At 44.6% G+C, this 70,415-nt stretch overlaps 2 protein-coding genes across 3 annotated transcripts; one reads left to right on the top strand and one right to left on the bottom strand.

Moving 5' to 3' along the window:
* Positions 1-13,900: 13,900 nt before the first annotated feature.
* Positions 13,901-18,134, bottom strand: RPL6 (ribosomal protein L6). The gene is made up of 7 exons (XM_014962776.1): positions 17,985-18,134; positions 17,019-17,273; positions 16,827-16,925; positions 16,228-16,371; positions 15,194-15,242; positions 14,591-14,775; positions 13,901-14,094 (listed from the first exon to the last, which is right to left on the bottom strand). The coding sequence occupies exons 2-7, from the start codon at positions 17,271-17,273 to the stop codon at positions 13,942-13,944; spliced, it is 885 nt and encodes a 294-aa protein (XP_014818262.1). The 5' UTR covers positions 17,985-18,134; the 3' UTR covers positions 13,901-13,941.
* A 266-nt stretch (positions 18,135-18,400) lies between these two features.
* On the top strand, positions 18,401-45,810 carry PTPN11 (protein tyrosine phosphatase, non-receptor type 11). 2 transcript variants are annotated; one of them, XM_014962765.1, is made up of 16 exons: positions 18,401-18,588; positions 23,056-23,178; positions 24,430-24,624; positions 25,753-25,945; positions 27,143-27,259; positions 27,763-27,876; positions 31,674-31,770; positions 32,378-32,457; positions 32,582-32,740; positions 34,895-35,026; positions 35,912-36,066; positions 36,318-36,385; positions 36,998-37,149; positions 40,850-40,962; positions 41,217-41,313; positions 42,281-45,810. In XM_014962765.1, exons 1-15 carry the CDS (start codon positions 18,575-18,577, stop codon positions 41,284-41,286), a joined length of 1,782 nt encoding a protein of 593 aa, XP_014818251.1. In that variant the 5' UTR covers positions 18,401-18,574; the 3' UTR covers positions 41,287-41,313; positions 42,281-45,810. The 2 variants fall into 2 exon arrangements, with proteins under 2 accessions (XP_014818251.1, XP_014818245.1); XM_014962759.1 differs by having other exon boundaries at positions 41,217-41,317.
* The last annotated feature ends 24,605 nt before the right edge of the window (positions 45,811-70,415 follow it).

The raw sequence follows: 70,415 nt of genomic DNA, 5'->3' as shown, positions 1-70,415 counted from the left end.
ACTTGTGCCACATACTTGTCCCATCTAGAGTGATGGAGACTCCACCTGTAATTTCTTCCATTGTTGAGTTGTCATTACAGTTAGGGAGTTTCCTAATGCTTAATTGAACTTGTGTTACTGTAATTTCAGCCTTTTCATTTTTTTTTCAGCTTTTGTAGGCACAGAGAACGGCGTATTTCCTTCCTCTTAATGTGCAGTCTTTCTCATGTGTGAAGGCTGTGACCACAGTTCCTCTCCATTGTCTCTGCATTGAATAATCCCCGTCCTTTCAAGCTTTCTCTGTAGGCCACGTACTCTGGAAGTCTGACCATTCTTCTACTCTTTGGGATTTCCTCCAGCTTGTCTGCATCTCTCTTGAGTTTCTGGTGCTTCAGATGAAGCCTTACCAGCGTGGAATGGTATGGACAGATTCCTATACAATATTCCTGTTCAGTTTCTCAGTACCATCCTTGCTTTCTCTGCAGCTGCATGATATTGTCGACTCATACTGGGCTTGTAAATGAAATAACAACTTATGCTTAAATTCTGTTTGCAGTATTTCACATGCAGAAACAAAGAAAGCTGGCATTTAGCATTACTCTCTGTAATCTCGTGTCTCATTTTCTTATTCAAGAATTTAGCGCAAGTAGCCTTTTACGGAGGGAAGTATCTAAATGCTGCTCATCAATGAGGAAAAGTGGTTGTGAGCTGAACAGATCCCTTAGTGGTTGTCCTGAATTTCTGAATCTCTAATGTCTCAGAAGACTCATTATTAATATCCAAAAATAGGTAGGTTTTAAACACAGCTATTCGGTACTGTTTTAAAATTCAACCTCCCTGAAAACTGGTGCAGTAAGGAGGAAAAAAAATAAATGAAAAAAAGTCTGCTACAATATTCTGCTCAATATTGTAAAAATATAAATCTAACAAGGTAGATTTTTATAATTCATACAAATTATTACAAAGTCCACTTTACGAAGTGTTTCTCAGGGTTTCTAATGTTAAATTGACGAAATCTCTAACAGCTTGGTTGAGATCTGAGGATTTTAAAAATAGTTCTCGAGAATGAGTTACAAAACCATTAGCTTTTTGGATCAATGTATGCAGCAAGATCGGCAGTGTTTTCTTCCCCTTGTAAAAGAGAGGGCTGCTTGGCAATGCTATTGTAATGCTCAAAGTGCTAAAGCACAGAGATGGGGCTGATACTTAGACACAAGATTTCATCAGAACTATCTCTATCTTCATATTTTCCCTATATTTTATGTAAATTTTTATTTAAAACTTTTGGGAAAAACAAGTCCCACAAGCTGGTTTTCTGTTAGACCAGCAAGAATTAGTTTGAGTTTCTACATTTGTATTTTAATAATTTTCTCTAATTTCCCAAATAAATAGTTCGACAGTGCTGCAAAACTTCATGTTTGGGAGCTATTCATTGATAACAAGAAAGAATTCCAGTTACTCATGCAGAACATAGACTTTTTTTTTTTCTTCTTCTTCTAGGAGCATTGCCTTGTTAGTCAAAGATGTCCTTTGTGCCAAGGCAGACATCCAGAATGTTCATTTTTTTTTGATATTTTGTGTTAAAAGATACCAGGTTAAAAGATACCAGGTTTCATTTTTGTAAGATCAACGTAAGTCCCACTACCTCTATCATAATTTTAAATCTCGGATTGATAAAAAATGTTAAAAAATGAGAAGTTAAAAAATGAGAAAAGTTAAAAAATGAGAACAGATCAGTTAAACACGCTAAAGCCCTCTCATCTTTAAATTAAATACATTTTCTTCCTTTACATTAAATAGTGTGAACACAAACTGGTTTTACTTCACGCTTGTATCTTAAGGGGAATTACAATGTAAAGTCTCAGTAGATCATAGAGAAAATGAAAAGCATTAACCTCTGGCTCCCGCTGCTGCCCCAGCGCAGGGGCCCCGTTCAGGAACAGGCAACCAGGGTGTTAAGTCCCTGACCACGGGCTCCCACGGGAGATGGGTGGGGTGATCTGCGGGGTTTGTGTCTGATTCATTAGACTCCCTGAAATCTTCATTCAGCGCTGATTGAAGCATGTTGTCAAACCTGCCATCAGACTTCCCGGGGGAGGACGAGGATGTTCACAGCACCACAGCCTGATGGAAACGTGGGGATAGCAGCTGCGTTCACAGCACCACAGCCTGATGGAAACGTGAAGCATGGGGATAGCAGCTGTAGCTGCATCACGAGGTGGGGAAGCATCATACCTGGTACTCACAGGTGCTGAGGAGGGGAAGAGCTCCCTGTGGCCCCGTCACCAAGACCCTGCCACAGGAAACGTGCTCCTGGTTAGCTAGCCAGCTGGCTAACTACCTGGCTAACTTCATGGTGTGGGTGGGGAGGTTAGGTTTATCTTCCTTGGTACTGAAGAAGAGCTGTAATGGACAAGATCTGTATTTTACAAAACTTATAACCCTGGGAGAAATGAGTTCTCTGTCCCCATCAGGATGGCCCTTCACAGAGATTGTTTTAAAGCTGACTGAAAACTGGGCAGAGTTTTATGGAATATTCAACAAAACTGTTTAATCCCAATCACGATTAAAAGCTGAAATTTTGACATTTGAAATGTAACATTTCAGGGGAAAAAGTACATTTCAGGACAATTAATTTATTTCAGTTTTCTAGTTATTCCAAATTTACTTAAATTATGTAAGATTTTTATTTAATCCATATGTTATTATACTTTATTTTTATTTTATACTTCTTAATAATTTTCATACTGAATAAAATTAATATTGAAATGGAAACTCCAAATATCTGTTTTAACATTATAATTTACTTTTTTTCAAAATGAACTTTTGTTAACTATGACTCATGCACAGGATGAGTTGATTCCAATTACTGGCAAATTGTCTGCCAGCTGTACATTTTCTTAAAAATCTCCCATATCATTAAGGCTTGCTTAGGGACAGTCTGTATAGTGTTGCAGAAAAACATTGTTGTGACATCTACAGGAGCTTATTATTTATTTATAATTTATTTATCCTTATTTATATAATTACTGGCAATGGCGGAGATTTTTTTAATTATAGTGCATACATTCTAGTGTCTTTTTACGTCTTTTTTACATCCCAGTCATCCCATGAGAACCACAAATAAAAATTCCTGGGAGAAGCTTCCCAGCAGCTGTCTACACTCTCACCTTGGGATGGAGGGTCTGCATGGCACAAGGCCATGAATATGGGGAGGATTGTATCTACTTGAGAAGGTATCTACCCACCCTGAATTTATCTAATTGTGACAGACACTAAGACACTAGATTTTTTTTTTTTCCTTTTTTTTGTTTCTTTTGCCTCACTGAACCAAACTCAGCTGGTAATTGGAAGTAAATGAAAATCCAGAAGAAGGGATAGGGAGGCCAGTGTGCTCACATCCTTTGTATGCTAAAGGAAAGATATATTTCCCATGAACTCTAGAGATCAGGTCAACAAACAAAGGAATTAACTACTATGGGTATTCTGTAACTTAACATTTCTTACACAAATATCCCATCATATCTGTTTGCCTCATGTCTAAATATTTGCATCAGGCTTCAGCTTTTTTCTGCTGCAGTAATAATCAGCCTACCCTGACCAGATTTCAAAGTATTCCAATTCAGGAGCTAGTCTTCGCAAATAAGGATGCTTTTCCTCTGTGACAAAGCAGAACTAATACATGGAAATGAGTGCATCGTGGCTTTTTCATTTCTTGTTGATAAAAGTCTTGATTTGTTACAGGAAACACTTTAGGAGTTAAACGAATTAGAAGTTTTCATGGCTTTTTAGAATACTGAAAAGTCAAACTATCTAGGAAAACTTATAAATATTAGGCTAGTTTAATTTCATTCATATATCTCAGTCTAAATCCATCATATGGTAAGGTTAGGAATATTTTGACATTGAGTTTAAAATACATATAATAAATACAGCAAAATGAAATGTATGAATAGGTAAGTGGGTGGAAAGCGGGGATTACTATGACTGGCAAGAATTTTTCTATACTACTTCCTCTTTTTTTATTATCTGTAATTCTATAGCAGCTATAAGCTTCATGCAAAAACAAACTCTTACTGTGATGTTTTACAGACACAGAATAGAACTGCTTAAAAGCTAAATATGAATCACCACCTGGATGGCTGCGTTTGGAACTGATCACTGTGTTTCAGGAAGCCTGTGGATGGGCTGGGGAAAGTCTTGATGAGAGCAATTAGGCATCTTGAAAACACAGCATATGAGGAAAGCTTGAAAGGATTTGGTATGTTCAGTGTAGAGAAGAGAAGGCAGAGAGGAGACTTGGTAATGAATGTGTGAAGGGCTGAAGCAGAGAAAGGAGGAAGCTGCTGTTGGCAAGAAAAAAAAAGTCATGAGTTTAAACTGCACCTGGGGAGATAGAGGGCAGACATCAGGAAACATTCCAAGTCTATGGTGTGTGCAGCAGGAGATTGGATTGCTCTCTGAGGCAGTGGATCTCTGGTAATACAGGGCTTTGGCAATGCACTAGGTGAGGATCTGTGGGGCCTGATGGGGATTTAGCTGATTTCATGATGCAGGTTTAGATGGTTTTCATAACCCATTTGCTATTTTCTAGATTCTGTTCAAAGTAATTTCCATACCAATAGCAGGGAGAAAGCAGGAGGACCTGTAGGAAGGAAAAAGACCAAAAAAAAAAAAAAAAAAAAGATCTTATTAAAAGCTTACCAGTTGGCTCGGAGTTTCTCTATAAGAGATGTAATTTTAGTACTTTATTACTTCACGAGTTTTAGGGCAGTGGGGGACATTCTGCTTACCAGGAAAAGAAAACTAGACTTCGTAAAAATAAAACTATTCTCAAGCTTAAGAAAAAAAAAAAAAAAAAAAAGCAGCTTTGGGAATGTCATGTAATAGCCTGCCCACAGGGAGAAGTAACGATGGAGGCAATGATGGAGGCATTACTCAAAGATGGCAAGAAGCAGAATTTTGCCAGCTTGCTTCCATCAGCCATATTTTGCAGGTGTCATGCAGAGTGAAAGGCCTGAGGCAGCTGTTTACTACAAAAGGCTAAAGCTGGGTCTTTATGTAAGTTTTAGAAAAAGCTATGCCATTCCTGACAAAAAAGCCTATTTGGTCACCCATGCCGAGTTAGCAATATGGGGAATAAAACCCACAACTCATTACATATTATTCATCCAAAAATGACTTGCCTTCCATACACACATCTCTAAGTAAGGGTAACTTTGTGAGGGTGTTATAAAAGAGGTAACAGTGACTAGAGAGTCTGAAACAACAGGACACCGAAGAAAAGAGTCAAAGCAGGATTTTAAATGAGAATTTTAAATGAGGTGGCTTTTGAACTTTTATTATCTTTGCCTTTTACTTGAAATTCATAAATCAGTTTCAAGATCCTGTGAAGTCTTAATTAGCAGGTTTTCACAGGCATTGCAGCACTAACTACCCTTCTTCCTACAAAAAGGAAGGCAGGTCAGTGAATCCCTGGCCTGAGAAAATGCTATAGTCTGTACTGATTTTCTCTTCAATGGTGACAGGAATTCAAAACAAACTTAAAACTGAAAGCTGCTAATTGAGAACTGAAACCATGCAGCGCAAATTGGAATGCCTTTTCCTCTGGGAGGAACAATTTTGCTCTCTGTGTGGTGTTGTTTTGCAGCTATAAGTGCTCACATCTCCCAAGGTGCTCTTCCCGTAGTGCCTGCCTCCCCTTCCTTTCTTTCTTGAAGCATTTCTCCTGTTCTTTCCAGTATCCCTTTCCTATAATTTCCAGCCAATGAATCAACTTTTAAAGGAAGAGTAAGAACTATTATACAATAAAGTCACAGCGAGTGAACAACTTAGTGGGATATAAATATGATGGAGAGAAATAAAAAAAAGATATAGGTGTCTACTGTGGCTTTGTTAGTGAAGGGATGTTGCTGATTTCTGTGAGAAGTGCAATCTTCCTATGCTCACTATGACTCACCTGTTTTTCCCTCTGTTCCTTACAGCCAGATGGCATAAGCCAGTAAAGGCCAAATAATTCATCATTCCACAGACTTGTGATGGACTGGCCCTTACATGAAGCCAGGATGGTCGGAAATCTTTTCATGCTGCTACAGGTAGGACAGTTTCTTTATTTGTAATATTGTAGAGTTGAGTTTATGAAAGCAGGAGTGGAAAGTCGTGTGCTAATAAAATCCTGGTCTCAACAGGTAACAATCAGTCTTTTCTGGCATTGTTTTACAAACCCTTGACTTCATGCTTAACAGCGTGGCAGTGTCTCTTTAAAAAGAACAACCTCACAAGTAGCCTGCAGATAAACCATGAAGAGCAATTAATTGCCCTTCAATTAAAATAACTCCATGAACAATCAATCAACGGAAGAACTGTCAGCAGCGCTGTCAGTCACCCCAAGCCAACCGACTATTCGAAGGGCTGTACCAGCATCACCGTCTTCATTAGATTATTGGTGCACAAATAGACAGCAGCAGCCCAGCCTTTCACATGCAATACAGTGACAATATTACACGTATTGTGCTCATTCTTCCATTCTTCCAGACTGTTGTCATATGGCTGTTGATCGTGCATGATAAACACATAAAAAAAAGCCATTTCTTAGGCTTGATTCTCCAGTCTCCCCAGGCTTGGTGTGGTGGCCGATTGAATGACATGAAAAGTTGCAGCTCGGGGTGACAGGATGGGAAGAATGATAGAAATTCTAATGAGTATTCTTATAACTCCCCAGGAGACAGCTGCACTGACTGGCTCATGCTGGGACACCCTTCTCAGGTACTTGTGATATCAGCTGTTATTTCAAGTAAGCCCAAGCCGCATAATTTGTGCTGTTATTTGTATTATTTTCATTTTTTTTTGATTTAAGCTGTTAGCCATTTTGGAGATTAATGGGTTGCCTGTGTTAGAGGAGAGTTACACGATGATGTTAGACATTGTCTTGATGAAATCCTGTTTATTTGCAAAGTATGAAAAAGCCTTCTTTCCTAGAGTGTTGGATTAAGTAAATCACAGATTTTTTTTCACAATTCTTTGACCAAAGCCAGTCTTTTGATGAAAAAAAAAAAGTTCTCTTGCATCAGCAGGCTTAAAATGCAGTTTTCCTTTTTTTCCCGTCTGTATCCCTAGTATATGCTTGTTTGGTTTTTTTTCTCTCACACAAACACAAAGCACCAGATTTCAAATGCCCTTTTTGTGTCAGTCCAGAGGGAAGCCATGCAGATAATGTGTAATGTACAGAAGCTATACCATGTGTCTGTCACTTGGGTAATAGCTGCTGTTGTTTCAGTTCTCTGATTCTAGAGGGGCATTTGTTTATTTTTTTGTGCTTATTTTAAGGAACAGTTATGGTTACTCACCAATTTCTATGAAAACAGATCTTCATTTCAGCTTAGCAGGACATTGACACCAGTAATTTGAATGCTGATTTTACCTAAACATCTCCAGTGAAACTCTTTTTATGGCCTTCATATGTCCTTGTTGTGAAAAATAACCTTCCTCTTTTGTATAGCAAGGACATAAGATTGCTGCCTAGGACTGTTTTTGTACATTTTATCTTTGTATTTTATTTCCTCATGTGAAAATGGGCATTTTGAACAATAGGATACCATGTACAGCACATGGTGATATCTGAAAGCCTTAATTTTAAAAACAATTACATCCTAAGTGCATCTGTCAAGCGAGTGGGAAACCTCTATATCAAGTAGGACTGACAAAATAGATGAAGATGTAATTGCTTCTGGTTTAGTCTCCTATTTTCTACATAAGGTTTAAAGCCTTTCCTAGTGTTACTTGGTGTAGTTCTCTGCATCCCACTGACTTGCTCCAATGGACTGAATAAATAATTTTACCTTTGTGTACCATTTCTTGGTGTTATAATGGCAGATTTTACCTCTGCTGGGTGTCACGGGGCTAATGTGCTCAAGGTATATAAAGTATGAGAAATTATTTATTATGATAATTTAAAAAAATCTGCAGGCAAAGTGCTAGGAACTGCTAATTGGACAAAATGAGGAAAAACAGAATGTCACCAGACACACTACATCTTTTAGCTGTACTGTCCTGTACAAATATAATGGACTAAGTTCTGCAAAAAATGACATTACAACTGATAAATGGGACTATGAAAACATTTATTCCTCATGCCACCTGGGCCAGGCTTCAACACAACACAGTGTTTGTACTTCTTAGTATTAAATGTTGGTATAATCTCAATAGGGCAATATTAGAATAATACATTAGGTCTCCTCCTTTAAAGCATTGTTGTAAATTGTACGTCTGCAGAAGTTTAAAATCCTTCTTGAGAGCCGATATGAGAAAGTATTACTGCTGTTCTGCAGGTATGTGAACACTGACCTCACTGAAATTAAGTTACTTGCTCAGGATCACACAGAAAATCAATAGAGCTGAGAAAAAAAAAATTGAATTTCTTTAATTTCAAGTAATATTTTGACTACTATGCTTCCTCTCTCCTTATCATTATTACTACTAATAAGTATTTATGTCTGGTCTAGTGTGAACTATGGTTAGGTCATACAAGTTGCTGGCTGTGTGTACAATCTATCATGTAAAGTCATTTCCAGAAAGATAAACATTGAGATAATGGGGAAAAAACCAGGATAAAATGAACCAAAAAGGGCGGTCAGCTGACAAAAATGTTTTTTTGACTCTTCATCTGCAAGAGGGTCAAAACTGGTCTGATTTACAAAAAAAAAAAGGGTAAATAAACTATGAAAAAGCAACTAAACAAGCAAGAAATTTCATGATTGCTTATTGGCAAGCATTTAAATTCCACATATAAGCATCACAGACCAACCCTCTTGCGTGACTCAGTGCAAATGTTGACTACAGCCCGTGGGACTGGCTCGCTTTGCTCAATTAGTGGCTTCCTGACCAATGAGAAAAAATAATAGTGAGCTATTATGAATAAGATCCTTATAAAAATACGGATATAATTGTTCTAATTGCTTAAATAATGAGTTGTCAAGTGCTTAGTGCAGACTGCAGTGTGGGAGAACTGGAGAAATCAAATTAACAGGTAAAGAGTTCCCCTTTTCCTGCGTCCTCACGTTCTAGCTCAAGTCACTGGGAACCTCAGATGCTGTCACCAAAGCGGCACAGGAGCTCTTCTAATTGCTTAAATAATGAGTTGTCAAGTGCTTAGTGCAGACTGCAGTGTGGGAGAACTGGAGAAATCAAATTAACAGGTAAAGAGTTCCCCTTTTCCTGCGTCCTCACGTTCTAGCTCAAGTCACTGGGAACCTCAGATGCTGTCTCCAAAGTGGCACAGGAGCAATAAATGCTGTACCCATATAATTATGTAATTTATGTGACCTGCCACCTCAAAACAATAATGACTGAAGAAAGTGTAGTGGAGCTCATATGACCTTCTGATGTAGTTCTAGATCTCTCAGACTAAGTTGTCCACGTGTCCCTCTTTTAACTGAGTAATAGGTGATAAAATCGTAGGACCCAGTGTCTGATGTAGTTCTAGATCTCTCAGACTAAGCTGTCCACATGTCCCTCTTCTAACAGAGTAACAGCTGATAAAATCGTAGGAATCAGTGATGTTTGTAGGTCGGTGAGCTGCTTAACCCCCTAACCAGCACAGGGAAACAGGGTCACCCCTTATCCTAATGGGACTGTAAGAGACCTCAGTAACACAGCCTTCACAGTGAGCCAAGGACAGGGACCAACTCTGCTGTCCAGTTTCAAACTGAGCAGGGTAATTGCTCGCCTGGAGTTTGAAGCACTGGTTAGAAACCAGTTTTGACCTTAAAAACCAGTTGATTTTAATAAGGAGACATCAAAAAGCCCTCCTCACTGAAAGACAAGAAAAAAAATACACTGAAAGAATATACAAGAATCTGGAACAAATTCTGTTAGTTGAATCCATTTGAATGGGTTTTCTAATATTTGAATCATTTAAAATGAGGTGGGAATCAACATTTGGAAAAGAGCAGAAGGAGTTTTCTAGCATTTGCTAGAGGAAGGCTGTCTAGGCCAGCTCTTCCCTGTGAATGGCTTCTCAGCTGATCTTGCCTACGTTTTCTATAAGGCTAAAGCAGAGTTTCTTCCAAGCATCGAAGACCAATAAATTGCCCCCAAATTCTATTTATTATTTATTGAGCTTGTGGAGAGATCCCAAATGGCTTTTTGCAGAAGTGAGGCTGAGATCAGGTGGAAATGTGCTGATGGAAAAAGGTTCAGCTGCCCTTATGTGACAAGGCACATCCTATAGGTACCCTATAGCAGAGGTGAACTGAGTAGCTGATCACTGGACATCTGGGCATTTGGCATATTTTCCTCAACACCTGGCCAAAATGCTGCGTGCGATAGTCCTGTAAAAGCACTTTCACATTCTGGCCATGGTGTCTTCTCTTAATTAAAGTCAAAACCAAGTGTGTGACACCAGAAATGCCACAGATAACATTATCTGCAAAACTGGCACTGGAAAGTACCTCGTCTTGCAAATAAGCCTCAGTTTCTCCTAAGGCTCCTAGTCCCTGAAGCAAAGCTTGTGTCTGCCTCCCTGAGACTGCCTCCCAGCACAGCAGCTGGGACACGGCCTCTCTGGGCTGGACTGAAACCACCAGGTCATTCCCAGGGACAGCTCATAGGTAAAAATAGGTGCCTGGAGATAATAAGGCATTGCATCTTATTACCAATTCCCCGAGAAAGCCAACAGCCCTCTGTCTTTCCTCTCAAAAGGATGCTTTATTATAATTACATATCACTTTATTAGGCAGCTGAAGCAAAGAGCACATTTGATGCTAATGAAGTGCTGCTGTGGTTGAGTCTGTCACTATTTTTGGACCCCGCACATCTCCAGCACTTTTGATTGGGCGACCGAGGCTTTGGATGTCTCTGGCTTCTTCTGTGGGGGATGCTGGGTGGAAAGCAATGACTCAGCGAGCCAGGACTGCAGAACTGTTTACATGCTCAGAATGAGAAAAGCTGCGGGACAGTGAGAACGCACACAAAAGCTCTTTATGTGCTGGAAGTATTTTTCAGGTAGTGGACAGTATTATCTAGACTGAAAAATCCTTCTGAATATTCGCTTTGGTTCTGTGTTGGGGCAAATTCGGCATCATCTGTGTAGTATTTTTCAGGTAGTGGACAGTATTATCTAGACTGAAAAATCCTTCTGAATATTCGCTTTGGTTCTGTGTTGGTCATCTGTGCGGTCCTCAGTTTTCCTCTTTCCACCCCCCCTACTCCAGAGCATTTCAGAAAAAAAAGCCAGTTTTCACAGAACTCAAGGAAAATATTTTGGAGGTTAAGAGAGAGACAAATCACAGCTGTCCACCGCCTTTTCCTGTGAAAGACGAGAGTTTTGCCGTCTCCATTTTCTGCAGCAAAGCCTGAGGAGCTGCTTGGCACTGCAAAGGCATGATTTGGTGTTAAAATTTGACTTCACAACTAGCGCCCCCAGAAATAGGCCTGCTCCCACACCCCCACTTTGTGCCCACACCAACACTCAGCTGGTCCCACAGTGACTCAGTTGAGGGATCTAAACCAGCAGGGAAATACTCATTCCTCCCCCTACCTTGCAGGGCTGTGTTATTGGTCACCACCGAGCCAGACAAGTGACAGGACTGGGGCGAGGGTGGCACAGCCAGCACATGAGGCCATTTCTCTGAACCAGGACCTATTAAGACAACTTAATTATGTTACCAAATCACTTCCTGACAGCACACCGGGAGACAAAACCTCCCCATCCAGTAAACAAGCTTAATGGCTTAAGTATCATTTCATGTCTTCTGATACACAAATGAGGAATGTGTCAGAGTAATCAATAATTATAGAAAATACCATTGTATCTAAATGCCTAATTATTCTTAGACTGGGCCAGAGGGCTAATTTGTTCCTACAACTTCCCCATTCCCAGAGAAGGGGGGAATGACTGAAGCTCTGGTACCCCTGAAGTGTTCTCTTCGGTGGCAGCCGCGTGACCAAATCTTGTGTTACAGACTCTGTGATACCACGTGCTGCTACAAACTATTTTGATCAAGAAGTCTACTTGCTGTTTTTGGACTTTTCCCATTTAAGCGTTCCCACATACAATCTTTACTTTAACCCAACTTTCTAAGTATATCACGTTAGGATCTTTCTTTGGTAGTATCACTAAACTTATCTTAGTACGAGCAGCGAGATGCGTGCCACACTTTTGGATCTTTTTTAGACTTGATTTATGTAAACAGGCCAGTCCCACCACTGCAGTAAAATCTCACATCAGCTTAAGAAACCTCCAAGCATACCCATCAGCCACCAAACCACATACAACAGAAGCTGTAAGTCATCCCAGACATAGTTCTGATGACAGGGAAATACAAAGAACATCTTCCTGGGGCACCAGAGGGTGGAACACAGCCCAGAGCAACACGAGACACGTTCTGCATTTGGACAAAGCTTGCTCACAGGCTCCCTCTGCTGAACCACGCTAATATTCATTATGTTAATTATCAAGAGGAAGATGGTAGAAGAGTAACCAGTGCTATCTACTTCCACTCTGTAAACACCAGCCAGCATCAGCTCTAAAGACAGCCACAGCCCCTTGGTGCAAGAATCCACCAAGTCAGGTATTCTGAGGTTTTTTTTCACTGCTCCTGGAGCACTGGAAACCCAATTCCTCCTTCCCAATGAACATGGCTATTATGTGTCGTGTGGGCTTCCACCTTAGTGTGGGCTTAATTACTCCCTTTTCTACCCCCTTCTCATGATGCTTGTATGAATTTGCTGAAACCTCTACTCCCCATCAGGTTTGACCCCATTGGCTACTTCCAGCTAAGAATTAATGGGAAGACAGATGGTGCAGTTATATAAGCCTCGTTTCCTGCCCAAGTCTGGCTAAGAAAGAGCTCAAGCGTGCCAGATTCCTTCATACATACATCCTCGGCTTTTGTAAGAGCAGAGCTAGTGCTTCCCAGGCATCCTCTTCCAGATAGCTGGTAACTGACCTCAACAGAGAAAAGAAAACAGACAGGACTAACTTTCTCAACTCGTTTTCTGCCAGTTTCTGATAGGAAAAAATGTCAAGACTCCGGAAGTCTCCCAAGATAGAAGCTGTTTCCGTGAAACGCAAGTATTTTTCTGCTTTTTAACTCATTTCTGGGCCTACAGAATTTTCTAAGAGTCATGCTTTTGCTTTTTGATCTAAGCAGGTATCATTCCTGACTAAAAGCATGACATCCCATATGGAAAAACAGAGAACAGGAAAAAAAATAGGGGATTTGGGAAGGGACATACATTCCAAATTTTGTTATGGTTCCTGGGATTAGAGGTAACTCTGCAAACCTCTAAACTCTGGAGTATTCCCAGTGACTCCACTTCAAAATGCAAGGCATTGCTCCTGAAACACCTCTAAAAAGTTGCTACATTTGCTGAGGTTTATGTGGTGATTGATGGATCAAAGCTGTTCATCAGAAAAACCATCTCAACAAAGCTGTACCCAAGCTTTAAAACGCCAGTGAGTTACCTGGCAGTGTTTTGTTGTCAGAACTTAGTTCTTTATAAAATATAACCAAGACACTGGTTTCAACACAGTAAGGGTGCAGAGAAATATGTCAGCACAGACACTGGGCTGGATCTTATTCTGCAATGTGTCCTGATGGGGAATAAATCCAGCATTTGTATCTGCTATTCCCAAAAGATAATAATGTTGTTTTGCTTTTTTCCCCTCCTCCAACTTATTCATGGTTAAGAAAGCTCAATTCCTGTTCATACAAAATAGTTTTAAAAACCCAACCACCAGAAACCCAAAACAAAAACCCCTAACACCCCAAACCTTACACACTCAAAACTCTAGTCATCTAGTCAGCCCTTCAGAATTTCACACCACAAGGAGTTTTCCTATGCATTAACTAACACGCATTGCAAGATTTGTGCAACATGTCCCATTATGGATTGCAATGAAGACACCAGAAATCCTTGCTTTTTTTTCCTTTCAAATTTAATGTGGTGCTTTCAGAACACTTAGAACACCAATTTGTGAGGATAGACTCCATTTGAGAGACAGAAGGTAGAACGCAGGTACCCACGGAGCTGAGGCACCTTCTTGATTTGTGCGAGGACCTGGGAATCCACTGCCTTCTGGTCCGTCTTGCGCTGCTGCGTTATCTCGTATTTCTAGAAAGTATAAAAGGATCCCGTTAAAACCCTGCAGAGTGACTTCATACTCTTCTACAGAGATTAGGAAATTCAGGGCAACTGCTGAGTTCTGGCATTTTCAGGAAATCTTTTCTCCGTTTGTTATAAATATGGGAAAGGTGGTAGGAGACCGGAGGTGGCAGAGAGAACTGAAAGCCACTGCTGGGCTTACATTGCAGGTACAAGAGCCAGCAGCACACTGTTGGCAGAGTCAAAACACTGAAGGTATTTTTCGGTCAAAAAACTGGAATAATCACTGCTGCTGTTCTGCTAAGGTAGAAGCAGGAAAGAACCCCCAAATTTAAAAGGGGTTTATCTCAATGCTGCTGTATTAATTCATTTTAATGGCATTATCTCATTGTATTGAGGCCCACTTAAAATTCAATTATCCATTTCTTTCATAGTATTTCCCCCTTTCCAGCCTGGCTTTAAGTAACAAGGACATTCAGAAAGAGTGAGCACTCATGTTCCTTACTTCTTTTTCAGTGTCGAAGATCTCGCCTTCCTGATGCTTGGGCTTACGCAGCCTCTTCTTCTTAAAGTATGCATCAGTGAGATGCTTGGGGATCTTCACTCCAGAGATATCAACCTTTGTAGATGTAGCGATAACAAATTTCTGATGGGCCCTACGCAGAGGAACACGATTGATAGCCAAAGGTCCTAAAGACAGAAGAGAGAACAAGGTTAGCTTCCCTGGCAACAACCACTGCTTTTAAGTTGAATTTTTATAGTGTATAAGATTATTAAGGTTCTTCAGAGATGCCTACAGCTGAAATCTGAACAGTCAACAAATCCCTTCCCCACAGCATCTAGAAAAGACCCCAAAATGCTTCCTGCTCTCTTCCAGGTATTGAAGCTTAATTACCTCCCCTCCACCTGCCTGGAAAGCCACAGAGGATTCCACTTAAGATACATGAACACATGATGCACCAAACCATCCACATGCAGATCTGTAGTGCTACTGAACCCACAGACAAATGTGAACTTTAAAAAACCCAAAACAACCCAACCCCAAACCCATGAAACCCTCCAAACCAACAAAAAAAAAAATCATCACATTCCTGGACAAATTTGTTACCTGTAACAAGCAGGAGGCCAGTATCAAGCTGCTTCAAGAAGACGACGCGCTGAAAAGAGATGAGACGTGAAATTAGTCCTCGGGTCCTGGCATCCTGAAATACTGCAACCAAACTGGGACCCAGTCACTGGGACAAACACCAGTAAAGGATCTGGGCACGGACACAACTGTGTGACTTGAGAAGCAATCCCCACACGAGCCAAAGCCACCAACACTGCTCAGATACAGCTTTGCCAGTTACTGCATCTCTGACAGATCACAACTCTCCACGTGCTTCACCGCTCGAGGCTGAGCAAAGCCAACCAGTACTTTTTTTTAATCTTTGCCTATTGTACAGGATGGTGAGACAACCATCTCATCGCCCAAATTCTCTGTACAAGTTAAAGGCAAGAACTAGATAAACCCCAGAAGGGTTCCACAGCAGCGCGTGGTCAGAGCCATCCCCCAGTTGCTTTTTTTTTATCTTCTGGTCAAGATTTCCTCCCCTGAACCGCAGTCTTTTGAGTAATGTGACATCGAAGTCAAGGAATTCAAGAGAATAAAGGATGTCAGTAGACATCATTAAGATGAAGAATAAAGCTTAATGTAACAATCAAGTGTTACCTTGATAGTTAGATTAAGAATGATGATAATGTAATTCTTCCTTTGCAATAGGTAATCTAAAACAAAATTCTGGCCTCATTGCACAAGTAATATTGAGCGGGTCTGCCATTCCGCAGCACAAAGTCAGCTTGACATGAATCTACACTTTTCTGCACTGCAGGAAGACTCCCTTAATTTTGTCTAAGCAACTGGACTAGCCTGTTTTACTTCCAGCTCTGTGTAGAAGAACAGGAGTTTAAAGACTGTTTCCCCTGAAGGGAGGACAAGAGAAAGCACCTGGACAGAATTAATGGATTCGCATTCCGTGGCTGAGCTGTGTCCCGTGACATCAGCTGGTAAATTCAAGATACCTCTGCTCTGTCAAAATGTTTTCAGGGCAGAAACACTGCAAAGCTGCTGTGAGAGTGGAAAGGAAGAAGTCCCCCCGTTACCTTGCCCCTGTGGCGACCAGTCAGAAGGATGAGAACAGTCCCGGGAGTGATGGAGGCCCGCAGCCGCCTCTTGTGCTGGCAGAAGGGCTTCTTGCCGTGACTCAAAAGCTTGCGAGGAACATCTTCAGTGGGATAATATCTGGGCTAGAAAGAGAGAAGCGAAACACTGTACACCCTGTGTTCCACGAGACAGAAAGTGTCACTACAGTTTAGACTCCTCCTTTCATAGGAGGATACCTGCAGAATTCAGGATTCTTCAAAACGCAGGAACTAAGGCTAGCAAATGCCCAAGCCAATGCTGTAGACCCTTCCTCCTGACATTACAAACATCCTTCTCTCCACCTGAGGAGATCAGGAATCACTGCCCAACTGTCTCCATGCCAAAACTTGGATGTCCTGGGACCTGGAGCTGAGCTCCCTCCAGATCAGGGCAGTTTGGGGTGTCACTAAACAGAAACGGGAGTTCAGCCCTTTGGCACCAGGGAGGGTACAGGCTGCATTTATTGGGTTTTCTCCTTTGTATAACAAGACTAAGCCAGAGATGTGGAGAAGTAATTGTGAGCTTCCTAAAGTACGAGTGTCCCACTTCTCTTTCTTACCATTTTGCGGATTTTAACAACGCGGCTGCCTCCATTCTTGTCTCCACCAACTGGCTTGGTGATGGTCGCGCGTGGCTTCTCCTTCTTCTTCTTTTCTATCTGTAGGCCAAGAAAAGGGAAAACGTAAGAAACATTAAACCAAAGCCACCGTGAAAAACAGGATTATTTGAACAGAGCATTTATTTGTCCCACCTTTGTTTCCGGAGCAGTGTACTTGCGCTTGTACAGTGCTTTTCTGGCGTACATGGCTGAGCGGGAATATCTCCCGATTCCTCGGGCCAGGACGGGGTTGCGGCTGGCATGATGCCTCTTGGCCTTCTTCTTCTTCTCACCTACTTGTCCCTGGCTTGGCTTCTGCGCAGCCAGCTTCTTCTCAGCTGGCTTCTTCTTGGCTGGCTTCTTCTCACCGGCTGCCTTCTTCTCACTGGGCGCCTTCTCGCCCGCCATCTGTGGAACCAAATAAAATCGGAATTATGACCTATTACAAAGGTGTTACAGAAGAAGTGTTTAAGTTGCAGAAACAAAGCAGTAAAAGAATCGAAACTCGACTGTTTTACACCGTTCTAACTGTTGTCAGCCACCTCTTGCAGCCCTGGCTGACCAAGATGCTGCAGAGCCAAACGCCATCCTGCGCGCTGCCGGCCCATCCATCCACACACACCCCGCTCCTCCGCACCACTCAGAGCGGCTACAACCTACCGGGACCCCCCGAGCTCTCCTCAGCGGGACGCCCCGCAACACGCAAACAACACGCCGAGGCCGCCACCACCGAGGCCGCCCGGAGCTCGGTACTCCTCCCCAGCCCCACCGGAGCTGCTGGGCCCCGCCACTCCTCGGGGGTAGACCTGCCCGCCCGGGACACCGCTCAGCCCTCCAGAGAGGCCTCCAGCTCCAGCCCCACCGAGTTCGGCTCCCCCCTCTTAACTAGGCCCCGGCGGGCCCCGGTCCGGCCTCCACAACCAGGCACGGCCTGGCCTGGCCGGATGCGGCTTCACCTCCCACTCCGCCCCTACCCCATATCGGCCCCCCGGCTCCATCGCCATCCCCTCAGGGCGCCGGGCCGCACCCGTAAGCCCAGCGCAGCCCCTCAGGGACAGATGGCGGCGGATACCGCCCGCCAGGCCCCGGCCCTGTCCACCGCCGCTCCGCCATTCTTACCTTCCGGGGAGGGAAAGGGACCTACATCCGGGTACGAGCGGCCTAAAGAGAGCGCGGCGTCTGACGTCACCGCGCCGGCCGCGGAGCACGCCGGGACTTGTAGTCCGCTTGCGTCCGGCGCAGCCCGGGGCAGTCCCGGGTCACCGGGGGCGGGGGACGGAGACACCGGACACCCGCGATCCGTCCCGGAGGGGACTCCGGGCAGCGGGGGTCGCGGTCCGAGGTTGGGGTACGGCCAAGGTAAGGCTCCGTACCCCCCCCCGCCCCGATCGGCTTGGTAGGACGAGGCACCGCTACTCCCATGGCCGGTACCACCGGGACCCGCTGGAGCGGACCGAGCCCCCGGGGGCCGCTCCCTTCTGAGGCGGGGGCGGGGCGGCGTCGCCGGCCGATGACGTAAAGGCGGGTGACGTAGGGCGGGCCGCGCCGCGCTCCGTGCGCCTCCGGGGCCTGAGGCGGCCGTTGTTCACGCTCCCCTCGGGGCGCCCGTAGGCCGCGGCCCGCGCCGGGGGGGCTCCCCCTCCATGTGAGAAGCGGCCGTCGAGGGGGGCGGCCGGGCGCACCGCCACCCGCCGGCTCCACGGGAGAAAATGACATCGCGGAGGTGAGGCGGGAGCTGAGCGGCGCCGAGCCCGGCGGGGGAGGGAAGGGGACGGGCGGGCAGGGGGGCTGCCTCCCCCCCCACTGGGAGCGCAGGGCCCGGGTTCTCAGCGCCCGCTCCTGCGGGGCCGCTGGGCCGCGCCGCCGCCCCGTGGGTGGCCTGGCCCTGCAGGGCCTCCCGCGCCCCACGGCTGCTCCGGGCCCCTCTCCCCGCCCGTTCCCGGGGCGGGATATCCCTCCTCCCGCCGTCGTTGGGTTGCGGGTCGAGTCGAGGCCTGGCTCGCTCCGCTCCACGCTTTCCCCGGTGGGGCCCGGCGCGGGGGGGGCGCCTTCCCTGGAGCGTGTGGGGCGAGGGGGCCGGTTGGCTTCGGGGTCCGCCGACCCCCGTGCAGCGGCCTGAGCTGCCGGAGGAACGTTGGCTTCGTGGTGGGGTGTTCAGGCGGGTTCTCCCCGCCCCCGCGGGTGCGTTGGAAGCGGAGCTGAGATGGGGTTTATCGGTGTGGCAGCCAGCTCGGTTCTCGGGCCAGAATCCGAGGCCGGGGAGGGCCGTGTTGCCATCGGGAGCCCAGCTCTAGTGACGTTACTGGGACTAAAACGTGGGCCAACTCTAAAAGGAGTGTTAGTAAGCCGGCCTGAGGTGGGCTCTCACTTTATTGGCAGCATTTGGTCTTAATTTCAAAACCTTAGGGCGTTGCAATATCGGGACGGTAAAGAGTTGAATCTGTTTCTTTGTTGTAGCTTCTCACTGTTGTTAATGTGTCTTGGTGTTTGTCTACTTTTAACAGTCCCTTTTCGGCTATGAGTTAAGGTAAATGTTAGACTTAAAATGAATTATTGTCATAAAGAGGAAAAAAGATATTTCTATTCTTATCTAACATACCTTTTCTGAAATTTAATACATCTCTTTGAGTAATATCTATTAAAGTATAACTTCTTCAGCGTTGGGTTGTCCTCTTTCTTCGACTGCCAGATGGGCTGGTTTTCAGTCCGTTTGTGGTCGAATTTGGATTCGGGGTCTTCTGAAGTGTGTGGAGGATCTCTAGCATATGTTGGATTTTCTGACTGTCCCTACTCACGCATCAGAACAAGTGCACAATCTACCTTTCCCAAATGCTTGCAGAATTCCTCGTTGACAGGAGTAATCTTATTCTGCTCAGAACTTTAAATTGTAACTTGTGAGGGAGACTGAAAAAAGATGAGAAATACAAACTGATGAGCCTATAAATAGAGGTAATTAAACTACCAGTCACCACCTCCCTGACTGCTCTGGTTGTGACAGCTGAGACTCCGAACTGATTGAATCTCTCCTGCTCTTGAAAAGGTGATTAGAAAAGCCCAATCATGGCATGGAAAAATGTATTGATTTTTTTCTTTCCTCTCTTCAATTTGGTAAGAGAGAAACAGGCTGGCAATGTATGACACAGACCCTGCTGATCTGGGCTATGCTACCAAAAAAACCAAGCCAGAGATAATTGTAGCAAGGCTGTATTTTCTACTATGTATTAGTTTTAAACAAAAGGTTCCTGCTTAGCTGATATTCTCTTAGTTTTTTAATTGAGACCTCTGCTATTTCACTGGTTACTTTTCAGCCAACATTTTCATCTTACTGTTAAACTAATAAGGGGCTTGGAATGGTATGCTGGGTACCCCCCAAATCTGAATTGCTGGAAGGATTGTTCCAAGCATAGTGAGGACAGCTAGTTTAATTAGAGCGTGGGTTTATGTGTGCGTGTGTTACTTTCTTGCCTGTATTTATTGGCTGTGATGTCCTTTGCTTGGGATAGCCTCTGCACCTGCTCGTAATAGAGGTTGAAGAAGGAAAGTAGAAAAAAAAAAGAGTCTAAAATGCATTCCATCCCTATAAAAGGAAGCGTAAGAGAAAGTTCTCTATAGGGTTTATGTTACTGGTCTGCGGTCCCCTTTGCTCTCTCCTCCGGTTTTGGAAGGGATGCAGGCAGTGAGGTTCAAAAGCACACATGTGATGGCAGTACTTCAAATGATGCGATCCCGATCACCGGTCCGGAACCATTTAACAGAGATCACTAACACCCCCATTTTTCTATTTGGGGTGGCTGACAAATGCATCTTCCTACTCAAAGCCAAAAATACAGAGATGAGAGAGCAGGAGTACAAGTTACCACTAGGAAAAAAAAGTTACATAAAGTGCAATAAACTCCCATCGGTTTTCCAGATGCAGGTTTTCTTTTGCTACACTTACTTACTTTTTGCCATCTTCAGTAGGAGTGCATGCATATGTGGGGGTGAAATCTTTATTTCTAGACCATCTACCATTTTTTTAAATTTGTTTTTTGAGCACAAAGTATTTGTAGTCCCTTCTGTTCATTAAATTATTATGTTTCTGTAATTTTACATCTTTTTAACAACTAGTGTACAGTTACTTCCAGAAGCATTAGGGTTTAGGGTAAGATACAGAAGATATTATATTAATTAAAGTTTATGGAATGTCATGCCACCATATAATAATTCTGCAGGGCTGATTCCAATAATTTCTGCCTTGTGTGTTTATACATTTTTTGCACGTAGACTCAAAAACTTGCAAAGATGTCTTTTGAATTCAATGCGTATTTAAAAGGCTTATAAACTGTTCAAAATGTTGCTGCGCTTTTTTTTCCTGTTTTCTCCTAATAGAAGTAAAATTGTGGAGGTGGAAGTGTGGTAAATATCTTCCCAGCTTCTGCAGCCTGACCTGTCATATTCTGAAATATTTAATGTTCCGTTCACCTCAGGTACCGATGCTTGTGCAGTTTGTTTTGTGAGACTCATCAAAACAGAACTTCTAATTACCTTTGAGTGGTCATTAGATAAATGTAGCATTATTTATTAATTCATTCCCATTTGCTGTAAGAAATTGGAAGTATTTTTTAATGTATTTTTTTTTATGACCCATGCTGCATAACTTTTATTTACTTCTGAAATGGATTTGGTAAATAAGTAATCCTGACTTCCATCTGAATGACTTGCTTGAGGTTTGGATATTCTAGAATTTCTGAAACTGCAGAATGATTCTGTGAGAATTTGTGCCTGAAGAGAATGGGCTGGATAAGGCCTTGGTAGGAATATTGTCAGTTTTTCAGGATAGAAGGAATTGCTGAAACAATTAAAATAATAACTCTAAATTTAGACATGCACTCACATATTTTGCTGGTTTAGCAATTTAGCATGAAATGCTGACTCTATCAGGAATGATCAGAAGTGCTATTCAATTTTATTATTTTTTTTTTTAGATGTAGCACTCATCTGTAATGAGATTGGTTGCGGAGTCTTTTGCCTGAATGTTTTGCTTTACTCTGGAGAAACTAAGAACTTGGTGTACAAGGAGGAGTAGCCCGTGTTCTTTCTGCAGATATGGATGTGCATTTTCACTTGTGCCTTGTGTAGTGTCTGATTTATGGGAATTCTGAAAAATAAAAGAGATCATTTAATTGCTAAATACAAATCTGACAAAGCCACTAAGACAGTTCTTAATTGCTGTGTCCCCATCTCTGTCCCTGGGCTGTGTGGTGGTTTGTGTTTGATGTGAAGTTTGTCTTCTAAAATTGTGCCTTGTTAAAAACTCCTTTTATGCAGAACACAGAGATGCAGTTTAGTGCTGCAAGAGCGCAATAAACCCCCTCAATGATACATAAGAGAAAATGCAGATGTGTGAACTGAAGGGCTAAGAATAAGTCTCTTCAAAGTTGATGCCATAGGTGGGGACACCGAGCTTCTTTGATATAGCCCATATACAGCTCTCCTTTGGCAGGGCACTATATTAGTCATTCCAAAGGCTGTTTGTGGGTGGTGAAGATCAATAAGAGATTCCTCAGTGTTTGTATTTAAGCGGGATATATCCGGAGCAGAGGAATTGCCAGGGTAGTTGGAGGACAGAGCGCTCCTCTCGTGTCTGGCAGCGCTCAGCACCACCACCTCTTGAGGAAGGTGGAAGAAGACCGGGCAACAGAATAGCTTGTCCCCAAGTTCCTTCCTGACCCCTTTCAGCTGGTGGTCAGCCTGTGCCTGAAAGCATGAGGTTTTGTTAAATTTTTAACCTTTAAAATGTTGTCAAGTGTCACTTTGGATGTTTTATTTTTAAGCGTTGTTCCTCTTTGTCTTCTGGTTTCTTTGTGTGTCGTGTCTTCCTGGAGTAAGGAAAATGGCTTGTGGTCTCTGCTCACGTTGTATGTCTTGTCTTTGATATCATTTTAATCCAAGCAGTCAGTATATTTGGGTATAGCTCTTTCACTTGCAAAGCATCTATTACCAATATATAAAATTGCAGTGCAATATGAAGCAAAAAAATTTGTACTTTCTGCTAAGATAGAAATTCTTATTCATTTAGGAACAAGATTCAGTACCTCCTGGTTTTGAAGCTGTTGGATTGTTTTGTTTAGCCTTGTCATGTAAGTTAACTCTGAAAACCAAAAGATCTTCTTGTTAATCATTAACACTTTTTATTTTTAACCTCTTATAGATGGTTTCATCCAAATATTACTGGGGTGGAGGCAGAAAACCTACTGTTAACGAGAGGAGTGGATGGCAGTTTTTTGGCACGGCCCAGCAAAAGTAACCCAGGAGACTTCACACTCTCTGTCAGGTAAGTTTTTAAATGTGTGGGGTTTTTTTTCTCCCCAAATTGGTCTTCATCTGATGCTGTTGTGTGGGGAAAGAGTTGTAAATGACCTGCTTGTAAGAGATGGAAGAAGGCACGGATCACTTTTTAGTCTGTTTGCTTTTTTCCTATTCTTTTTCTCCTGTTTTCCCATATGAGATTCTTAAATAATTTTACCCAACTTGGGGAAACTATAGGTTGGAGAGTAGTGAATTCTGAGATGAGATTCTTAAATAATTTTACCCAACTTGAGGAAACTAAGTTGGAGAATAGTGAATTCTGATTCTGCAGAGAGACAGAAAAGCCAAGAGGAAGCAGAAGTTTCATTATAGCATTACTTTGTGCCCTTTAAAACTCTATTTGATAACCATGTGAAAGTTGCAGAGATGATCTGAATTACTGATCAAGCCCGTGCAAGGGAATGCTATCCAGACTCTCTTCTTACAGGAAAAGTCAGCAAGTTTTTAAGTGCAACTGTGGTGCTATTTTAGCTTCCAAAATAGGCCTTTTGTACCACTTGTCCCCTGACCCTGTCCAAAATAGGCCTTTTGTACCACTTGTCCCAAACCCTGTGTGCAGTGGTAGGGATGGGGAAAAGGACGGCAAGAGGAAGTAGATAAAGGAAAAAGGAAAAGTGGGGTTGGTGATAAGATGAATGCTGCTTGGATACCTTTGAGATAATGGCCTTGTTGAACAGAAGGGGACTCTTTGGTAGAGCTGTTCTTCATTAATGCTAGAGACTGTGGGAGCAAATAGTTTACAGCAGGCAAAGGCAACTGTTTACTGAAGAGGAGATCTTAGCAATTAGTGTGAAATTCTAGGGAAAGGAGCAAAGAAGCTCTGATGGGTGTTTTGTCATCGCTCAGTTCTTTTCACCCCTCCAGCCTTTGTGCTTGTGTGTATAATTCCTGGGGTTTGAGGGATCTCCATCTTCTGTTGGAGATTGTGAGGCCACAGAGCTTAAGACTGGCTTTAAGGATCCCTTTGTGACAGAATTAAGGTTGCTTTTTTATCCTATTCTTCCTGACTGTTGAACAGCCACTTCTTGCAAGCCACTGAAATGTGGCTGAAGCACACTTTAGAGGTGCACTGTCCTAGCTATTCTGCAATATTCTAGTTGTAAAGTGATGCAAATATAAGTATGGATTTCTCCAGCAGAACGCTAAATAGAAAAGTGATTGATTGGAAATCAGCTGATTTGTGTGGGGTTTTTTTTTCCTGTGTTTCAACTATTAGACGAACTGGAGCTGTCACCCACATCAAGATCCAGAACACAGGAGACTACTACGACCTCTATGGAGGAGAGAAGTTTGCCACGTTGGCTGAGTTGGTCCAGTATTATATGGAACATCATGGACAGCTGAAGGAAAAGAACGGAGATGTTATAGAGCTGAAATACCCACTGAACTGTGCTGATCCTACATCGGAAAGGTCAGAAATAGTGGTAAAAACCTCTGTGTCCATGCACTTCTTAATAAATGCATGTGTTTGTCCTTACTAATGCTTCCATTTGATGGAAGGGTGGCCACTCTCTTGTACTAAAAGTGGTCCTGCTGATTTCAATGAGGTAACTTGCAAAGTAGACTAATAAACGTGATGAAAGGCAAGATAATCTAAGCCCCAGAACCTATTTTCTTCATCATTCTTTCTGGTGTGATACAATACTGAGAAAGAGGGCATAGTTCCTTTTATTTTTACTGGGAGAATGTTTTAATATAGAAGTTCTCCTAAAGCTTCCTGAAGCTGTTATTACTGCAGGGAATTCCCAGGTATGTTTCTGGGTGTAACTTTGTACAATTTTTCCAGTAGTGGGCATGTGTGTAAGAAAGTGAATGACACGCAAGTCCTCAAATTGCTCAAACTCATATTTTTAGGAGTATGGCTAATAAGGAGAATTTGAGACATCATGTGTATGTCAGAAATAAAGTAGTATCTACTGGCTCTAGAGGTTTCTTTTTTTAAGTGAAAAAACAAAGAAAAATATTAAAACCAGTTCTCTCACTCCTCAGAATGGCTTGCATTTAACAGTAGTGGGGAGGATTACTGCCTTTTTGGCTGTGTTTCTTGAAGTGAGATTGATGTGATTATCCTGTCCAGTTCCTAATGTGATGGAAGGGTAAAGTCTCAAAGATGCAAAGTTTGCGCTGGTTTATTGGGAAAGTGCATCTTTGTGAAGGAATTAAAAAAAGAATAAATGCCTTGACTGAGGAAAGGGTTGCAGCGTAAGCTTGTGTTTATTGGACACCGGGGAATCCATTTGGACTGTTGTAAAGGATCCAAATCAAAGCTTAATTTGAGGCTTGCGTGAAATGCAAATGTCAGTGCTTGTGGAAGTGCTTGCTTTGAAGTGTTTCTGTAATCACTCATGTGTGTGTTACAAGCACACTTCAAGGCTTATTTTGTTTTTTTTTTTATAATCTGTGAGGCTTTCTCTGGACCTGGACACTGTTTTCAGCGTACACAAGTGTTTTACTTGATTATAAATATTTAGAACAAGCGGATTCAGCCATGGCTGGAATGACCAGTAGGGTACCTTTTTGTATCTTACTTTATTTAAAGGTGGTTTCATGGGCATCTCTCTGGAAGAGAAGCTGAAAAACTATTAACAGAAAAAGGAAAACATGGAAGCTTTCTTGTGCGTGAGAGTCAAAGCCACCCTGGGGACTTTGTTCTTTCTGTCCGGACAGGAGATGATAAAGGAGAAAGTAATGATGGGAAATCTAAAGTGACACATGTCATGATTCACTGCCAGGTATGATGAAGCACGAGCTTCTTTAACAGGGCTACTTCCACGGGCAGTGGGTTTATTCTGACAGAAGGGCCCTCTTACACTTCACTGTAGAGAGCTGAATACGTTTCCTCTTTCCCTGTGGTACTGTATGTGCTATATATCATCTGTTTGATTGAATTGACTAATTTGATAGCATCAAAATTCTATTAGTGTGGTGTTGTTTTTTTTTGACTGCTTGCCTGACTAAATCATGTCATACTATACTATGCTGTCAAGTACCTTCTAATAGATTTGCTTTTGATGGCATCAGAAGGCTGCCTCAAATCCTCTGCTGATGGAGCCTTTCATGTTCATGAATCTTCTTAAGTGAGTTGTAGTCTCCTGGATAAATTACATAAAAAGAGAGTAATTGGACAAATAGAGATCCATCCGAGTGTATCTGTTTCTCCTGCCATTTTATAAAATTGCACCTGATAAATGATCAACATTCTGTGCAAATGTTGAGTATTGAATCCAAGGAAAAGCTTTAAATCTAAAGCTTGAATTTACTATAAGGTAGTTCTTCACTGAAGTACTATTAAATTGTAGTCTTTTGATATTTTCATATATGTCCATGGGTTGCTATTTTAAATAAATAAATCGGTTATCCTAAAAGACAGCGCAAGATCTTAATTGTTTAAAAACAAGCAAAATGGAATAACAGAAAGAGTTTGGAGATAGAATTGACCTACCAAGACTGTAAAACCTAAATTACCAGATTATTTTTTTGAGAAAACCTCTTTGATTTGCTGTTAACTACTAGCATTTATGACATTGGGGAAAATAACTTAGTACTGCTTCCTTAAAGTAGGGATGGTGGTGGTCAATACCAGCCTTTCAGGACCCAATGATTCTCTTTTAGGAGCTTGAATTGATTTCCAAGGCTGTCTCCTGGATTCTAATCGTGTAGCTCAGCGTGATTGAGCTGGCTGAATATCAGTTCAGAAGGAGTCAGCTCTCCTAAAAAGGCAGATAAAATTATTTTCAATTAGATGACAAAAAGGGTGATGTCCTACATAGTGTGTTTCTTTTTATTACGGTTCTACCATCCCTTGACAGAAGGATTTTACTAGATTTTTCTACTTATGGTTTCAAAGATAATATGTTGCATAGTGTAAAGATGATATTAGACTTCATAATTTCAAATGCCTTTATTTTAATGAGCATCTGTCTTTCAAGGATCTAAAATACGATGTTGGTGGAGGGGAGAAGTTTGACTCTCTGACAGATCTAGTGGAACATTACAAGAAGAACCCTATGGTAGAAACTTTGGGCACAGTATTGCAACTCAAGCAGGTGAGTGAATGGAGAAGATGCCACTAAGCTTTGTTACCTTAAGCATGTATTTTTCGAAGTGCAGACTCTTCCATGCCTTCTGTGACAGATTATTTTTATTTTTTTTCCTTTCCTTATGCAAAACTGTAGAATTAAACTTAATGAAACTGACTGAAGCCAATCATTTAAATGGGAACAATGTTTTACATGTCTGTGAAGGATAGTCTCTGATGCAGTGCAGAACTTCTTTTGGTTTCATCATGGTCTGTAGGCATTTTAGGACTAACCCAGAAATGAGACAACTTTATGTACTGAAAAACAGCATGAGACTTTATCTAAAAGCAGTTGTTCCCTGCCCTCACTGCCCTTCATTGTTTGAATTGTAAAGTTTTGAAGTCCAAATAGATGCCTGCATCCTAGAATTGCTTATATGAAGTATACTTGGTGTAGGGAATTTGTGTTTTAACTGTCTTCTCACAGTTGTCATTTGTTATACCTTTGTTTAATGTTTGTCTCTTTCTTAGCCTCTGAATACTACCCGTATTAATGCTGCAGAGATCGAAAGCAGAGTGCGAGAGCTAAGCAAGCTAGCAGAGACTACAGATAAAGTCAAGCAGGGCTTCTGGGAAGAATTTGAGGTACTTCATTGCATTCCAAGTGTTATGGTATTAAATCTCTACACTACTAAAAAGTTAGGTTTGCTACTGCCTTCCTGACTTTTCCTCATCTGCCCCTCCATCACTTCAAATCCTTGTTCTTGCTCCCATCTCCTGTGTCAGGTACAGCATGGGTTAAAATTTTACCAATTCCACTGTTGTGTCTGCTAGTAAAATGATTGAAATATTTGCTTTTTTTCCTGATTCTGAGAGCTAATGATTCATTCAGTACCGAGCCCAGTCTCTCCTGAATATCCCCCCCTTCATGAGGCAGCCTTACGTACAACTGTATCTGGCCCACCAGGACAATTAATCAGATTAATTCCTGTGTTCCTTTTCTTCATGTGGACAGGAAGGGTTCTGTAGGTTGGATTAACCTTTCTGGAGGCAAAGGACTAACTCTTAGCCTACGATAATTACTTCTGGTGACCTGAGTGCTAGTACAGTAGTGGGATCTGATGCAGTTGGGATGTGTCAGATGTATTGTGCATACGAAGGGGATTGCACCGTGCTTTCTGTTGCGTGTCAGTGCAGAGGATGTTTTGGTTTGGATACCATTGCTTTAAGGAAACTTCAGTGGGATTTCTCAGTCAATAAGTGCTCTTGCCCTTGAGTTTGTGGCTTTTTGATAGCTGTTTTAGGAGATCTTAAAACTATTGTGAAGTAGTGGCATAGCAAGCTCTATGATGATGCAACATTGATTATCTGTACTCCTTGGACTCCTGGAGATTTATTTTTGTTCTGTTTGGGTGTTTTGTTTCTTCCTGCAGCCAAAATTCCATTTCCCTCCCAGAAAGCAGCATTGCCTTTCCTTCTGTCATATCTGCACACCTCTTGTGTGTGTAACAGAACTGTGCTGGCCCAGCTCTCCCCTTCTTTGAAGCATTAATGATTTGAGGGAGCTACTTATGTTTGAAAGCAAATACAGCCAAAACTCTTTAATTTTTCAAGCAGGGCAAATGAAGTATAAGTGTTAACTAACACATTCCAAAATACTTGAGTCTAGCCTGGGCCCTAACCCTTCTCTGACAACTGGAGGCACTTACAGCTGTGTGCAAGTGATGGTCATAGCCAAAACTTTAAAATTAGTGTCTTAAATATAATGGACTGGTTTATACCATATACACACACACAACTATGGTTGAGTTTGGACTTCCACCAGCAGATGGCAACAGGAAACTGGAAAGTCCTGATCTTTGACAGAGGCTGATTCTGGCAGTGTAATGCTATTTTGAGAAACTTCTTGAATACCGATGGATTTGCAAAGCGACACTTCTTGAAGAAACTCTTTTTTTTTTTTTTTTTTAATCAGAAATATTAATTAGCTGAATATAGTGTCCAGTCTGTTTTGAGGTTATTGTCAGGAGAAGAAAAATAAATCCATTAAAAGCAAAAGACGCTTATCAAAGGGGTAACATGTTTCACTAACAAATGTGGATGGAATATATGGAGGTGGGGTCATGACAGTGGGGAAATCATAATATGAGGATTTCTTCTCTCTCTTCCTTTGTGCCTGGTGCAGGGAGGGCAGTTTGATCCAGGGCTGCTGAATGGTCAGAATCCTACCTGGAGGAGGCAGAAAGCCAGCAGAGGCTGCTCTGGCCATTGCTGAGGACCTGGGGCTGTGTTTTACCCCGTCACTAGAGTGGTGGATCTCCTGGGGAGCAATTCTCATCTATGGCTTGTGATCCTCGCCAGGAGGTGAACTGGCCTCAACCTTTGAGTTGCTTCTCTCGCAGAGTTCAACACTTGAACTTCAATATGGGGCCTGAAGGGTCAGGAAGATTAGCCACACCTGGTCTAATGGCTGAAACTTGCATATGGGAATTAACTGCTTTTTTACAAAGACTGATGAGTGCTGTGCTTTATCATATCATGATACAGTCATGTATATCGTGCCTGTGGTTTGGCCTGAACATGCATTTGCAAGTTAGCCAAGCTCAGGGTGTCTGTTGGCTTCCCTGTAGGCTCTAAACATACCTTACTGTTGTTCAGAAGGGCATAAAAGGGAAAAAAAATGTGCCCTGTTGGCTTACCCTTCTTGTAACTGGTGCTGGTTTACTAGAAGGTATGTGAATTAGTGGTTGGATTCTTTTTTTCTTGAAGTGTGGTGCATTTAGGAATGGATTGTTGATATGTCAAAATATGACTGAACTGTTACTTGATGCCAATGGCTTCTTTTCTGACCTCTGGTCTCTTGAATAAATTTGTCTTGTAATGGGTTTATCAGTTGGTCCTTTAGAAGCAAGGTGTTTTCCTGTCTTGTGACTTTCCTGAAGAAGGGTATTTGTGAGCAAGGCAGAAGTCTTAACAGAAGTAAATGTAAGAAATGGAAATGTTTTACCTGTGAGACTTTCCACTTCTCTTTCCCCTTCACTGCTGTTAGTGAGGTCAGCACAATCCTTATTTTTCCCCCCCCGCTGTTTTTGGAAATGAAGTAATCTAATAGCAGTTTTATTGTGGTGCTTTTTCATTCACCTCAGGTAAGCTGTAGCTGTCAGCCTTGGTGGCAGGAGGTAAGGGAGGAAACTCCAGGTTGTCCATGGATCTCTGCCTGTGCTGTTTATGGTTTGGCAGGCCAGATGGTAGTTATAAATTACTTGTCTTCAGGCATATTTAAGAATGTACCTCTTGTCCCGTGGACCACTAGACAGAATTGTTGACAGTCCTTGTAATGTTTTTGCTTCTGAAAAATGGCTATTTGAGCTTAACACTTGGATGTTGCAGTGAAATTGACTGACTGTGTTTCAGATTTATTGTTGAATTGTGTACATCTCTTAATGGGCTTGTTAGAAGTCACTGCTGCTCGTGGATCTTTCCTCAGGGATGCTCAAAGCAATAATAATTAACTGTACGAAGTGAAGATTTGTTTGAAGCTGTGGTTTCCACACACTTAATGTTTCCTCTTTTTATTTTTGTAGCCTGCCAGCAAAGTTAAACTTTCCGTTCTTTTGCTGGAGGCAGAGAACTGAAGGCCTCCAGATATCCAGTATCCTCGGTATCCAGTACAGCTTGGGTAGAGAAGCACTGGATCACAAAGTGCCTTACTCCTTTGGGGGCTGGCAGTGGTTTGGATGCATTAGTTCCTAATCTTTATGGCTACTAAAGCCAATTCATTGGAAATTTTTTAACTTCTTACCTGCCTCATTCAGCAAAAAGAACTGTGATAGTATTCCTTCCTAACTTTTATGTTTGGTGAGAAAGACCTAGTGATAAATATGTTTATTTGGTCTTGCTCTGTAGGTTGCTGTTTGTGTTGTTTGGTTTATTTATCGTGCCTTTTAACACGGCCAGATTTCCACAAACAAAAATTTGTTGTGGTCCTTTGTCACCAGTTACATTTTCTTTGCACAGTGTTTCACAGCTAAAAGCTTTAAGCAATCTGCTTGCTCAGAGCAAAATCATGAGCACTTGCTGGTTATAGTTTGTGGTTTAAAGAAGCTTTGAATTCATAGGTGTTTATAATTATTGGATGGAAAATAGCTTGCCTTGTCACTCCCATGTTTCTTCTACACCTTGGAAGCAATGCTGTTCTAATTCTGAATGGAGAAATCCAGTACCCCCCTCTCTCTCTCTGTTTCTTCTACACCTTGGAAGCAATGCTGTCCTAAGTCTGAATGGAGAAATCCAGTATCCCCCTCTCTCTATCTTTGACTATCTGGCATTATAATCAATTATCATCATTTTTGTGAGACAGGATCTCTGTAATGATGGTGAAACAGTACATGCTTTATTTGTGCTATTACCATTTAAAATTTATTTGTGCTGTTTTCATTTAGACTTTACAGCAGCAAGAATGCAAACTTCTCTATAGTCGTAAAGAAGGTCAGCGTCAGGAAAACAAAAACAAAAATAGATACAAAAACATTTTACCCTGTAAGTATTGATTTCTTTCATTACAAAGTAAGCCTGCTTCTTTTCTATGCTTTATTTTCTTAGCTCGTAAATGCAGGGTTAATTAACCGTCACTGTGCTTTCTTTTCTTTAGTGATAATTTCCCCTCTCATGTTGTCACTATTAGTCCGTGCAATTTCCAATTTGTGTTCAAACACTTGTACTTTGTAGATACCAATATTTTGATTCCCAAATACTGTTTCTTATCTTTGGCTTTCATTTAAAGGCGTCACATCTCTAAATGGTTATTTAGCAAACTGGAATGCTTCGATTTAAGAGGATTAATTTGTGATACGAGACTGCATGATGCAAATCCAGTGGCCGTTTGCCTTAAGTGCTTGAACGTCCACGTACTCATGAGTTATTGGGGGGCATGAGCACTTCTTTTGATCAGGCTTGCTATGAATTGGCCACTTGTTTTAAGAAATGGCAAAAGAGGAAAGGTTGAGTATTCTAGCTGCTAATTTACTGATAACTTACTAGCTTTTGGTAGCAGTAAAAAATGTACCTGTCTGTGGGATGTTTAAAAATAGCTGTGTGTTCACAACTGTAGGATGCAAGCACTTAACACGCATATATTTTCTTCCAGTTGATCATACCAGAGTTGTTCTACATGATGGTGATCCAAACGAACCTGTTTCAGACTATATCAATGCTAATATTATTATGGTAAGTAAACTCCTACCTACAGGAGTCTTTTTGGAATGTCTACTCTTTAATGTGCTCATCTAAAGCCAAGTCAGTCTTGTTACCGTTTGTCACCACTTGTTAAATTGTTTTTTTTTTTCTCCAGCCTGAGTTTGAAACGAAGTGCAACAACTCGAAGCCAAAAAAAAGCTACATTGCTACTCAAGGGTGCCTACAGAATACCGTGAATGATTTTTGGAGGATGGTATTCCAGGAGAATTCTCGAGTTATTGTTATGACAACAAAAGAAGTAGAAAGAGGAAAGGTAAAAACAGGCTCTCAAACTGGCCTTAGGAAAGATCATGACATTTGAATGCAAGTAAGGGCTAACAAGAATTGGTTATATTGATTTATTTGCTGGAATCTGGTGTCTCACCACTGCCTTTGGAGACCAGGAAGGTGCTGAGCATCTTTTTTTATTGGTGCCTGTGGGAGTTGAGGGTACACTCCTATCATATCATCAGACCTCCCTTTTTTAAGGGTTGACTGATTAATTTTTAGCTACTGAATGTGAATCTATGTATTTTAAAATTATTCAGGGAGTGAGGCACTGGAATGTGAGATGTAGCCAAACAGGCATTCTGCTTGCTTGAAGGGATAAACTGCCTGTTCCTGTAACAAAACTATTGCCATTTATTTTAGCTTTCCAAGCTTGTATAGACTTTACTAGAAAAGCAGAATTGTGGGACTTCATTAATATAAGAATGAATTTAGATGATATTGCTTCTTACCTAAAAACTACAGTGTAATGTGAAAGTTACTGCCCCAGACTCACCTCATTCAAGTCACATTCACTAGACACTACTAGAACGCTGTTCTCTCTCCTGGCTTTACCTTCTGTGCTTGAATTTGATAACATCCTTACTCTGTGCTGAGCTAGTGATTACATCTGAAACTGTACCTGGTTAGGAATCACTCAACCAGCTGTGATTTAATGCTTTTATTCTTAAAGTCAGGTCCTTTGTCCTGTTCTGCATGAGCACAGCTGCTCGTTCAGCCTCAGGAATCCGCAAGCCCCTTGTGAACTGCTCTGGCAGTATTTAATGCTCTGAAAGTGGAATTTTTTCCTGCAGTGGTGCATCCCAAGAACCTGTGTTTCACTTTTTAAGTGCAGAGATCTTGTCTGATGCGCTGTCTTCTGGCAAATCTGAGGCTATAACTCTGTTCCTGGGTTTGAATGAAATGTAGCAGGAAAGAATAGAAAATAGTTGAATATTGATATTCTGGCAAAAGTCACATTCAGCTTCCTGTATATAATGTAATTTTATCTTTGGAATGTGTTGCTTTTGATCTTTTTTCTGTTTAGTAAACAGTTTCTGGTTTTTTTTCCATTTCTCTGCTTTTTCCATGTACCACTGTCCACTTTTTCCAACAATTTGGTGATCTGTTTCTGGGTAGAAAGTTGTTAGCTTGTTAGAAGAGTGTCACTTTTGGAAAAAAAAATTGAATTTAAAGTATTGCTAATGTTTTTTCTCTGGGTGACTGATAATTGCAGGGGTTCCTCACCACTGCCACAAAAAAAGACACTGTGTGTACCCTCAATTTCTCATTTGATACTGTGCAGACTTGTATTACATTCACAAGCTAACAGGAGATGCTTTTTCCTGAGCTTTTAGAGGAACCAAATGAAAGTAGTAATAGGTGAAACCCACTTTTCAGTGGATGGAATATATCCCTGGCCAAAGAAAATCTCAAAAGAGAAGCAGCCTACCAAAAGCTCTAAATTTTAAAACCCACAGACACAGGAGGCTTTGCTCCCCTGCCACAGGGAGTAATTCTGTGTTGCTTTGGTGATTGAACTCAAGAGCTATGTTAGCCCTTTCTGCTCGAAGTGATGAAAACACAGCCATCCAAGTTTCATTTCTGCAAAAAAAAATATGGCTTATACCTTTGACTTGTATTTATTTTACAGGCTGTTGGGTTTTGACTGTAGAATAGCTGTAAGGCTGGAGCATTCCACTGGAAATTCTCAGTATTTCAAAACCCGTAGTTGGGTTGGAGAGAGAGAAGTAACAATATTTTAGTCTGTGTTTTGAAACTATTGAGACAAAGCAGGTACTAAGGTGATCATGAAAGCCGCTAGAAGGAGAGATTTCCTGTACCTATTTGTCTGAAATCATCTGCTGTTTGTCACAGGGAAGAGAAACTTCCTTCTAAAATGTACTTTACCTCTTTACCTTGTCAGCCAACTGTCCAGTTGGCAGAGGTAATTGTCCTCTGTGATCTCTGTATCCTCTGTTCAGAAATGAAAGCTTCAGAAATGTGTTTGTAAACCACTTTATGAACCAGCCTCCTTCTTACTGATTACTGGTTTTTTGACTGTTCAGAAATGAAAGCTTCAGAAATGTGTTTGTAAACCACTTTATGAACCAGCCTCCTTACTGATTACTGTTTTTTTTTTTTTTTTGTAATCTTGCAGAGTAAGTGTGTCAAGTACTGGCCTGATGAATATTCCCTAAAGGAGTACGGTGTTATGCGCGTTAGGAATGTGAAGGAGAGTGCAGCACACGATTACACGCTACGAGAACTTAAACTTTCTAAAGTTGGGCAAGTAAGTATGTTAGCAACCCTGTCCTTTTCATTTAGGTTGCAGATCACGAAAAAAAAAATTGCAAAAATAGACTGCTGCTTTGGAATCAATAAAAGCACTAAGAGATTAATATATTGAGCCCTGTCTCTTTCTTTGAAGCTCCAGGTTTAGTTCCATACATCTTTCTCTTTGTCCTTGGGATAATTGAAGATTCTTATACCTAAGCACTTTTTGGCAGAAGATGCATTGCTGCAGAGCTTTGAGGAAATTCGGAAAGAGAGACAATACTTTTAAATAATCACACTTAAGTCTAACCAGGCATTTGCTCCCTTTCATGGAGAGGGTTGTGTGTGGGTCCGAGTACATTGAAAGTACACTTAAGGGAAACAATAAAAAAGATGAGGACAGAAATGGTGAAATGGCATTGAAATAGCACTTCCTTGTTAAGGGCCAATTTGGATCAGGCTGCAGAAAGACTGTAAGAAGCAAATTAGCAGGATGTGTTAGATTGGTGTGTCCATGGGATGGAACTGAGTGGGAAGAAGTGCGTAAGGTAAGTGCCGCTGGGTATGAAGGATGAGTATGGCAGATGAAGGTCCCTTGCTGTTGGTCACCTTCAGACAGAACTTTGCCATGGCTTCTAAAGGTGAAGATGGAAACGTTGTTGGCAACAACTGCATGAGAAAGAGGGAGCTGAGGAAGCAGGTGGTGTGATTTGACTTGTCAGGCCAGGAAGAACTCTTGCTTGTTCCCTCCTTTGAGGGTTATGGTGCTGTGGATACTGAGAAGCAGGTTGGATATGCCACCTTCTAATCTGACTCAAATTTGGCACATAAATGCTTTTAGTTGGGTTTTGATCTAAGGGTGTTTTTTTTTTTTTTTCACATGATGACATCTTCCTTCCAGGGGAACACAGAGAGAACAGTCTGGCAATATCACTTCAGAACTTGGCCTGATCATGGAGTCCCGAGTGACCCTGGTGGTGTTCTTGACTTCCTAGAGGAGGTGCACCATAAGCAGGAGAGCATTTCTGATGCAGGACCAGTTGTGGTCCACTGCAGGTATGGTGGTGCACTGCACCTCTCCTACTACTTGCTCCCTAGACCTGTGGAGTTCATTAGTCATTAGTTCTTTTATGACTTCTGTCTCTTCCATGTTGTGTTGATTAAGTCTCTAGTTACTTTTGGCTGTGTGGCTTGGTTTGACTCTGGCTGTAATTTGGAAGTCTGATGTTAAACTCGGACTTGTGTTTCGGTGTCTGCTCAAAAAGAGCAAAACACTTAACTTTTTTTTTCCCCTTCTCTTTTTACAGTGCTGGGATTGGGCGAACAGGAACCTTCATTGTGATTGATATTCTTATTGACATAATCCGAGAAAAAGGTAGGTCCCCCCCTTTTATTTTCCTGTGGGACATTGACAGATACATCACAGTGAAACAACAGGAGCGTTTGTAGAATAGAGGGATTCTAGTGATGCTACAAAGCAGGTGTGTGTGTTTGGCATAGAAGGGACTTGCTTATTCTTCTTGACTTAGCTGGAATCTAAGTGCTAAAATGCTGCTTTCAGCTGAGGATTAGTCAGGAGTCTGATTAGATTTTTTTTATTATTTTTATAATTTATTTTTCTTTTAAAATCATTCATGAGCATGTGGCTGTCAATGTACTCACACTGAATTTGAGTAACTTGTTTTTGGAGAACAGTGTTGTATTCATGTATAAACTGCCATAAACACTAACCAACATGTATGTTGAGCTGTGTTGCATTTAAAGTTTTCTTGGAACAGTATGAAATGATGCAGTTTGCTCCCCCAGGACAGCTTTCCACATCATCCTCAGTTCTACAGATCTGTGTGTTAGTTGTCAAGGTCAAATCCTCTGTGTTAAATGTTAGTACTTTTGCTTATTGCAAAATCATCATGGAAGAAGAGACTAATCTCTCCTCCAAAGATAAAGTTTATTTTACTGTTCTTAATGTTCTGATGATTCCTCCTAGGTGTGGACTGTGATATTGATGTCCCAAAGACCATTCAGATGGTGAGATCGCAACGGTCAGGGATGGTTCAGACAGAAGCACAGTACAGATTTATTTACATGGCAGTACAGCACTACATTGAAACGCTACAGCGCAGAATTGAAGAGGAGCAGGTATATTTGTCCTAAATATAAACTGTTACATAGGAACATGTTATCATTTGAACAGGGAGCAGAGGTGCTTGCTTGCTGCTGCTTGTTACTTTTGGAGGCTGGGTCTGTAACCGGAACATGTTATCATTTGAACAGGGAGCAGACGTGCTTGTTTGCTGTTGCCTGTTACTTTTGGAGGCATGACTGCTGGCTGTATAACCAACACCTTGTGATAAGGCTGGGTCTGTAACCTCTTCTTAACCCTGTTCAGAGAAGTTAGCCTGTATTTCAATTCATGAAGCTTAAGAATGACTTAAACTGTGAGGTGGAATTTGAAAACTAATATAAGAACAGTGTGTTTGGCCACTGGCAGCCTGAGAGACTTCCCGGTATGATTGCAACTAGTGCTGGTTTACTTTCCATGAAAATGCTTGTGTGTATGGGACCCTGTCCTCCCTCTCCCCCAGTCCCTGCACCCCAGATCTCAATTTCTGACTGAAAGATTAAGGGATGAGTGTGGTGATACTGCACTATCTGACAACAAGCAGTTAAAGCAGTGATTTGGTGTGGTAAGACAGGAAAAGTTTTGGAACATGCGGTGACAACCAGAAGACTTCACCTCACTCTTCCTGTTTAAGTACTTTATGGCACTCAAATTCCACAGTCTTTTACAGAAGTTACCTGGTTTTGTAATAAAATACTTGCTGTTTCTTTTGTTCTCTGCCCTAACGTGTGGTCACCTGGGATTTTTATCTTTTTGTTTCGGAATTTCAGTATCTTTCCTTCTGCAGCTGGCTTGCTGCTTGGAAGAAGATAAACCCCCCCAAGTGATGGGGCAGATGTGTGGAGCTGCACGGTTAGCAGAGTGCCAGGTGTAATCTCTGTTCAGAGACAGAGCGTGCCAACTCGGGCTTGGCACTCGTGTCTGGCTTCTGGCTGCTTTGGAATGTGGCAGAGCTTATTTTATATTTGCCTACATGATGTAGATGCTCTGTTCAGCAGAGAGCAGAGAGGCTTTATTCCTCTCCCCAGGACAGCTGTTGTGTGCTCTGATGGTGATTAGACACAAAGTGAAGAACAAGAAATCCCTCAGGTGGACTTTTTTTTTTTTTTTCCCCTGGCTTTGTTGTCTCACTTTGCCTTAGAGCTGCATCGTATCTCTGCGTGTGTAATTATGCAAGCGTCGTATCCTCAGCTTTTTGAATATGGTCTTTTTTTGCTGCTGCCGTTTACAAAGTAGATCTGTAACTCTCTCTTGATGGTTGTAATGGGATTTGAATAGTATTTTGATATTGAGTGGAGCAGTGTGGTCTCATAGCGATGAGGCTTGGTTGTATTTCACCCTCTATTCTGTTACTAGCTCAGAAGGCCCAGGCGTAAAAGTTTAAGAAACTGGAAATAAAACATTGCTTTACTTCAGGAGGTCTTGACCTATAACTAGGGTTGGTGGCAGCTACAGGAATAAAACAATATAGAACTTCTCAGACAAGAGCAAAGCTTTGTGGTGACTATAGGAACTAATGTCCTGAAAAAAACATGGCGAATTGGGATGCAAAATGTGTTTTGATAGAGTAGAAAAACAAATTGGCCGAGTAGTAGAATACTGTGCAGAATGCTTGAATTTCACCCCAGTAAGTTTTGGAATGAAACGCTGTGTTTCATTCAACAAAAGAAACCAAACAAAAACCACCACCACCCAAAACCAGTACCCTGAAAACTTTAAAGTGAGGCTTTAATTTCTCTCTAGGTTTCAGTGTATGCGTGTGCTGTGAATGTTTATCTTGAAAAAGGGGAAAAAAACAGAATGCTTGAATTTCACCCCAGTAAGTTTGGGACTGAAACGCTGTGTTTTGAGAAACTTTAACTTCTGGAATGTTCTTCTCTACACTTGCTTTAACTACAGTTGCAAAGGTGAAAGTTGGGGGAAAAAACAGGTGAAGTCAATTAGAGCACCTTTGTAGGAAACATGAGGTCATGATCCTTTACAAGCTGGATGAACACAAGCTTTCTTTTCTGTTAAATCAGGTAGTCACATCAGCTGGCCCGTTGTCATGCAGGACTTGCAACCAGCTGGTCTGAAGAAGTGGATATATGAATATCTGCATCCATTGATGTAGATAGGCCTCCTTTTTGTTTCTCTTCAGGAAAAAATTTCCCTGCTCTGCTGGCATTCCCTCTTGCATTACAATGCCGAGAGCCTCAATTTTGTGTTAAATATTGCCTGTCTTCTTACAAGTGTAGAAGAAAAGCAAAGTTAATTTGTTTTAGTTGTTGTTTGTTGTTTTTTTTTTTCCCTGTGAAAATGTGTATATTCTCTTACACCTAGGAAACAAGTAGTTCTTGCCACAGTTCTGTTATTCTGAATTAGAAAGGATAATTACAGTGAATTAAGTGGAAGGAAAAGAAGCCAGATATCTACTTTTGGTTTGTTTTATCTGTTTCAGTCAGCCTAAGTAATAGAACTGACTGAATCTTTTAAAATGGCTTTTACTGTACAGTACATCTGTCACTTGAAATGCCATTCATCACGTAGTTTGGGGTGGGAGGTGGAAATCAAGCCCTAGTTTTGGGCTTCAAAACTATTATCTGAAGGTGAGGGGTCTGTAGCCATAACCCTGTAGAATGCAGCAGAGTTTGAACCTTTGCGTTTAGTTTAGATCTTATTATTTAGCATTAACCTTCCAGGTAATTGATCTGGACTGGTGGTCTCCTTGAAAGGGGTTTGTCAGGACTAAGAAGGAGGCTGAAAGGGGAGAAGTTCAGTAAGAGAACGGAACAAGTTGAGCAAGTTTAGAGCAAGTCTCAAAAGGCCATCTCGGAGAACTTGGATCTGCATTGCTATAGTGAGTGTTCTTAATGGAAAACCAGCAAGCCAGAACTCCCCAGAGGCTCTGACTCCCTCTGTTGTCAGATTGATTTGGGCCAGTTATTTAGTACTTGTTTGAGCATTTTAAAAAAAAAAAAAACAACAACAAACCAACCCACACCCAGAAACAAACAAAAGAAACCAAACAAAACCCACCACCACCCAAAACCAGTACCCGAAAACTTTAAAGTGAGGCTTTAGTTTCTCTCTAGGTTTCAGTGTATGGGTGTGCTGTGAATGTTTATCTTGAAAAGGGGAAAAAAACCATCTCCCCTTTCTTTCCTAGTGTAGCCTTGCTTGCTGGAGCCTTCAGTCTCTTTAGATGAATGCCAGCACAATTGGCTACAGCTTGTAACATATGCTGCAGAACACAAATAACAGCTTGGGTTCTTTTTATATCAAACCTAATGGGCTAAGATGTTGTTTTATTAGAGATCTTGCAAACAACGTTGTTACTCATTTGGCCACATCTCCAAGCTGGAAATAAGGTCAGTGGGAAGCCCACTGGCTGGTACTGTCTATTAAAGAATGAAGTGTGGTTTCTTCTGCCAAGTAAGATGAAGATTGCGTATGAGTGCTGGTTCATAAGGTCAGTATGTTCTGGAGATGGTGGTGGAAAGAGGAATATTGAAAAGTGAGGCTTTTCAGGTGGTGTAACAAATAGCTAAAGCCAGCTTTTAGGTCCTGTCCATGTTGTGTGTGTTATCTACAGAATTGAGCTCTCTTCTGTTCGTAGACAAGCCTTTCTTCTAAAAACATACATGGCTAGTTATATGTGTAATTTCTGCACTACTTCATTGATTGCTTTCTATTAGTAATTCAAAACCTGGCTTTTTCTTGTGTTTTGCTTCACAGAAGAGTAAGAGAAAAGGTCACGAATACACAAACATTAAATATTCTTTATCGGACCAGACAAGTGGGGATCAGAGCCCACTTCCACCCTGTACCCCAACCCCAACGTGTCCAGAGTAAGTTTGCTTCTGTTATTAGTGTTTTGAACTAGTCTTCAGGGACCTCATGAGAAGTTTGCTTCTGTTATTAGTGTTTTGAACTAATCTTCAGGGATCTCATGAGTTATCACAGAACCTGCCCTAGACTGTTGCCCTGTGCTTTGTCTTGAACCAAATTGAGAATAGAAATTGTCACTGAATGGCATTGGTGTGTACAAGTGCAGTTTTCTCAAAGTAGCTTATTTGGACTGTCAATATCTGTTTCATTTCAGAATGAGAGAAGATAGTGCTAGAGTATATGAAAATGTGGGGCTGATGCAACAGCAGAAAAGTTTCAGATGAGAAGATGTACAGAGACTTCATGCAAAGGCAGGTACGTGTGTTCAGGAGTTGGGTGTGCTTGTCCAGCCTGGAGTTGTGGGGTTAGGAGAAAACGTACACAAACCTGAATTGTGAGAAGAACTATAGGAAGGACTTTATAATGCCTAAAATGCTTGTAATCTGGCCCACTTGAAGTATTAAAATTCTAGAAGGTAATTTTGGTTGAATTGTGTCTGTGTCTACCCTTTCAAAATAAAGTGGAATATCAACTTGGTAGTTTGGCCCCTCTTCTCGTGCCCTGACCCACCAGTGACAGAAGTTGGAAATCTTTATAATTCAGGAGACTGAAACTGTGTGTGCTAGCAAAAGATGAGGAGCATCTAGAGTCTGAACTGCCCATGTCTTTTATGAGCAATCTTTGCTCCTGGTCGATCCTAAGGATTTGTGTGCATCCAAAGAGATTCAAAGAACAGTTAATCTCGTGCTCAGCCTCGTAAAAGATGGGATGAGCAACGTTACTGCTGTGCCTGTGTGCTGTGAGCAGTTGGGGTAGTATTTTTGTCATACTAGGGAAAACTACATCCTTGCTTTTGGTGGGAGAGAAATCTGTAGATACTTTTTGTTAAGTTTTAAATAATCTGTTAGGATTTGGTTCTTGAAATCAGACAACTGAATATATATATTATTGGTTGTTAGCTAATAACCAATATCTGATACTTCAGTTAATGGGCTGTGAATGGGCTTTGAATTTAAGGTGTCTTTAGTCATTAACTTCTTCTGGATTTTAATCTAAAGCCTTTGTCACTTTCCCCTCTGTGTTTTCAAAGACTTCAGAAATCCTATTTTTCTTTTTCCATTTGGTAGCTGTGTGTTTCATCCATTTGGTCCAGGGATCCTTCTCCAAGTCTATATACAATCTCAACATCCACTCCCAAAGTACCACACAGTTTATAAGCAAGGTTTGCCTTCTTTTTTGCCTAAATAATTTTTATTTTCTTCTCCCTTCCTTTCCCAGAAATGAATATGTTTTTAAAAAGGTCAAGAAAGAGACGGAAGAAGCTTCACATGAACGGTGAACTCTGAGGGCTTGGTACCTTTTTATTTACGGTTTTAATCCTTCAACAGTAGGCAAAACTTAAGACCATCTAAAGATTGTTTATATCTCTTCTCTCCGATACCTGATTTACAATTGCTCATTTTCCAAATAAAAGGAGATCGTTTCTACAATGTAGACAACTACTTTGTAGAGTCAGTTTTGAATCCAGCAATCTATTGGACTGTCATCCATTTGTTTTTTTAAATAGTATTTTTGTTTCACAGTATGGTTATTAGTTGGGTTTTTTCCTTATTTGAGCAGTTGTGGGATTTTATTGTTTTGGGGGGTGGGGTGGGGTGGTGGGAGAGCAATGATATGGATAAATCCGTTACACTAATGTCAAATACTGATGGGAACAATACTTGATTGTTTGTTTGAAAGCAGTGGATCACCAGCGTGAATAGAATCACCTACATGATAAAATTAGTCCTAATACATTTCAAGCTCAGACTGAGTTTCATAGGGGTGAGCAGTTATTGATATGAAGGTGCTTTTTGTGATAATTGATGGCTTTGATTATGACTTGGCTGAGTGGCTGGATGGGCTATTTTTGAGTAATTATGCAAGGTAGCCTTTACATCAAACAAAATTTCTTTCACGTGATCTCTACCCAAAATAGAAATTTACTGTATCTCTCGAAAGACACAGTGGCCCAGCGGTTTGTGAGGGCACTGTCTGTGTTAATTTGTCTGTGTGTGTCTGTTAAGCAAGAGGTTGAACTTGTAGACTTAAGGTATTTTTTAAAAAGTTGCATGATGACACCTTGCCAGCATATTTAAAACAGTGAAACAAGTGACCCACGGCGCAGGCTGTTACCTTGGGATAAGGTAACCCTTTCCCCCTCCTGCTGCAGAGGTGGAAGATGTTGAGCCTTCTGGATATTTTTTTTTAGTAAGGCCTTATGCTAGTGTAAGGGGCTGAATTAAAGTTGTGTGGGGGAAGCAGTGCATGGGAGCTAGCTAAAATTGCCTTAGTTGGGAAGGGCAGCATGGGCAGGAAGGCCAGCAGGCTTGTTCTGGTTCCTTCCATCGGGCAGGAGTTTATTACTGTTCTACCTGAAGTGCCTTTCAGAGCTGCATTGGATTTGCTGTCCCTGTTGGATTAAAAAAAAAACAATGAAATCACATCCATCTGAAACCACTTCTGATTATTGTCAATGAGACAAAGCCCTCTTATAGAGAGCCCAGAAGGAAGAACTGCTGTTAAGCTGCCGGTTAATTGGGTTTCTTCACTTTGTTTGCTCTGTCCCATTATCTGGACCAGAAGCTCCCCTTGAAGCCATTAGCAGCTGCGTGTGTGTGTTGATGGCAGAATTGGTCCCTGGCAGTCTCTTACCAACGTCTTTCCCCATGTTTCTGGGGAAGTTCTGGGACTTAAGCAGTTTTAAGGAATTATTGCCATTTTCATACAGCAGGTGCAGGTGGCGAACGCTGCGGTAAATGGCTGTATGCAAGGGTGCAGGGCCGGCAGAATTGCGTTATTGGCCTCACTAGTGAAATCATGCTAAAGCCTGGAATGTAATTAATGCAGCTTTGTGAAAGGTTAAGTGGGAGATTACATTACCTTTTCCTGAGAGTGCTTTGCAAAATCAAATATTTGAACACTTTGTTTGAACTGAATGAAGGTGCTTCTTTCATGTTTAGCAGAATTTTGTTACTTTGCCTATTGTCCTCTTTGTCTTTTGGGGCTTTGGGTTTGGTTTTCTTTTTTTTTTTTTGGAACTCCTGTCACCAGCATACCATAATACATGTTTTAGTGTCATAGCCTTATACTTTAGTCATAAATACTGGTGCCCTTCCTAGATCTAAAATCTCTCATCATGATGAGAGAGAAATCTGTTCATTTGGTAGTGAGATACCTCTTCGACATCGCCTGCTTCCTCTCCTGTCCCTATTTGCAGCTTCATCCTGCTGAACAGGGATCAGTTTTAAGTATTGGTATTTGTATAGAGCAATCGACAGCAATTAAGTACTTGTCTAAAGTTAGACAAATTCTACACTTCATACGTTCTAGCAAGGTGGAAATGCATGTTTGGGTTTGGAGCTATTCAGCACCAAACTGAAAAGTCAGGGGGAAAGTCAAGAGAAGCAAGAGAAGGATCCTAAATGAAGCTGAACTCTGTTATGAACTCAGTTAATGTCATGTGTCTTAAAAGATTGACCTGTCTAAGCAGCAATCAGTTCCATGGCCAACAAAGTTGCCTCTTTTGACCTCATTTTATCTGTTTAGAACCTGCCGCTGTAGGATTTCTTCTTTTTATTTTTTTTTCTTGGAACCAGGGAATTCTTACTGCAGAATGTGTATTAATCCTGGGGAGCATATGGTAGAAGAATGTCAATGAGGGGGGAACAGAATCTGAAAGATTGTGAATAAATACTTCTCTCTTCACTGGAGTGTTGGGCCCTGCTGAATACCAAAAGGGGAGACCTTGCAACATAAAATCTGCCTTTCACGCACCAGCAAGAGAGGGATGATTCCTCAAGTGTTTTTTAAAATTATTTTAAACAATGGCTGGGGTTTATGACAGACGAAGCAAGAAAGAGAAATGTCCTTTGGTTCAAGGGAGATAAATGAATGTGGGTTTCATGTATTGCTAGTGAGTTTTTAGAGAATAAATTTTAAGCATTGATTTGCAAGCTTTTGCTGCATCAATGGAATGGAAAAGGGATGCAGTTCTGAAGTGTTCTGTTGTAGAAGACTTTATACCACAAGGGAAACTTTAACCCAACTCCTAAGGCACAATAATTTATGCCAGCATGAATTTGCTGCAGACTTCATTTACTGAATGTTTTATAGCATACACTTTAATTTCAGCTAACTATTGTTAGGACTGATTGGTTCTCCTATTAATCCTGACCAAACTTTACTTTTTCCTCTTAAGATATGTGTTTGAAACACGATTAACTAGGATATGGCTAACAAAGTTATAAAACCTGTTTCCTTTTTTGTTGTAGGGATGGGAAAAATCACAGCTGGTACTAGGATGTGTTGTCAGGTTTTGATTTTCTACCCATAACTTCCTTATTTCAAATTCATTTTTAATTTCTCCCTTTTAAATAGTGAAACGTAATTAATAATTTCAAGCCTGTTTATTTATGACATTATTGTGATTTTTTTTTTTTATTACAGTACTAAAGACTAATGAAAAAGGATCCTCTTATTAGGTGGAGTAGACCTTGCATTTATTTTTTTTTTCCTGCAATGTATGAAGTATTGTACCAGAGTATTAAATGAAATGTAATATTTTATTGAAAAATCTCTATCCTTTAAAAGGAATACATTTAGGATGTCATCAATTTGATGTGAATCATGTAAATGTTGATAATGCGCTGTTTATTATACATCTAGTGTTTCAAAGGACTCACTTATTGCCTTTTGCCCACGTACATTCTGTAGACCATTTACAATTGTCAAAATGTGACATTAAAATAATAGTTCATGTATAGAAATATTGGTGGTTGTCCATTGTTTTCTGTGCTGGTATTTATGGGTCTTAGTTCAGCTGCTCTGCTAGCTGCATTGTGATTTTTATTGCTGCAAAGCTATATTATCAGAAATAAAAGCGTATCTGTAAACATCAGAACTTCAAAAAAAGGAGAAAAAAAAAAAGAAATGGAAAAAAAAAAAGAAATAAAAATCATTTTCTTAAGATGATTTGTCAGTTACTCTGTTCTCCAGCTTGCAGACAGAAAAGGTGCTGGTGTGTGGGCACTGATCTTCAAGCAGAGATGACAGTGTTGGCGAGTTGAGCCCCCTGCGGGCTGAGATGCTGTTGGAGGGAGCCTTCCCCAGAGCCAGTGGAGCAAAACTCTTAATATGATGTATGTGAGCTTTTTTGGGTGTGTTCCTACTGTCCCCTGCCAGCGAGCTGCTCTGGGGGAGGTTCTTGGGGCTGGCCAGGTCCTGCCTCTCCAGCGAGACCTTTGTTCTGGGAGTCCTGTGCTCCTGGGATGGTTGGGTGTCCCTCCTGCTTTCTCTTTCTGTTCCACCTTCAGATAATTAACCTTTATTGTTTCTTTCCTGTATGTTTATTTTGTCTTTAACTTGGTGTGGAACATGCCTGAAACCAGAATGAGGAGGATTGGCCTCCCTTTTTTTGTGATTTAGTGTATAATCCATCAGCTATAATTGGGGAAAAGGAAGGACAATCCTCTTCTTTCTGTGTCCACATCACACTTAACTGCAACCCGTGCTTCTGGGGTGAGGGAGAAAGAAGCTGTTGCTCTCCCTCCTGCTGCTCCTTCCTTCTGGATCTTTCATCTCTTGCACTGTTTGTCTTTGGGTCTCTGCTGTTTCCTGAGACCCTATTATGGAAAGGAGGGAAAGGTGCTTTGGAGAGGAGCTGTGTTACACCCCAGGCTCCTTTCTGCCAGCTGCTGCTACCCTTCTTCAAAAGCTATCAACATTCTTGGATAAACACTTGGAGCCAGATGCTACCAAAAATGTAACGTCCTACCCCTTCTCTAGGCTGGAGGCCCAAAATATTGCGTATCAGCCTAATTTTAGGTCTGCTAATAACACTTTTTTCCTTCTTAAAGCTGTTGGGAATGTTCCCACGAGGCATGTCACTGCTGGTGCTGAGTGCCAGGATCTAGACAGCCTGAGTGGCTTCACTAACACAGGAAGGGTTTTTTTAATCCAAGGAAAGGTTCTGCTGAGCGTTACCTCTCCCCTCTGTCTACTTTTGGGGAAAATTTGGTTTGAAATTCTGCTTGAAAACGCGACCGAGCCATCCTGCAACTTTTTTTCAGGAGCCAAAGGCTGTGTGTTGTAACACGGGCAACGTGAGCGGCGCCGGCTGAACGCAGAGCAAATATCAGCTGAATTTTGTAGTAAAACAAGCTTAATCTCAAGGCGATGGCGAAACAGAGAGATAATCTACTGAAATGCCAGGAAGGAGGCAGAGCCCCGTGGTTTGAGGCCTCTGCAGATTCGCAGGCAGGCTGCATTCAAATGAGGACAGGAGCTATGTAGAGCAGCTTGGTTTTAAGGCGATTATCCTGCAGAGTAAGATATTTTTTATTTTTTTTATGAATGCGTCCTAACAGTTTGCATCGCTCTCTGTGTATAGCAATGGTTTTATAAACTAGTCTGGGGTTGGGGAGGGAGGGGAACTGCTCCAACCTGAGAACTTTGACAAAGATTGAAAGCCTTAGTGATGTGGTGACACTTAGAGCCCCTCCTGCTTTCTCCTGGGTGGATGTGTTGCATTTTTGCTTGCCCCACATGGGCGAGAATGAATAGAATTTATTCTCGCAGCACTCTGGGTGTTTATACAACCCTGGATGATCAGCTATTGCTCAAGGACAAGTTTATCTCCGTTAAAACCTTGAAACTTGGGCTGACTTTTCTTCAACGCAGTCAGTGTTGAGGTTAGGTGAATTCTGAAACGTGCCTCCTGTTCTTTAGCAAGATGTATTTGTCATACCCTCTTCTGATCCTGTAACAGCCCCCCAGCACGGGTCAGGGAAAAGGAGGGTGTCCTTCAATCAACCCGTTTGTTGTTTCCAAAGCAAGTGTTTTTCCAACATGTCTCTCTTGGCAGAGCTTGTACAATTCAGGTTCCATTTCCAGGGGCAGTGGTTCTTTGATGTCCCCATGTATTGCACCTTTATTGTTGGGCTTTTTAAGCCTTTACGTGTCCCTCCCTTCTTTTGGGATCGGTCACTCTTGAGCCCATCGCATGGCGCTGGTGCTCCAACTCTCCAAAATGGCCTTAAAATAGATACAGATTCAAGCCTTTTCTCCTTTTTTCTTTTGTAATGGTTGGGAAAGGTACCTTCAAAGGATTCTTAATATGCTGATTGTCTTCCTGTTTCCCCCACGGAGCTAAGACTCAGCATAACAATTCATAGATCAAAATGTTTGATTTGGGGAAAAAAAAAAACCCAGCTCTCCCAATGGAAGCCTCCAAGTATCGAAGGGGCTGCTACTTTTTTATTGTGCATCATCGTGACAACTCGCTGTTTTTCTTGATGATGTGCGTGTTCGCTCCTAATGGAGGAAAGATCTTTGGATTTTTATGCTGGTGCTTTTCTCAGTTTTCTTATTTGTGTCACTGGATGTGAAACGGGAGGGGGAGGAACTCCCCGCTCTCTCTTGGGCTGGAAATCAGGCCGGAAGATGCTGCGATTCCTTCTGGTCTTTTTATTTAATAGTCCTGTGTCTGAGCTTAGTTTACGATTGTTGTTTTTTTTTCTGGCTGCATTTTTTAATTTTATAGCTCTGTGAAAGTCCTGTGTATATTTACAGCTAGTAACAACAGCCGAAGGGATATAAGGTGCTGTATCAGAAACAGGAGGGAGAAATAACACGTTAAGTGGTGGCTTTTTTTTTTTTAAACTGCTTGATCTCACTTCATCTTTTGTATTTGTAGTGGGGTGAGTGTCCTTTTGAGGGAAGGGGGATGGCTCTGTCCCTCCTGGTGACTTGGCCGTGGGTGTGCAGAGCAGGTCGAGGGCTGGCTGGAGAAGATTGGGTGCCCTCACTATTTCAGGTATGTCTGACCTCAGCTCCTGCCTGGCTGTAGCCATCCTGGCTTGGGCTGTAGCCATTTGGCCCCCCTGGTCTTCCCATGGGAGAGGGTGTCCCCTGGGTGCTGGTGCTTTGGATACGGACCTGCACATGGACACGTCCTCCCGTTGCTTCCCTGATGCTTCTGGCATCCTTTGACAGCAGCTGATGGTACTTGTGGCACTGTCCTCATTTAGCTTTGCAGAAAACTGCTTTAATTGGGGTGTTCTTTGTGCAGGCATTTGTGCAAAGAGCAAACCCCCCCAGGACATCTCGGCCCCACAGGCTCCTTCCCCCAGCAGTGTTCAAATCTGAGTTTTCAGCCTTCACTCACCTGGGCTGCAGTTCTTGGTGTGTTGTGTGATCTGCTCCCCTTCCTTCAGCCTCCCCGAGTCCTCTTGTTAATCACAGATGCTTGCAGTGACTTATTGTAATTAACAGCCTTTTCTGCACGTTGCAGTCAATTCACGTTCCTCATGGCTCATGAAATGCAGCACTTCCAGAGCATCTCCCCCAGATCCCTGCAGGTGTCCTGCACTCACCTCTGCGTAGCTTCCAGCCTTCTCCTTTCTGTGAGACAGGGGCTGCTGCTGTCCCCGAATAAAGAGATTTGACTTAAATACTGCATGAAATCTGAAGGCGATCTCTAAACGTTCTCCCACAAGGGTCTGTCTGAAAGTGAACCTTTTGATTCACAGCAGCTCGTAATTGTACAAATCGTCAGCGGCTGTACGGAATCTCGATTAGCTTTGGTCCATTTCCCAGGCCTAGATCTGCATAGCAATATCAGTGTCTGGACAATCTGCTCCTAAAATTCAGCTGAATCAATCAAAAGTCTTTGAGTGGTGACTTCCAGCGCAGAGATGTGTTTCTGCACAGCATAGAAAAGCAGTAGACTCTCTTACTCAAATTGCTCTTCCCAGGCACAGGTCACTTGATGGACTCGATCTGGATCATGGTGCTTTTATCAGAGGCACAAGAAACACATGAAGCTGCCCTCCCAGATACTCAGTGCCTGCTGTTGGTGAAGACCAAGGGATGGAGCCAGCGTGGTGGTGTCACTCTGCAGCACAAGTAAGTGTGTCCTCAGGGTGGTCAGCTGTGACACTCTGTGCTCTGGGGACCTGCTCCCTGTAGCGATGTCTTGTCCTTCAAGCATGAAGCTCTTTTGGGTGAAATGCAGAGTCTTAATGGTCACAAATAAATGGAGGATGGAGCCCTCTTCTTGCCCCCTACCTGGGCTTCTTCCTCTCGGTCAGCATCTCTGTGCCTCAAGCTGTAGGACAGGAGGGTCACAGGAGGACTGATGTGGGGAGGGATCCCCATCCCAGTGGCTTGGAGCCTTTCCCAACCCCTAATTTCATGAAAGGTATGGAAAGAAGGGCTGTGATAGTGGTGGGCTTCCTTCTGCAAGGCTTGTTCCTCTTTCTTTGGCTGGTTGCTGAGTGTTTCTGACACGCAGCACGTTCCGTGCTCTGGTTTGGGATCAGAAACGCCAGGGAGAGGCTTTGTTCCAGTCTGGGCTACAAATGAGCTGGTTGTTGGTGCGTGAGAGCCCGGAGGCTCTCGGGTGTGAGCGCTTGAAGCTCGGCTGCAGGAGCCTCTTTGTGCTGAAGGCGTTCGGCTCCTCTGTGCTTTGGGGCAAGGGGCTGAGTTAAACAATTTGCCAGCAGGCTCTGGCTCTGCTGAGTTGGACCCTCGGAGATGTGGGGAAATAACAGACTGTGCTGACTTGTCAGGTCTATTGTGAAAATAAACACCGTGGAGATCTCGAGCCTCTCAAATCTTACCCCAGCCAGCACCTTAATTACCCGGCGTGAGGTGCTGGTGGTTCATCTGGTTGGATTCCTGACTCCTCTCCCCTGGAAGCCCCTTTTGCTGGAGCGAGGAGGTAATTTCGAGGAGGATGGTGCCATCAGCCCCAGCCAGGGCTTGTTATGAGCCCTAAGCATCACCCGCACCTTCCCAGGAGGCCAAAGCATCCCTGTGCCATGACGGCAGCGCCGTCACCCTGCTCCCTTTGCAGCACGTCTCGCTCTTACAGGCTCTTAATTATTTGCGTGTTAAACGTGCAAAAATAAAAATGGTCTGTGTTTGTGTTTTCCTTTCCCCAGCCGTACTGACCCCTCCTGCTTTCCCTTTCGCTGGAGGCTGCGTTTTGTTCCTCTTGTCCTCGGCGTTCAGCAGTGCTGCGCAGGCACAGAACGCGCCCCGTGTCCCATCAGTCTGGGGCTAATACGCGCTGTTTTATCTCTATTAATAGTTATTTCCTCACCGAGGATCTTTTATGCTTCCCTGCATTTAGGGAAGGTTGCTTTCAGCTTCTCTTCCTATCACTCACGATAAATGGTGTGTCAGTTGCAGGATAAATAGGCAGGATGGGAAAGGCGTTGCCATGGCAACGGAGGGATTTCAGTGATTGGTATCCATGGCGATTGTTGCTAAATTCTGAGAGATTTTAAAAAATTCTTTATTTAAAACATAATGAGTGTGCCGCTGCCTACGGTGGCGGCGCGGTGGGGAGCCCGTGTGTGTGTGTGTGTACGTACACGTGCATGCACAGGCACACATGCTTTTGGGAGGAAGCTTAATCATGCATAAGGAAGGAGGGGAAGTTTATTTTAAGGCCGTTTGGATGCTGTGTCATGTGGCAGTGGGACCTGCCTCAGCAGGGTCCTCAGGGGCTCCGTTGCTGCCGCCGGGGGATGCTGAGTGACCCTGGGAGAGGGGGCTGCGGGTTTGGGAGGGTGTGAAGGATGCTCGGGTCCATCTCCCCGGGGTGGTGATGATGGAGCACCTCTGGAGGTCTGTGGACGGCCAAAAAGCTGGGGTAGGATGCTAAAACCTGCTGAGAAGACTGGGTTATGCCCTGTGGGTCCCTGTCCCCGGGCAGAGGGGGGCTTTGTGAGCACAACCACCTTGCCCCTGTTGTGTTGGTGCCTTTGCTTCTCGTAGAGGAATGGTCTGTGGACGGCCAAAAAGCTGGGGTAGGGTGCTAAAACCTGCTGAGAACACTGGGTTATGCCCTACGGGTGCCTGTCCCCGGGCAGAGGGGGGCTTTGTGAGCACAACCACCTTGCCCCTGTTGTGTTGGTGCCTTTGCTTCTCGTAGAGGAATGGTGTGGGTGAAGTCAGCTTGTGAAGGTGAGGTGTGGGGGGATGCTCCTGGCCCCATCACATATGGTGAGAATGGGCTCCCTGTCACCATCTGGGCTCTGGTGGTCCCCGGGATGGAAGCGGGCAGTGTGGGCTACCAGGGATATGGCTTTGGCATCCTCAGTGGGGGAAGCACTGCCGAGTTTCCACACAGGCTGGGAACAAACAGAGGAAAAATTCCTGTTGCTGTAAGCCCTGTGGCTGCGTAGGAGCCGGGTAGGTGGCCCCGTGTGCAGGTGGTGGTGGCCCATGAGCTGGTGGCTCAGCGTTGCCTCCTACGAGCCCATTTTTATTGCCAGGGGAGCAGGAGCAGCTGCTGCTGCTTCATTCAGTGGCCCATCTCGACAGGAGGCTGGAGAGGTGCAGCAATAACCGCCAATTAAACACCTCTCCAAAATGATCCTGGGGCAGCCAGGAATTATATTTTATTAGCAAGGTTGGAGACGTCAGAAAAATCATCCTCAGGGACCCAGCTGGTGGTGGCTTGGGGTTTTTTTTTGTGTATCTGCAGGATGCAAGTATTTAACCCGCTCACTTGGAAAAGGTCCATGTAAAGCAAACAAGGGCCAGGAGAAGGTCCACACGTCTCCATCTGCCAGCGTGTCCCCCCCAGGCTGGGCAGAGCCCTGAGATCCCCACACGGTCACTGGCTCCCTGCCCCGCTGCAGAGGGAGGTCCTGAGCACACCTTTGGTTTTTTCTAGGGGAAAAAAGTGCCATTTAGGAAAGAGCAGCTGGTGACAGTGAGTCTTAGTGGCTGGTCTGGTTTAATAGGTGGAATTTGTCTCTCCCCCTCTTGGTCCAACTAACCTTTTTTTTTCTGAGCCAGAAAAATTCTGCTGTTTTTCACCCCAGGTTTTTGCTCCTGTTGGACATCAGCAGGGCTGGGTGTTTTGTTGATCCACCTTGGTTTATGTAGTGGTCGCTCATGGAAATGCCTCCACCTTTGCTGGCAGAGATGCAGGTGCCTCCTTCCTTCCTGCACTTTAGGACATTGAAATATGAAGTGCTTTGTAGGTCCTACAAAATAACAAGTTCATCTGATTACACTTCCAGCCGTGATCTTGCAAACGCTTCCGTGCAAGACAAATGTGTCCAGCGTGGGAAGCTTTTTCCTTCCTGAGATTTTCCTTTGCTTTTCAGTCTGGTTGTGCCAGGGATTAAAAATATAGCTGATTTTTTTTTGTTGTTGTTGTTGGGTTTTGACAGCTTGACTCCCATTAGCCCTGCATAATCTTTCTGCACCGAGTGCTGTATTTCTTACGTCAAATCTCTGTATTTGGAGTTTTTTTTGAGGGCATCCTGCCTGGCAGCCTGACCCAGAGGCTGCCTGGGGTTTTCTCCGGGGTTGGTCTCAGCGGGGTGGCTTCCCATCAGACTGACATTCTTCCAGCTTTTGAGTCCTCAATGCAGGAAGGACACGGATCTGTTGGAACAGGGCCACGAGGATGATCAGAGGGATGGAAGACAGGCTGAGAGAGCTGGGGGTGTTCAGCCTGGAGAAGAGAAGGCTCCAGGGAGACCTTACAGCAGCCTTCCAATATCTGAAGGGGCTACAGGAGAGCTGGGGAGGGACTCTTTGTCGGGGAGTGCAGTGACAGGACAAGGGAGAACGGTTTTAAATCAGAAGAGGGGAGATTTAGATGAGATATTAGAAATTCTTTGGTGTGAGGGTGGTGAGACACTGGAACAGGTTGCCCAGAGAAGCTGTGGCTGCCCCATCCCTGGAGGGGTTCAAGGCCACGTTGGATGGGGCTTGGAGCAACCTGGTCTGGTGGGAGGTGTCCCTGCCCAGGGCAGGGGGGTGGAACTGGATGATCTTTAAGGTCCCTTCCAACCCAAACCATTCTATGATTCTATGATATCTTCTACCACCGCCCTCTCAGCGCGCTCTACCCAAACCATTCTATGATTCTATGACATCTTCTGCCACCGCCCTCCCAGCGCGCTCCGCTCCCCCGGCTGATGAGACACTGGGGTAAATGTTGTGTATAAACAAAATACATTTGGCCTCGCTGGACTCTATTAGCGCCGCGTCGCCGGCTGCTGCGCCTGCCCTGACTCATCCCCGGCTTGGTGACAGCAGCTGATGTGATTTTTGGGGGCAGTCGTCACCAAAGGCGATGCTTTGTAACCCGGGCGAGATATTAAATTGCTTTGTATTTACCGATTGAAACGTTAACCTGGGTTTTATGTCTGGGTGCCCAAAGCGAGTAGCGCCGGAGCGTGTCAGCTGCTGGAGATGAAAAGATCCGTCATGTTTTCCAGGAGGGATGGCTGAGCCCTCCCCGTGCTGGTGGGAGAAAGGAGACATCTCCTGGAGAGGATGGGGCAGAGGGGACAGCAAAGCACCCAGAGCATTTCCTTGGCAGAGTTGCTTTTTCTTGGGCAATACATCAGCTCTGGCACACGCCGAGTGCCGGGGTTTTCTTTTTTTTTTTGGTCATTTGGTGCTGAAAAATGAAGTGTGCGCTAGTGATCGTAGCGACGCCCGCCAAGTTTGTTAAAGGATCTTTTTATGAGCCCATTCGCACAACTCCCTTTCCAGGCTGCTAGGCATGATAAAATACTGCCGTTCAGCCTGTCACGGGGATAATTGGTTGGCATTATGAATCATAAAAGTATGTTCCCCCCCTGGAATTTTATCCTGACATCTGATTTAATTTTTCTTGACATCACATCCATTATATTGCGTCGCTTTGCCCTCGGTAGCTGAATTTGCATGCTGGGAGTAAGGACCAACAGGTTGCTTAAAGAGCAAAGAGGCTGTCGGTCGGGAGCGTTTGCTCTGCATGGAGAAAACCCTTTCAAAATGAGCTAAAATGTCAGAAAAGTGGTGGTGAGGAAGTGGGATCCTCCCTCCTGCTTAAACCTGCCAGCAGGAGGAGGGACGGCTCTGCTTTCCGATGGGGATGTGATGGGGCTGGTAGGGCAGGAAGGAAAAGGCCTTGGGTGGTTGTTTTATCCAGCCTGGCTCCGCCTTTCTGTGCTTTCAACAGCCTGAAAACAAGGAGATGGGGTAACTTCTATGCTGGCCACCAGAGATGTGGAGCAGAGGTGGTGTCCCCCATGTGCTGTGCTTTCCCCGGGACCCTCCTGGCACAGGGTGATACCCTCAGCATGGTCGTGGTGGGGTCTTCAGCCCACCGTCACCAGGGAGGATTGTGCCAGGGCTGAGCTTGGCTACAGGATCAGCTCCTTTCCTGGTTTAAAGCCTGGGTGACTGCAGGTCTGGGGAGACACGGCGATGCCACCGTGAGTGGGTTTGCCTTGCGGGGGGTTCACTGAGCTTTGTGCAAGGCCCTGAGCACCCTGGTGTGGCTTGGAAGGCAGGAGACCCCCCTCGAGCTCCCCAGTCACCCCCACCACTTCCATTTGGCACGACTCTAGATGGGGGCATCCCCAACTGGAGCCAGGATCATAGAATCACAGAATGGTTTGGGTTGGAAGGGACCTCAAAGATCATCCAGTTCCAACCCCCCTGCCCTGGGCAGGGACATCTCCCACCAGACCAGGTTGCTCCAAGCCCCATCCAGCCTGGCCTTGAACCCCTCCAGGGATGGGGCAGCCACACCTGAGCACCCTGGTGTGGCTTGGAAGGCAGGAGGACCCCCCTTGAGTTCCCCAGTCACCCCCACCACTTCCATTTGGCACGACTCTAGATGGGGGCATCCCCAACTGGAGCCAGGATCATAGAATCACAGAATGGTTTGGGTTGGAAGGGACCTCAAAGATCATCCAGTTCCAACCCCCCTGCCCTGGGCAGGGACACCTCCCACCAGACCAGGTTGCTCCAAGCCCCCTCCGACCTGGCCTTGAACCCCTCCAGGGATGGGGCAGCCACAACTTCCCTGGGCAACCTGTTCCAGTGTCTCACCACCCTCATCTGCTGCTCCGGCGGGTCCACGAGCGCCTGCCCTCCCCCCCGGCACAGCCGCCTCTCGCGCAGACTGCTAATTAGCACCAGTGTAGGATCCTATTAATTGCGGCAATTGTGATGTTTAGATTTCTGGGTTAATTGCTAATATCTGGTGTAACGTTTTTTCCCTCTGGATATTTTTTTGATCACAGTAATTAACCTCCCCCATTTGGGGGGGGGGGGGGAGGCGCGCGTCGCTTTGCTGTGCCGTGAGGATCCTGGTGGGATCTCTCTCCGGGGTGGGGGGGGGCGTGGTGGGCTCTGTGCTTTAGGGGAGAGACTCACTGAGGTGCATCCCCTCCAGGCTTTTATCCAGCGTGTGCTCAGGAAGCTCAGGAGGGTCGAGGCTGTGCTGCCTTGTCTTTGAACCACCAGCAATAAAGCCAGTGCCAACGATGCGTGTTTTTAGGAAGAGGCTGGATGGTTACAGCCGACTTCGCTTTCTTATTATTTTTGTGATGACAAATGGGGAGTGGAGACGGCACCACGAGTGCCAAAGGCAGCTGCCTGAGCACGGCGCCCTTCCGTTTCCCTTCCCTTCCCTTCTCCTGCAGTCCTGATGGTAAACGATGATGAATGTCCTGTTCTGGCTGCGACCAGGACAGGAGAGCAGGAGATGGAAATCAGATTTGTAAAGGCCAGTGTGGCGTTCCAGCACAGCTTGCTCTCTGCTCTGTCACCCTATGATGGGATCTGTAAAGGCAGGTTTGCTCTTACTGGTGTGCTGCCCGAGCCCTTTTGGGTGGGTGGTGGTTCTCTGGGTGGGTGGTGGTTCTCCAGGGATGCTGGTTGAGCTCTTGTAGGGCTGGGGACAGATTTTAGGTCTACTTTGAAAACTTATCCCTGCTGGCCGTGGAGCTCTGGACAAGCTGAGCTGTGTTGGGTTGTGTCTCATCTTGTTCTCCACCAGCTTACAGTGTGGAGATGCTGCTGAAAGCAGCTTTGAGCCTATGGGTCCTACAGCAAAATGCTTGACTTTTCTGAAATCCATCTCAAACAACAGCTTGTAGGCAGGGCAGGTGCCAAGTTAGGACTGGCTAGGAGTAGGGCAGGTTCCCTGGGTGTATTTGTCAAGAACTGTGTGCCACTAAAGTCCACCTCTGGTCAGGATACCAGCCCCAGAGGGAAAAACAAGGGTGCATAGGGTGGGTCAAACTCATCAGAAACTTGATGTCTTCTGCAGTATTGTCTTAGTGAGCTCTCCTGTTGAGAATGGTCTTTACTGAGAGTGCAGTACTGACAGCATCTTTCCATCTGTGATTGGTGTCTGCATTTGAGATGGCAGCCCATCTGGAGGGCTTTGATGGAGAACCACTGCTGGCAGCGAGACATCTAAAGTGTTTAGTGTATTGAATTAATATCCTTTTTCTTTTTTTTCTTTTTCCCCCAGGAATACCTGCTTTCTAATCCCAGCTCTAGACCTTTTCTCTCAATCTACTCCTTCTCCCAAGCGTGGGGCACATCTCTGAGCAGTGCAGGCTGAGTGGCTGGAGAGCCAGCTCTTTGGCCACCAGGTCTACCCAGGTGCCTTCATCCTGTTAATGTCTGTTTGGATTTTAATAATTTTTCTCCCACTGGGCACAAACTGGGAGCTGTAACTACAGCAGGGGGATGGATAAGCCTGGATGCTGCCCTGGCGGTGCGTGTGGCCCTGTTAGAGCAGGCAGTGTGACAGCGGGGGGGTGAAACCATCCCTTGGTGTTCCTCCTGCTTTCAGCTCAAACCTGGATGAAAGGCTGGGATTTTCAAAGGCATTGAATAGAGGCCACTGCAGAGCTTCATCACTCTTGGTTTCCGACAGGCTGGGGTAACGTCATTTGAAAAGCCTGGCTTAACCCAAGGCAAACCGCAGCTTGCTTTGTTTTTTAATTGGCACTTTATGCATTTTCTGGTTTAAATTGGAGGAAAAGTGAAAAATCTAAGGAGCAGCTGCGATGGCGTGGGCTGGGCAGGTGGGAAGGGGGAGGCCAGCAGCCCACTAACCCAGGTGGCTGCGGGGACGCACGCCTCCCCAGCGGTGTTAGACCAAAAGGGGCTCTCAAACAGGTGAATGGAGAACAGGTTTAATGAAAATCCATCACCTAATTTTTTTCAGAGGATTATCCTTCATAATCCCCTTTTAAAATAATTTGGGTGAAAGCAGTGCTGCTTTGTGATTATTTTTTTTTTTTTTTACCTTCTCTATTCTTGGAAAATAACAAAAGGTGCCGATCTTCCCTGAGAAGGTATATCTAATTAATTGCCTTTAGCAGGGCCTGGAGAGCTTTTGATGAGAGACAAAGTGTGAATACGAGGGACACGGGTTTGAGCTGTGTCTGCCACTGCGTTGTCTTTAGGTACTTGTCTGGATTTCAAATCAGCTTTATCCTCTGTAGCTGGTTGGGTTTTCCACCCCGGCAGTGGCCCATCCCCACGTCCCAACTGTGTGGTATATATGACAATTGCTTCTTTACCTGGATTTAGCAGCTTGTGAGGAAAGCAAGAGAGAAGATGGCACCATCCTGGCTCCCCGTGTCCTCGGGTCCCGGCGGTGATGGGGAAGTGGGATGATTTCTGTGCTCTCACGGGGCTCTCAGGACCAGGGCTTGTCCGTGAAGAGCCAGAAGGTTTGTACTTTGCTGAGCAAAACACGCTTCACTCGGTGATGGGAGCTCTCACCGGGCATGGTTACGCGTGAACTCATCTGGTTGGGGTCACAATCGCTCTCCACCCGAATAGCTGCAGTCCTGCTGCTACCTCAGGTTCCTCCCCTGAGGGAAAGATGAGGACAAAATGCTTTTTCTCTGCCTGGAGAACACTCTCGGCTGCCTTTCGGTGGGGATAAATGATGAGGAAGCAAGTGGAAATAATTCTCGACTGTCTTAAAGTTATTGACTTTGCAACGATGCTGTGATGATGATTGTTTTTTTAGTTAAGAGCTGAGAGAGGTGTGATCTGAGCTGACTGCAGATTTGTGCCTTCTAAGGGCCCGTTTGCCAGCCTGTCTTTAATCATTCCCATCATTAGGGCTTTACTTGCTTTTGTGTTTATTTTTTTTTATAAAAAAAACCCAAACAACCAGGAAATCTCCCCCCTTCTTCAACTAAACTAAAATGATGCTTAAAATTCAATTGACAACTGCTTGATTAGTTGCACAGATTAATACAGGGGGCTGGAGGAGGCTTTATGTATAGAAGATAACTGCAATCATTTACTTTGTCAGAAGCTGTTGGTGTGAGTTTGTTGTTTGGGGTCTGTGATAAATCTCGAGCAGGAGAGAAGGGGTTGGTCACTGGGAAGCACTGGAAGTTGCCAAAAGGGGTTGGTGGATGGAGATGTGGCTCATCTGGTCTCTGCCATGTGTCCTGCTGGGTCCAAACTCAGAGGGATAAGGGCTAACGGGAAGGATGCTAAATCTCGAGCAGGAGAGAAGGGGATGGTCACTGGGAAGCACTGGAAGTTGCCAAAAGGGGTTGGTGGATGGAGATGTGGCTCATCTGGTCTCTGCCATGTGTCCTGCTGGGTCCGAACTCAGAGGGATAAGGGCTAATGGGAAGGATGCTCCTGCTTTTGGGAATCAAGACCCTCTGCCTCACAGGGTGGTCCAACACTGGGCACATCCCACGTGCTGCTTCTCCATTCCCTGGAAGAGTCGTGTTTTGGCCAGTCTCACATGGCTTTCTTCTTTAGTGCCAAGTCCTCCACTTGGACTTGCTGTATTGCAGCATTCAGGTCGACTTCTCCTCGGGAGCATCCCTTGGTGAAAGCAGGGCCTGTAAATGCAGCCGTGGTGGAGTGAACAGGGTGTTTACGGGTCAGTGCAGTGAGAGTGCTTGGATGGAGACCCATAATGTGCATCCTTCAGTGTGCTCTCTTGGGTTTGAGTCATCTCTGAAGGCCTTATCTAACCAGGTTCTTCTGGTGCCTTGGTGTCTCTGAGCATCAGACCAGGTGCCTGATGTGATGTGCCCTTCATGTTCCCCTCTCCTGGTTGTGTCTGGAGAAGGAGGAGAGTGAAGTGTGGGAGAACCACTGGTGACCACATCCTGGGGATGAATCAGAAGATCATGTCTGAGTGTAAAACTCTCCAGGGAGATGTGATGAGAGGGTTTGGGCTTCGTGAGCAGGATGGCTGTGGCTGTAGCATTCAGGAGTGTGGTGGGGAGGAGATGTGCTCCTGGGCCATCAGGAGGTACCGGCCTCAGGTTGTCACTAAAGGGCTGGCTGATGGGCAGAAATCAATCCCGGTTTGTGACAAGTCTCTAGGACAGGAATCAGTGTCTGGGCAGACCCGAGGAGGGACAATGTGATGACTGGGGTGCATTGCCCAGGGAGCACTGATGGGTCCCTGCTGCTCCCAGGGGCAAGAGGTGGCAGATGCTCCAGGGCCCTAAAATCAAAGGTACCAGCTGATCTTCCAGCATTAATTCCTCCTCCTCTCACAACTCCTTCCAGACAAGAGCGCTGCCGACGAGCCGCAGCACGGCGGCCACCCCCTGTCCTCCTCTCCAAAGAGGTGACATTTGCAGCAGCGCCTGGCTCAGGCTGTCCTATTATCCCTGCCCAAAGGCAAAGGAGCGCGCGGGGCTGGGGACAAAAGGACTCATCAGCGTCGGGAGGAGGGTTTGCTCCTCCGCCTGCGCCTGGGCAGAGACGTGAAGGTTTTGCAGAGGAGCAGAGGCTGGGGAGGAAGGTGGCTCTGCACGCCCACAAGCACAGACCTGCTTTTTTTTTGCTCCCTGTGATGCTGCTGGCAGGCTTGCCAGGGGGGCAAACGGGGAGCAGAAGCTGGTTGCCCACCCCAGCCCTGGTTTGCCTGGTGCCTTTGGGAGAAAACCTTCTCCCTGGGTGATATAAAAGCACCAGAGGTTGAACAGGGCTCAGCCAGGTGCTTGCCCTGCTGTCTGGCTATTTCCCACAGCTCCCCACTCCCATTCGGGGCTGGGGACAAAAGGACTCATCAGCGTCGGGAGGAGGGTTTGCTCCTCCGCCTGCGCCTGGGCAGAGACGTGAAGGTTTTGCAGAGGAGCAGAGGCTGGGGAGGAAGGTGGCTCTGCACGCCCACAAGCACAGACCTGCTTTTTTTTTGCTCCCTGTGATGCTGCTGGCAGGCTTGCCAGGGGGGCAAACGGGGAGCAGAAGCTGGTTGCCCACCCCAGCCCTGGTTTGCCTGTGATTATTGGCTTTAAACCTTCTCCCTGGGTGATATAAAAGCACCAGAGGTTGAACAGGGCTCAGCCAGGTGCTTGCCCTGCTGTCTGGCTATTTCCCACAGCTCCCCACTCCCATTCTTCCTCCTGCCACCCCCAAACCTCCCTGTCACCCCCAAACCTCCCTGTCACCTTCAGCCACCACGAGGCCAGGCAGGACAGTGGCCTTTCTGACCACCTCCTGCCACCGGGGTCCTCCTGGCAGCCCCTGCACGTGGCTTGTGTGGCTGTCACCCTGGGGCTGATGTGACATCCTCCTGCATCTCCCCCAGCTCTGAGGTTCTGGCCATGCTTTTGTCCCCATCCTGCTGTTTTTCACCCCAAAGATGTCCCCAGACACCAGCCCTATGGCCATCGCCCTCCTCCCCCTCTGCAGCTGAGGGTGGCAGCTGGAGCTTTTCGTGCATGGACTGCGCTGAGCAGAGCAGTGATTCCTCCAACCTCAGTGAAGGTTGTAAAAGGGACTTTGCAAGGAGATGGGGGTGGCAGTCGGCCAGCGTGGTGGCTCTGGGCTTCAGCACGTCCTTCCCTTGGAGATGCTGTTGGAGGAGAGTGTGTGTGCGTGCAGAAGGCGCTGTTTTTCACCCCAAAGATGTCCCCAGACCAGCCCTATGGCCACTGCTCTCCTCCCCCTCTGCAGCTGAGGGTGGCAGCTGGAGCTTTTCGTGCATGGACTGCGCTGAGCAGAGCAGTGATTCCTCCAACCTCAGTGAAGGTTGTAAAAGGGACTTTGCAAGGAGATGGGGGTGGCAGTCGGCCAGCGTGGTGGCTCTGGGCTTCAGCACGTCCTTCCCTTGGAGATGCTGTTGGAGGAGAGTGTGTGTGCGTGCAGAAGGCTCCCTGCAGTAATTAGCAATGAGGGAGAGTGACCTAAGCCAGGACATCTCCTGGGCAGGGCAGCAACTGCTTTGAGCTGTGGTGGGTCCACAGCTTGGGCAGGGAGCATGGTCATTACACCTCCAGGGAGCCTGGTGGCCCTAGGGAATCTCCGCACATGGGGAAGAAGCTTTCAAACAACTGCAATTTAGGTAAAAAAGAAGGTTGAGCTGACCCCATGGGACTCCCATGTCCTCTCCAGGAGAAAAAGAAGGTTGAGCTGACCCCATGGGACTTATCCGAGCCCCATGTCCTCTCCAGGAATGAAAATGTCAGGACCAAAATGTCTGGTGCCAAAGCCAACAGTTGCCCAGACATGGGCAACAGGGCTCTGCCACGTCCTGCTTCGCTCCTGCTGCCGTGGGGTGAGAAATACCCCCTTCCCAATGCAGGGTTTGTATGTACCCCTTGTGTTGTCCAACCAGCATGTGATACCTACCAAAAAAAAAACCCACCAGAAAGCCTGGGTCTGTTGATGGCCTCCTGCTTTGCTGCACTTTAACCTCCGTGTCCCACGCCGGGTGGCATCGGCAGCATCTCTGCCCCCCCAGTGTCTGTGTTCCCCCCCTCAAAACCTCGCACGCATTTGGCTTTTGGATGAGATAGAGCAGCCTTGATTTCTAGCACTTTCCTTTTCTGATTGTCCTAATAAGTAATTTTTTGTTGGATTTTTATTTCTTTGGTTGTTTGCTGCCTGTTGCAGAGCTTGCTACTGATTTCCCGGGAAAGGAATAAAAAGCTGGAGCACAAATACGGCGTGGAAAATAACATTCAGTGGGCATATTCCTTGGGCTGAGGATGGAGCCCTGTTTGAAGCCGTGTGTGTGCATCCAGACAAGGTGGGAGACGAGAAAAACCCCTGCACCATTGTCACCAGATGCTTTCCTGTTCCCCCAGTTCTCCATATTAACAGCTTTTCAGGCCAGGAGGAATCTTTTAGCCCGAGCTTTTTGGCGTTACCCCGGCTGTAAAACTGCTTTCCCTGCCTTCGTTATTAGCCCTCGTTATTTAGTGACTCGTCAGCCAGCAGAGCAGCCCCGTCAGTGGCGATTCTTTCCTCCACCTGACATTTGGGCAGCTGTGCCTTCAACCAGCTGTTTGGAGATTTAACAGGTTCTGGTGTTGATTTTTATCTTGTTCCAGCTTCTTCATCAAAATGTCACCCGCAGCTGAATCAGGTGCCCTGTTGCGTTGGTAAACTCATTTTGGAATCTCATAAAAAAAACAAAACAAAACTCAGGTTGGTCTAATGAAATCTGCTTTTCATAAATGTGTGCTGATTGGCGCTAATTAAATTTCACTTCTTCATTAAGTGAGTCCTGTTTTGGATCTCACTTTGTTTCTCCTGCCTTCAATGTCAGCCCGGCAATTTGGATGGATTGTTTTAACATACAAGGAAATAAATAACACTGCTGTAATTTAAAGTAGCCTCTTTAAAAAGGAATTAAAAAAAAAACAATCTAGAAATAACTTCTTGGCCATCTCTTTAAAACATCTTTGATTCAATTGCTCCAGATCTTGATGATTTTTAAAAAGTTTGGCATCAATAATCTCTGTTTATTGGTTTATTTTAGTTCGTGTTGCAATACAAGATGTCTCTTTGTACTATGGCACGAATACATCGTCTCATTCTTCCTCTTCCATATTAAATAAACCCAATTTCTCCGCATCATCGTCAGCACTTCCACCCCATCTGTTGATTGCAGGGCTGCCACCTCTGCCTGGGTTTCTCCCCACCTAATCTCATCTGGCTCAACAGGGGGGACCACGGATTTCTCCTGAGCACTGCTTGCTCTCCTTCCTTTTGCTCGCTTTCTCATTTAGCTGCTATCAACTACCTAGTTCTATATATTGCATTTTTTTTAAAAAAAAACAACCAACTTTTAAAGCCTGATTACACTTGCCTTCTGAGCGAGGCTTCTATGGATTTCTTTCTCTGCAGCTTTTTAAATAATTAAGTAAATGTCCGTAAGCAGTGTCCAGTTCTCTCTCTTTTTGCATTAAATTCTTTCTCCTATGTGTGTGTGTGTGCAGAAGGCTCCCTGCAGTAATTAGCAATGAGGGAGAGCGACCTAAGCCAGGACATCTCCTAGGCAGGGCAGTGACTGCTTTGAGCTGTGGTGGGTCCACAGCTTGGGCAGGGAGCATGGTCATTACACCTCCAGGGAGCCTGGTGGCCCTAGGGAATCTCCGCACATGGGGAAGAAGCTTTCAAACAACTGCAATTTAGGTAAAAAAGAAGGTTGAGCTGACCCCATGGGACTCCCATGTCCTCTCCAGGAGTGAAAATGTCAGGACCAAAATGTCTGGGGCCAAACCCAACAGCACCCAGACATGGGCAACGGGGCTCTGCCACATCCTGCCTTGCTCCTGCTGCTGTGGGGTGAGAAATACCCCCTTCCCAATGCAGGGTTTGTATGTAACCCTTGTGTTGTCCAACCAGCGTGTGGCACCTACCAAAAAAAAAAAAACCCACCAGAAAGCCTGGGTCTGTTGATGGCCTCCTGCTTTGCTGCACTTTAACCTCCGTGTCCCACGCCGGGTGGCATCGGCAGCATCTCTGCCCCCCCAGTGTCTGTGTTCCCCCCCTCAAAACCTCGCACGCATTTGGCTTTTGGATGAGATAGAGCAGCCTTGATTTCTAGCACTTTCCTTTTCTGATTGTCCTAATAAGTAATTTTTTGTTGGATTTTTATTTCTTTGGTTGTTTGCTGCCTGTTGCAGAGCTTGCTACTGATTTCCCGGGAAAGGAATAAAAAGCTGGAGCACAAATACGGCGTGGAAAATAACATTCAGTGGGCATATTCCTTGGGCTGAGGATGGAGCCCTGTTTGAAGCCGTGTGTGTGCATCCAGACAAGGTGGGAGACGAGAAAAACCCCTGCACCATTGTCACCAGATGCTTTCCTGTTCCCCCAGTTCTCCATATTAACAGCTTTTCAGGCCAGGAGGAATCTTTTAGCCCGAGCTTTTTGGCGTTACCCCGGCTGTAAAACTGCTTTCCCTGCCTTCGTTATTAGCCCTCGTTATTTAGTGACTCGTCAGCCAGTAGAGCAGCCCCGTCAGTGGCGATTCTTTCCTCCACCTGACATTTGGGCAGCTGTGCCTTCAACCAGCTGTTTGGAGATTTAACAGGTTCTGGTGTTGATTTTTATCTTGTTCCAGCTTCTTCATCAAAATGTCACCCGCAGCTGAATCAGGTGCCCTGTTGCGTTGGTAAACTCATTTTGGAATCTCATAAAAAAAACAAAACAAAACTCAGGTTGGTCTAATGAAATCTGCTTTTCATAAATGTGTGCTGATTGGCGCTAATTAAATTTCACTTCTTCATTAAGTGAGTCCTGTTTTGGATCTCACTTTGTTTCTCCTGCCTTCAATGTCAGCCCGGCAATTTGGATGGATTGTTTTAACATACAAGGAAATAAATAACACTGCTGTAATTTAAAGTAGCCTCTTTAAAAAGGAATTAAAAAAAAAACAATCTAGAAATAACTTCTTGGCCATCTCTTTAAAACATCTTTGATTCAATTGCTCCAGATCTTGATGATTTTTAAAAAGTTTGGCATCAATAATCTCTGTTTATTGGTTTATTTTAGTTCGTGTTGCAATACAAGATGTCTCTTTGTACTATGGCACGAATACATCGTCTCATTCTTCCTCTTCCATATTAAATAAACCCAATTTCTCTGCATCATCGTCAGCACTTCCACCCCATCTGTTGATTGCAGGGCTGCCACCTCTGCCTGGGTTTCTCCCCACCTAATCTCATCTGGCTCAACAGGGGGGACCACGGATTTCTCCTGAGCACTGCTTGCTCTCCTTCCTTTTGCTCGCTTTCTCATTTAGCTGCTATCAACTACCTAGTTCTATATATTGCATTTTTTTTAAAAAAAAACAACCAACTTTTAAAGCCTGATTACACTTGCCTTCTGAGCGAGGCTTCTATGGATTTCTTTCTCTGCAGCTTTTTAAATAATTAAGTAAATGTCCGTAAGCAGTGTCCAGTTCTCTCTCTTTTTGCATTAAATTCTTTCTCCTACCTGACTGGGCTCACCAGCATCTCCAGCTTCTGTGTTATTAGACTTCTTAAAGCAGAGGGAGAAGGGGTGTGCGTGTGAGAGACTTTGTCAGTTCAGGCTTCGTTGTGCCCGAGCACAACTTGAAAAGGGGGATGCTCAAAGCAGCATCCTTTCGGAGAGCTGCAGAAAGGCTTTATTTGCCTTGAGAGAGAGGAGAAAACCAAGCGATCGTTAACTTAACCCGGTCTTAAAATGTAAACGACGCCTCTTTGCTGCTCCTTGGTTCTCTGTCTGTTTTCCTCGGTTTAAATCTCCTTTTTGGATCTATTGTGGTTTTCAGGGGCTGGGTGGTGCCAGAGCGAGTGCCTGACCCTGGGTTCCCTTGGGATTTTCTGGAAAGCTGATGGCTCTGCAGATCTTGGGAGGGGGAGCAGCACAAGGATCCAACCTCGCATCCAGAAGTTTTGGGGGGCACCCACATCCCCACCCCTGACACCCCCCCTTCCCGTGGGTGCAGGGTGCCAGCGTGGCGGGGGTGTGAGCACCCAGGGGTGCAGGCACAGCGGGGAGCTGTTGACAAACACAGCCCTACAGAATCTGCCTCTGGCAAGTGTTTTTATGCCTTGAGATTATTCTCACGCGGTGCATTTGGAAAGCCGTTAGCGCATCATTTTATGGGGGGAAAAAAAATCCCATTTCCTTTGAGAGGATGTGTTACGCGTCTTAAACTGTGCTGGGAGAGTTTTAAGTGCACTTTTAAAGTGATTTGCTCTGAAATACCGCACTAGGTTTGTTCCCCTCTTATTTTCCTTTTCTTTTGGGGTTGGAAGAAGAGGGGGAAGAAATGCTTCAGCCTCGTGAGGCGGTTTAGCGAGGAGAAAGGTGCATGGTCCCAGACAATCCTCCAGGGTTTTAACATCCTTTTAGTTTCTTCTTCCACCCTCTCCCCCAACTCTGCTACAACCTTTATGTCCCTGTTTGGGGGCTGCACGGTGTGAGCGGTGTCCTGGCTCCCTCCCCACGGGCTGGGGATGAGCTGCCTTATTGGTTTGAAAAGTGCCGAAATCTGATGCTTGTCCCTAAAACAACACGGACACAGCCCAGTGGCAGAGGAGAGCTGTCCCCCGTGACGTCCCATTCGAAGGGAGCTGACTCTGTCCAGACTTAACAGTCGGGGAATATTTTTTTCCTTGGCTTCAGGTTGATGAGGCAATAAAGAACCACATCTGCTGCCATCAGCTGCTTTGTGGGAGCCGTTTGTCGGTGGGTGCTGGGAGGCAAGATGGGTGGTAGCACAGGCTGGAAAAAAGAAAGGGAGGAAGAAAAATAGAAAGGGAAAAAAAAGAAAGGGAAAGAAAAGGAAAAAAAAAAAGAATCAAGCAGCAGAAGAACCCAATTTGCTTGCCACTCTTTCTTCTTGTCTCGTCTTTCTTGATTCTGGAATATTTTGCAGTTTCTCCTGGAACGTGCTTTTGGACTCAATGGGAATTAGGGGAAAAAAGAGAGAGGAAGATCTGGAGGATCTCTCCTTCCCCAGTGCGTTTTAGCTGGATGATGTGCAGCTCCGATGGGTGCCTGTTCCCTACTGAGACAAGCACTTTGCTGATCTCACCACCCGCCCACGAGGAGTCCCATGGGGAGAGGGCTGGGAGAAGTTCTGTGGTGATGAGGTACCCGAAAGGATAAACACTCAAAGCAGTAGTGCTGAAAGCAAACACAGCCAGACGCTTTGCTGCACCAGGATTTATTTCTCTCTCACCCACCTCCCGGCAGCCTTGGCATGATGGCATGAGGAGCTGCCATGTCCCTTTCCCTCTCCTGCCATTGCAGGACCCCGGGAGCAGCCTGTTGAGCTCAGCTCCACGCACAGCTTGGCCGGCTGTAGCTGCTGGCTGGGTGATGGGGAAGGTCCATCCCACCCAGCGGAGCAGTCCACGGTCCACCAGCTTCATCCCAAAGCGCAGCCCTGCCCTGTCCTCTCCATCTCCCTGCCTTTAATCGGGGCAGTGTCCACCCCTGCCAGCCCCAGAGCTGTGTCTCCCCCTCTTTGGGGGACGTGGGGAGGAAGCACAGGGGTTTATTCCAGCTCTCTCACCCCCAGGTCCACCATCTGTGGTGGCAGGAGAGGAGCCCTGGTGCCTGCTGAAACCATCCGCGGGAGGGATGGCTGCGTCACCCTGTCTTGATTTACTACATCCCTGCTCCCACTGCACTGCGGAGCAGATAGAGACGTTCAGTCCTTCTGTCTTCAGGGCTTTGCAGAATTCCACAAACATGCTGGGTTTTTTTTTTTGGTGTTGGTTTTTTTTGGGGGGTTTTTTTTGGGTCTTAAATCCTTTTGAGCGGAGAAGCTTCAATGAATTTTAAATAAGCTCTCGAAGATATGCATTAAAACCTAACGAGCCATAATATCAATTATGCTGATGTAAAGGAGGAGTAGCTCCAGGGAAGTAAGTGGTGGCTTTGGGTTGATGCTGGTGTCGAGAGATCAGGACTTCGCTGCGTGATGGGGGGGAAGAATTAAACCCGCTTTCTTCCTCTTCCAATTATCAGGGTCATGGCTGCTCAGAGGGAGCCTGAACAGTTAAACCCTGAAGGGGAAGAGAGTGAGGAGCTGGCAGTTCCGAGGAGACTTTAAAAACTAGGGTAGCTGGGGATGCAGAAGGTCTCCAGTCTCCTGGGCCAAGGATGTCACACCCTGAGCATTGTCCTGCTCCAGGGCACAGCCCGATCCGTCGTCTGCTCAGACCTTTGTTGCTCAGTTCTTGCTGGCACCTCCGTGCTCTCCAGCTTGTCTCTCTGCTTCGTCTTGGGACACCTCTGTCTGCACCAGTTTCTGTAGCTAAGAGGGATGGATCTGGCTGGGTCTCTGTCCTGCAGGCTGATGCACCAAAATCCCGATCTTCCCTGCAAAGTCCCCGTCTCCTCTGGCTCGTCCCCATCAACTCTGATTAGAAAAAAGGAGCCACTAATTTTCCTTGCAAGGATCCTGCCAACTCGATGGAGGTTATTAATGTTGTATTTGTCCTGGCCTGTCCCCTCCATGTTGTTTTCATTTGAGCTCAGTTTTCTCTCTGTTAAGTTTACTAGTGCTTGCTGTTTTCCTTCTGGTAGCAATTAAACCCCCTAAATGCAAACGTAGGTGCAGGTTGGCCAGAAGCTACACCCAGCACTGTTGGCTCCAGCGTTTGCAGGCTCTGCCCCAAGAACCATGGCAGAATCTGGTCTGGGGGCTGCTGGTCACCGTTTTAATGAATTTTTGACAGTTCTTGAAAGGAAACCTCTTTTATTTTATAAGGCAGCTTTGACAGCACAGAACTAAATCACTGGAAGAGATTGAATCTGGGCAGCTGATGAGTTTGTGTTTAACCTCCTGGCCCGGATCAGCCGACAGCAGAGAGGGCTGTGCTCCAGGGAGAGAGCTGGGTGATGGTGGCAATGAAGACCATTGCTGGAGGGGTCCTGGGGTGGTCCCAGGACAGTGGGATGTGGGGTGAGCCAGCACCACTTGCCACAGCCTCGCTGGGTGCAAACAGTGTCCAACTTCCCTCCTGCAAGCCAGACCAAGCAGGGACGAGCTCAGAAAATGGACAAAGTGTGTCTGTCTGGGATTCCTTGTGGACTGGAAGGACTGGGAGTGGTTGACTGAACCATCAGTGCCCTCAGCCCTGGTGTGGCATCGCTATGGGATGCTTAACCCTCTTGAGTGTCAGCCCCAGGCATCTGCAGAACATCTTTTCTGAGCCAGCTTTCCCCAAAAATGCAGGCTGGTGTGACTGCCGCCTTGTCCCCATCCTCCAGCACGATATGAACTGTTGCGCCACTTGATGAAAGGTTTCAAAGGTAATTAAATTCCTCCAAGTTGGTGTGTTTAATCAGCAAGGCAGAGGAAAAGCGGAGATGTTAGAGTAAGTGCTCAATCTTTATTAGACACCAGAGAATCTACTCAGGATCCCAGAGAAATGGCCTATGGGGGGGGGAAGTTTGTGGTGCCACGTGCTCCCAAGGGAACCCCAGGATTAGGAGGGCTGGGGGGGCCCAACCCACAGGGAAGTGCTCCCGGAGCTTCTGCATGGACTCTGCTTGGGGCAAAACCTGGCTGGGAGGGAGGAAAGAAAAGAAAAATGTATATTTTAACCTGTTTTGGGGAAAACTGAAGGCGACCAGCTCTGTAAGGGGGGGGATGAATCAAGGCAGGAGAAGCAGAGTGTGGGCCGGAGAGGGTCGGCGTGCATCATCTCGGCTGGTTGTTATAAAATTGCCGTTTCCAAAACATCCCCAACTTTTGTATCTGTTAATTTAGTGGCCGACTCTGCAGCAGATAAATCCAGGGCAGGTTTGTAAATGCTGCATTGCTGGCAGCCAAAACACAAATACAACCTGA

The sequence above is a fragment of the Calidris pugnax genome, unplaced genomic scaffold (assembly GCF_001431845.1).
Source record: "Calidris pugnax isolate Ruff unplaced genomic scaffold, ASM143184v1 scaffold32, whole genome shotgun sequence".
NCBI lineage: Eukaryota > Metazoa > Chordata > Aves > Charadriiformes > Scolopacidae > Calidris > Calidris pugnax.
The sequence above is the reverse complement of the archived record's forward strand: the minus strand, read 5'-3'. Positions and strand labels throughout refer to the sequence as shown.

Coding starts and splice junctions, on each gene's coding strand:
- RPL6 (XM_014962776.1), bottom strand. CDS start 17,273: ATGGCGGGCGAGAAGGCGCCCAGTGAGAAGAAGGCAGCCGGTGAGAAG. Junction 16,926..17,018: donor ACACTGCTCCGGAAACAAAG/GTGGGACAAATA, acceptor CTTGGCCTACAG/ATAGAAAAGAAGAAGAAGGA. Junction 16,372..16,826: donor TTGTTAAAATCCGCAAAATG/GTAAGAAAGAGA, acceptor CTCTCTTTCTAG/CCCAGATATTATCCCACTGA.
- PTPN11 (XM_014962765.1), top strand. Junction 27,877..31,673: donor GCTTCTGGGAAGAATTTGAG/GTACTTCATTGC, acceptor GTTTTCATTTAG/ACTTTACAGCAGCAAGAATG. Junction 40,963..41,216: donor CCAACCCCAACGTGTCCAGA/GTAAGTTTGCTT, acceptor GTTTCATTTCAG/AATGAGAGAAGATAGTGCTA.